The sequence below is a fragment of the Cryptomeria japonica genome, chromosome 7, assembly GCF_030272615.1.
Source record: "Cryptomeria japonica chromosome 7, Sugi_1.0, whole genome shotgun sequence".
Lineage (NCBI taxonomy): Eukaryota > Viridiplantae > Streptophyta > Pinopsida > Cupressales > Cupressaceae > Cryptomeria > Cryptomeria japonica.
Genome location: NC_081411.1, coordinates 688,109,309 through 688,181,397, shown reverse-complemented (window position 1 = coordinate 688,181,397; position 72,089 = coordinate 688,109,309). Strand labels below are relative to the sequence as shown.

Here is a 72,089-nt window from a genome sequence, read left to right as displayed (position 1 = left end):
GTCAAGCCTCGTACATTTGAGGTAGGTGACTTGGTTCTCAGAGAAAACCCCAAAAATCAGCAAGATAGAGAGAAGAAGGGCAAGTTCGAACCAAATTGGCTTGGTCCTTACATCATTACAACAACATATGGATTTGGGGCATATCAGCTCTCAACTATAGAAGGTGAACCTTTGGAGGATCCTATCAACAGCATGCACCTTCGCAGGTTCTACACATAGGTCTTTGGAATATCCTAATTCAAAAATACGAAAAAAATCAAAAAATTTCAAAAATACAAAAAAATCAAAAAATTCAAAAATACAAAAAAATTATAAAACAAAAAAAATCATTACTTGGTGAAAACCTGGCAAACAGGTGCCTTGTGACACAAAAAAAAATTGAAAAACTGAAAAAAAAGTAAAGAGAAATAATTTCGTCCAACGGTGAAAACCACTTCGGTGGCGCCCTAGGCAAGTACCATGGTGAAAACTAGGTCACCAGTACCATGCGTAGAGACATTGCTCCTCCCTCCTTCAAGATTCACTTTCATCCTTCACTTTGCACACACTCACAACCTATTCGTTCATAATAAACTTACCCATTCCCATCATGGCTTGTTATTGATCTACCTAAGATTGGTTAGCCATTCATAATAAACCTCCCTTTCCATCCATAATAAATCAATTTTTATCTATGGCTACGACAAATCCTATGTCTAGTGATGGGTGTGGAACTAAGAACATCACATGTTTTGAGGAGTACAGTTTCTTCTAGCTTCCTTCAGTCTATTCGCGCGCAATCCGCAATAAAGCAACATTTGCATTACAGATCCGCAATAAAGTTTCATCTTCTTCATAATAAAGTATCAGTTTCATGGATTCAGTCAGTTTCAGATGAGACACAACAGTAACAATGGGCTTCAACAAAATCAAATCTTTCAACAGACTCAGACAACATATGGTTCTGTGCTATCTATCCTTTTTGTGAAAGTAAACATTGTGACCACAATCAAATAAGACTTATACAAGTGACAAGAGACACTAAACTTGAGGACTACAATGGATGTTGGTGTCGAGTCTTGGTTTTCTTTTGATTTTATCTTGTTGGTGACATGTCTTTTAGCTTTTCCGGGATGTCTCTGACTAGAGATTCTATCTCCATGATGTCTTTGACTAGAAAGGCGAGGATGGGGTATCATCACCTATTTGTATTTGCTGTCTGTGGATTGTCTTTAAGTAATGCTATGACTTGTCCAAGGATATGAGGACACTGTGAGTCTAGTGTGAACTGGGGCATTCCTTGTTTGTGACTATCTTATCTCCATGCAAACAGGTACAATGACTTTCTGGGTCGAACATATGCTTCGATTGTCATAACCTACTTGCCATAATAAAGCTCAATGATGATAACGCACAAGAAGCTCTTTCATGTTCATATCTTCTGTCTTCCATCCCCCTTTCTTGATTGACTTCCATCGTCCTTCTCGAGTCCACGTAGCCTACTATCACATGACTGAGTATAATGACACACCAAAAACATTTGCATTTCATGTAGTTTGCACCTGCATTACCACATATAAGCATTTCATACATACATATAGATATCACAATTGCATCACATCCTGCACACAACACCTATTAGCACAATTTACATTTGCATTATCATATTCATCTGCATTACATACATTCACATTTGCATCATGCATACACATGTCAAACATAAAAGAAAAAAATATTGCATTGCATCATATACATATTTGCATCCATATCATAAGCATCACATAAGAACATCCCATCACATAGGTACACATGCATATAGTTTCCGCAAAGATGAATCATCTCATATATATATATATATATATAAAGTGTCATGATACAATGATGTCAAAATCATATGGCTACAATCACCCGAAGGTGTCTACATCATCATACAAAAATGGTACAATACTGATACATAGGGAGCCCTCTAAGGCTATGATGAACTCCCTCCCTCAGAGCCGCTTGGCCTCGATGGAATCTAAGCCCCTGAAGGACCCACCCCAGGATCATCCCTCCTGTCCCCTCTCTCTGGTGGTGGTGGAGGACCCATAACCCCACCACTAGGTGCCTGTCTCCTCCGCTCCCTCCCGTAGCTGTCGCTGTCCGCGATGGTCTATGGAAGATCCTCGCCCGCTGATCCACTGGCACTGCACCATAATAGAGATCCCGCCAGTAGGCAATCTCCTCTCCAGCCCGCAGAACATAGGCATATCAGGCCCCTATGTCCTCCACTGCCTATCTCCCCACCCTCAGCGCTGTCTCAGCCTCTGTATAACGCTGAATAGCCTGATCCCGCTCCCACTCAGTATCTCAGAGCCTCCTCCTGAGCTGATCCCTCTCCCTCTCCAACTCCTAGATCTCATCTGCCTGGCCCTGGCAGATCTCCCTCATCTCTATCAGCTCATCCTCCTCTGCGTCAGCCCCCTCTGCCTCTACTTGTGGCTCCCCCTGTATGGGTGCCTACCCCTGTGCCTGTACCTGTACTGGTACCTATCCCTGTATCTGTCCCTATCCCTATACCTGTACCTGTCTGGGACCTTGTGCTGCTGGCACTTGTAGCAGCAATCCACCGCGACCCCTCACCACCCGAGCCTGTCTCTCCTCTCCACCCTCCCTCCGAGGTGCAACCCTCCTCTCTCCAACTGCTCCCCTCCTCCTCCATCGGCCTCTGCCCCCATCACCTCCACCATCATCATCATCCCCACCCCCATCTCCATCCAATGGTTCTCCTGGATCCGTCAAGCGTGGGAAGGGATGCTCTGCCCAGTATGCTATATACTTGGCATCCATGCCGGCATCCTCAATCTCTGGACACATGTCCCAGGGTAGGGGCATCATCTCTACCAGCTGTGTAACTGCCTGATCATATGACAATAAGGGCCCAAACTGTGCTTGATCTCTGACAGTCCGTGCATACATGCCTGAGCCCCGTGGCATCCTCTGGATCCTGCCAAATTGCCTGCAAACCCTGTCCACTAGCTGCCTCTCCAGCACATAGGGCATCCACCCAATCAGATACCTGCTCCGAAAGGTGTAAGGAAGCTCAACTGCATCGTCCTCCCACTGCTCGCATCCCAAATATGGCCTCCATATGACCACATCAATGTCATCTATCACCCGCCGCCAGTGCTCTAACCTGCCAATCCGTGGCTGTGATGTGATCATATCATACAGGTGCACAAAACTACGTCCATGTCCCCTGCCTCTGAAGTGTATCGGCCTCGTCACTGGCAGATGCTCATAAGCCCACACCTACAGCAGTGTCACCCCGCAGCCCAATCCCACTGATCCATGGTATACAAACTGATGCAGCTCATAGTAGAGGTGTGCCAGCACACACGATCCCCAGGCATATCTAGTGTGTTGTGTTACTAGTGTCTCTAATGCACCTCCCTAGCCCACAGCCAACCCCCATGTCGCTCTATCAGGACACAGGAACCCACTGATCGCTCCTCCTATCACTGCTGGCAGCGCCAATCCTGTCGCAATCATAGTATCCCAAGCCACATGCCCAGCCCTCATCTCCAATCCAGGGTCCTGTAACACTCGTCTCAGGGCCTCCCTGTCTCCATCTCGATCGTACAGAATCAGATCCCCGTCGATCGATATCCTGAGTATCCTGTATACATCCTCCAGGGTGACTATCATCTCACCCATCGACAAATGAAACGTACATGTCTCGGAGTGCCATCTATCTGCCAGTGCAGTCAGTAATCACATGTTCGCCCAAAACTCAGGCACATACAGAACATGTCTCAATCCCATAGCCTCAATCGCTGCTCAGTCCCCAAGTGTCAACTCAGGTCGTAATCTCTATGTCAACGGAAATCTCTCCCGTGACTCTAGCATCGGCAAATACTCTTGCAGTCAAGCAAATCAATCGTGTCAGTCATAGTGGCATTCACTGTTTATCACAAAATGCTACTTTTTTATCTAAATGCATATGGCATTCTATCCTAGTGACACTCACTGTTCATCACAAAGTGTTGCTATCTATCCCAGTGACACTCACTGTTCATCACAAAGTGTTGCTTCTATCCTAGTGGTACTTCCTGTTCATCACAAAATACTACGTGTGTGGCACTCCCTGTTCATCACAAAGTGCTCCTCACATTTGCACTCCCTGTTCATCACAAAGTGCTGCTCATATTTTAGTACTCCCTGTTTATCACAAAGTACTATATCTTGGTACTCATTGTTCATCACAAAGTGCCTTGATCTATCCTAGTCTTCCCTAGAGGACCTGCTTGAGTGTATCCTCTCAGCAGCTTATCCAATCGATAGCGTATGTTCAACACAGCATTGCCGATTTGACCTAGAAGACAAAAATTTGCATTTTTGGACATAAACGCACTTTCCTGACACAAACGTGCTTAAAGACTATACAGACACGCCTGAAAAACATAGACGTGCCTGAAAGACACAGACATGCCTATGCTCTGCATAGACGCGCCTGGGCGACACAGACGTGCCTTCTTGGCACAGACGCCCCTACACTGCACAGACGCGGCCGCATTCTATGCAAACACATTTCTAAACATAGACGCGCCTGGCACAAACCTAGACGCACCTGACAGACATAGATGCACCTGGCACCAACGCAAACGCGCCTAAGCATTTTTTGACATTTTTGTGCCCTATTTCGAAGCGCATTTATTGTCCTATCTACCATGCATTAATGACAACAATAAATGCATCAAAGTACGAGGAGGTTTTGTGGTACTTACCGGCTCTCCTACCTATGCTAGCCGCTGGAATCGGCGAACGCGGTCGAATCTGTGAACGAAAGCCATTGCTGTTGACTGCTACTACTCTCTTTTCGCTCTGCACTCTGTTCTCGTGGATGTGTGGATGACAGTGAGGATGTATTTTCCCCCGTGGTCTATCTTATAGCCTACCCTTGCCTTAGCCCTTGTTTCTTGAATTAGTCTTCTTTATCCCGTGACTTTGTCACTTTATCCGGTCGGTCCATTCTATCCCATCTTTCTTATCGAGAGATTGTCTGCACTCTTTTCAGACATTTTCATCCAATCTCTCGAGGGGGCATATAATTCCCATCTTGAGGCAACTTTGTATCAGTTCATCTTATCTTCTTTGAAACAACGCGACAAGCCGCATTGTCTCAAAGAGGGGCAAACTGTAGACACCCAAAATTGTCATGTCTAATTAAATAAATATTTTATTTATTTAATTATCTAAGCCTAATTCTTCTATTAATTAAATAAATCTTTATTTATTTAATTAATTCATTTATCCTCTTCTAGCCTTATTTCTCATTTAAATAAATACATTTATTTATTTAATTATCCTTTTCCTAAATTAAATAAATATCTTATTTATTTAATTATCCCACTTCTTCTATTAATTAAATAAATCTTTATTTTTTTAATTAATTCATTAACCTTTTCCACCTATGACACATGTCATTCATCTCTTAATTCCTACACTACCTACCTCTTTCATTATTTTATTATTTCCTCTACCTACCCTCTAATCCTAGCCGACCTCCTTTTACACCTCTCAATATTATCCCTCCATTTCTTATAGTGTCTTCTATATAAGGAGATGCTTCTTTCATTATCAAACCCTAATGACCTAATTTGGCTAATGAACTATTTGATCACTTGGCTACACTATGATCCTACTTGCAACCACATTCCGTTCTTTGTTGAGCTCTTGTGCACATAAAATCTGAGAGCAAATATATCAAGCAAGATCAATGGAGATAGGAAGAATGGAGATCAAAACCCTATTGGACATGTAATGGTATAATCTTTGTGATTTCATTTGATTTGCATTGTCTTAGGTAATCTTCATATGTTATGGTGGATCTTTGTTGTTGTTAGGCTAGGGTTTGGTGGTTGAATTCATTTAGCCTTTCAATATTGTTATTATTGTTATCCATTTTCACCATAAACAGTATCTTCCCACATGGCATTCTTTTCATCATACTGGTCCCATTGCACTTTGCACTAATCAACCTCTCTGTTGCGCAATTGGCACTGGCACCTCTCCAAGATTCTAAATGCCTCTATCATTATTCCTCCCATTTCTTGGACCTGTAAAGAATCCCAATTCAAAATGTGTTTCTCATCAAGTACATACTTTTTAAGAAGAGATACATGGAAGACATCATGGATTCGGCTCAATTGGGGAGGTAAGGCCAACCGGTATGCAACTGGATTAATCCTTCACAATATTCCAAAAGGTCCAACATAACGAGGTGCAAGCTTAGTCTTCTTCCCAAATCTTATGGAACTCTTGTGTGGCCTAACCCTTAGGAAGACTTTCTCTCCCACCTCAAACTCCCTTGGTGTCCTGCTTTTGTCTACATAACTTTTCTGCCTATCTGAGGCTTCCTTCAATCTTTGCCTATTTTCCTTAGTTTTCCTTTCCATTTCTTTCAACATATCTGGCCCAATAATCACTCTATCTTCAAGACTATCCCAACTCAAAGGTGTTCGACATGGTCTACCATATAAAGCTTCAAAAGGTACCATTCCCAAAGATGTTTGATATGTATTATTGTAAGCAAACTCTACCGAAGGTAGGTACTCTTCCCATTTCCTCTGTTGGTCCATGCAATACATGCGAAGCAAGTCTTCCATAATCTGATTTGTCCTTTCTATCTGACCGTCGGTTTCAGGATGGTATGCGGTGCTAAAATTTAGTTGAGTTCCTAGAGCTGATTGAAGAGTGGTCCAAAACCTTGAAGTGAATCTAGCATCTCTATCTGATACGATTTTCTCTGGTATTCCATGCAACCTAAATATTTCCTTAACAAAGTGCCTAGCCAAGGTAGGTGCATCATCCGTCAGATTCCCTAGTATAAAGTGTGCCACCTTAGTGAGTTTGTCAATTACCACCATTATTGCATCATGCCTAGAAGGTGACATGGGTAACCCTTGTACAAAATCCATACTAATAACTTGTCACTTGTGTTGAGGTACATCGTGCAATTGTAACAATCTAGCTGGATGTCTATGTTCTGCCTTTACTCTTTGACACTCCAAACGTTTAGCCACATACTTGACAATGTCATTCTTCATCCCTTGCCAAAAGTATAACTTCTTTAGATCTGCATAAAGTTTGTTAACTCCTGGGTGCCCTGAATAAGGGGCATTGTGAGCCTTCGACAAGACTACTTCCCTTAAGTTCCTTGAATTAGGAATATAGATCCCGTTATTGTATCTGAGCAACCCTTCTTCATCTAATGTATACCCTCCAACCTTAGGATCAGTTGGGTTGTGTTCTAAAGTCAATTTGACTTGCGCATACCATGGGTCGTGACCTTGCTCATCCATTACTTGCCTTTTGAAAGAAGTTTTGAATGTTGTTATAGCCATCAAGTGTCTCCTCCTACTTAAGGCATCTGCCACCCTATTTTCCTTCCCCTTAATATATTCAATTTCAAAATCATATTCACTTAGAAACTCTAACCACCTTCTTTGTCTAGCATTTAAGTGAGGTTGGGTAAAGATGTATTTTAGTCCTTGGTTATCTGACTTTAGCTCAAAGGGCTTCCCTAGTAAGAAGTGTCTCCATTTTTGTAGGGCATGCACAATTGCTGCCAACTCTAAGTCATGGGGTGCATAATTGACTTCATGAGTCTTTAGCTTTCTGGATTCGTAAGCTACTACCCCTTCATCTTGGACAAGTAGTCCTCCTAACCCTTCAATAGAAGCATTAGTTATGACTGTGAAGTGTCCATTCGAATCTGGTACCTTTAGAATGGGTGTTGAAGTTAGTTTTCCCTTCAAGATTTGGAATGCCTTATCACTTTGCTCGGTCCACATAGACCTTTTTCCCTTCCTTTGTAATGAGGTGATGGGGTTTCATATCTTAGAGAATCCTTCCACAAACCTCTTATAGTAACCTGCTAGTCCCATAAAGCTTCTTACCTCTGAAACGTTTTTAGGGATTGGCCATTCTACTATTGCCTTTATTTTTTCTGGATCAACTGCTATTCCTTCCTTTGATATTATATGCCCAAGGTAGTGGATCTTTTCCTCAAAGAAGGCACATTTGGACAATTTCCCATATAGCTTATGTTCTCTCAACCTTTGCAAAACACTTTGTAGGTGTACTAAATGTTCCTCTTCATTTCTAGAGTAAATCAATATGTCATCCAGAAATACTGAAACAAATTTATCCAAGTAGTCATGGAGTACACTATTCATTAGGTTCATAAATGCAGCTGGGGCGTTGGTTACACCAAAAGGAACTACTGTGAATTCATAATGCCCATATCTAGTCCTAAAAGTTGTTTTTAGAATGTCTTCCTCCTTAATCCTGAGTTGATGGTACCCTGATCAGAGGTCTATCTTTGAGAAAACTGTTGCTCCTTTCATTTGGTCAAAAAGATCCTCTATGCGAGGTAAAGGATACCTATTCTTTATTATGACCTTGTTCAACATCCTATAGTCGATGCATAGCCTTAGGGTTCCATCCTTCTTCTTAACAAACAAAACTGGCGCTCCTCATGGTGATATGCTTGGCCTTATTAAACCCTTAGCTAAGAGTTCTTCTAATTGCATTTTGAGTTCTTGTAATTCAGTTGTGTTCATATGGTAAGGTACCCTTGATACTGGTTCAGCTCCTAGGAGTACTTCAATAGAAAAATCAAACTTCCTCTTAGGGGGTAAATCGGGTAATTCTTCCAGAAAAACATCCTTAAATTCCTTTAAGAAAGGGGTATTTTCAAATGTTGGTGTATTTTCCTCCTTTCCTTCATCAATTTCAACCATATAGATTTGGCCTCCTCTTCTCCTTTCCTTCTTTAATTGCATTGCTGAGATGGTTTCTATATTAATGGGTTTAAACTCTCCTTGGATTTTGACCCTTTTCCCCCCATCATCCAAACATTCAACAACTTTGTTATAGCAATCTACATTAGCTTGATGGTCTGTTAAACAACTCATTCCAATAATTACATCATATAATCCTAAGGGTGCCACATAGAGATCTACCCTTGTTTTGAACTCAGGAAATTATACCCTTGCCCTCGACAAACACTTGGTTACTTCCCTAGTTGCCTTATCCCCATATTGAACTATCCATGATGACTCCATTTGATTAACTTTTAATGCATATTTGTTTACTAATTCAGGTGAGATGAAACATTCAGATGACCCAGTGTCAATTAGAATTGATATTGGTTGTTCAAATAGTGTACCTATAGTTTCGACGGGAACATTCTGGTATCTTCCTCTTCGGTTCCTAACCGCTACATGAATCCTTTGTTGGGGCCCTTGTTGGGGTTGATTGTCTCTAATTTGTCCTTGCATCCTAGGGCATTCTCTAGCAAAATGGTTTCCCCCACACATGAAGCATCCACCTGGAGGACCCCTCCTACCTTGATTTCTAGGGGGATCATTCCTTGTTTCATTGGCCTTGGGTGGATAAGTTATCCTATTCTGCTGGTCATTCTTGTTATAGTTGCCTATGTTATTATTGCCCCTGTTATTATTATTATTTCCATTTCTTTGATATTGATTAGGAGGTGGCCTTCTTTAGGAAGAATTATTCCTTTGACCCTTGTTGAAATTAGTGTTTCCATTGAATTCTTGCTTCCTTTTAAATGAGTGGTTCCCATTATAGTTCTACCCTGCTAGTGTTTGAATCTTCCTCTCTTGCCTTAGGGACTTTTCAAGTGCTTCATTCATGTTTCTGGGTCCATGCATGTCAACCTCTGCCCCTATGTTGGTATTTAACCCCAAAATGAACTTCCTTGCTTGGCCTTCTTCATCTTTCTGGTACATAGGCACATATTTAAGCAACTTGGAGAACTTATCCCAATATTGTTGCACGGATAGGGACCCTTGACGTAGATTATGGAATTCTATCACTTTCTCATCAAAGAACAATTGAGGGAGCCACCTATCTCGGAAGTGGTGAACAAATTGATCCCATGTGACCGTATCCCTGCTATACCCATTCTGTTCCTTGGTGTTGGTCCACCAACTGGCTACCTCCCGTGTGAGTTAATAAGAACCCCATAAGGCCTTGGTTGTTTCGCTAAAATCTCTTAGCTCAAAATATTTTTCCATTTCATTTAGCCAATTCTCGGCCCCTTCACCAATCTGCCTCCCATCGAACTTAGGAGGGGTGATTTTCTTTAAGTCCTTGGAGAGTTCCAATATGTTATTTTCCTTTCTATTACCCACCATATTCCCTTGATTGCTACCAGGGTTTCCATTTTCGGTACCACTTCTATTTTGAAGAGGAAGATCGATTATAGCTTGAACCCCATCTTCGTTATTTCTTGGATTGTGTCGATTCTCTTCATGGTCTTCCTCATGGTTTTCTTCATGGTTTTCTTCATGGTTTTCATCATGGTTTTCTTCCCTTTGACTCCTAGTACGTCTTCCATTACCCCTTCCTCTTCCTCTTCCTCTTCCTCTTGCCATTCTAGGTTTTTACTTGAAAATTAAATTATGTAGTTAGTTTTTGATTTAGGATTTTTTTTTTTTAAAATTAATCTCTACCATTGTAAAACATTCCCTTAGTTGAATAAATCAAAGTGAGCACAAGGCCTAGATTTGAACCTTTTCTCTAATACCACATGTAATAACCCACCATAATTGATTCAACAAAATTGAGTATTCTTTTTTTTTTTTTTTGTTTAATGTAATCATTATGTTTTATTGAATTGCATACTCTGGGCATCCATCCATTAGGATTAGGCATTCATCCATCCGGGATGAGCATCTAACCATACGGGTTAGGCAATTGTCCATACGGGACATAAGGTGCCATCTATCCAATACGGGATAGGCATCTACCCATACGGGGTAGGCATCTATCCAAATGGGATAGGCATCTACCCAAACAGGATAGGAGATGATCTGGCCAGAGACTTAGACTCATCAGGACCATTCGGGTCCTGAGCCACTCACTAAGTACTACACTCTTCTAATAGAAGTGCACCAAGGTCGCCATCCTTAAGAGTAATTAAATAATACAAGCTTGAATTCCGCCTCAGAATTTGGCTTAAAGCCTCGAGAAGTCAAGCGAATCCATACGGGATTCCTTCCGAGTATGCATTGAATTTCTTTTTCCAATTTAATTATATTATCTTACAAATAGGATTCTTACTCAACCAAGCTCAGACCCCACCCACGAATGCCTGAGTACGAGGGACAACTTCATCCCAAGATTGCCTACATACCCGCTTTGGCACGAGATCAAGGCGTAAAGTATGTAGTTCTCTTTTCTATTCTATGGTTTGACGTAAACTGATTTGTGGGTACGCAACCCTTTCTAGGGTCAATGTCCCAGACAGTTTCTTTGTGGTTGCTACCCACGATGGTAGCGCTTAAACAAAGGCTCGAGATGGCCTATTGTTTGTGGCCTAACAACTACATCCTAACACCTATCATGAGCGCCACCCTTAACCAAATTGCTAATCACCAATATCTCTTCAAGATTAAAAAAAAAACAGTTTCATAAAAGCATTTACTCAACCAGCCCTAAAAGGGGTTTACTATGGTTTATCTCAATGGATGCAAAATCATTTAGAATTTATCTTATTAGATTATCGATCCAAGGGGGATTACCTGCCCCTTGGATTTTAACTTCCAAGTGTCCCTTATTACTCCCCGACGATTTATAGGGACGATGCCACAGATGTCGTTGATGCAGCTTTATTAGGCATTAAATGCAGTAGTTCAACACAACGGCATTACCCGTAAGCGTGACCCAGAGGCACCGTATATACTGAACACTGCTAGTTTTGGTTTTCCAACTTCCTTTACTTAGTTTTCTAACTATGAAAACATCATGCTTGGAAACAATTACTATTTGAACGCACAAAATTTAAACATTGCAAAGCTCAATTAATTGAAATAATTACTTGATGAATTACATGGAATAAAATCATATTTAACATTATTTATTATTCAGAATCTTGGAATATAACTTTGCATGATAATATCAATTAGGAAACTTGCATAATAATGATCAAACGTGAAACACCAATAAATGAAATCAATGTGAAGCAATCTGCATGAGGTGAAGGTAGTGTAGGTTACATGCGAGAATATCGCTTATAAGCCACTAATCCCACAATACAATTCAACTTCAAATCATTTAATATGAATTAATTGCTAGTGGAAAAAAAATATCTAATTATAAAACTTGATAAAATTTAATTACAATTTATAAATTGCTAAAAAAATTTATAAACTAAAATTATAAAAAAAAGAATTTAATTAACATATATAAAAATAAAATTTTTTAATAAACTAAAATTATATAAAAAAAGAATTTAATTAACATATATAAAAATAAATTTTTTTAATAAACTAAAATTATATAAAAAAAGAATTTAATTAACATATATATTTTTTTAATTTTTTTTAACATTTAATATTGCCATCAGTTGGCATTTAAAAAAAAGGTAAGTGGGAGGGGGACCCCACAGGTCCCCTCCATTACCCTACAGCCAGTACCGCAGTAGTGACTGCAGGCTAGTGGAGGGTACCGTAATGGTACCACTCCCCCTGCACAGTGTTATTTCCGCCTGCGGCCCACTACTCCGTGCAGAGTGTTGGGTACCGCGTACATGGCATAATTTAAATTTTCTAACTACTATGTCATTTTACATTTGCAAATAAGAAATTCATAATTACCACTATATATATATAATCTCCAGTTTTAATTTGAACAGAAATTTATAATTACTGTATAATTTTATACATATATACATATGATTTTCAATTTTAAAAATTAAACAAGAGAGTAGAGTTTAACCCGCGTACAAAAATGAAAGCAATAAGGAATTGCATATTGGAGCGATTAACACAGAGAGTAAAACTAAGCCAAAATACAAAAAAATGAAGCAATATGGATCTGCATATTGGAATACAGAGAGTATTTCAGAGAGGGACTCATTCCTTGGTTTTCAACTATTATTTTTCCAGAGAGGAGTAGATAATCAAACTAGAACAAATGAGAATATTGCAGGAAAATTATTCACAGCGAATCCTATCCTTTCTTTCAACAATTTTTTGCAAAAATATATAACCAGATAATGGAAAATATGTATAGAATCAAATGAGAAATATAGATAAATATCCACAGCGAGATCTATGAGATTCGGATTTTTATTTGAAAACCAGAAAGATGAATCTAGAGAAAGGAAATAAGGATGGTTCTAATCTAGTTCTTCAGCAAGAATCGATCTAAATCTTAACAAGAAATTTAAATAAATTGATCTAATTCCTATCAAGAATTTAAAACATATTGATCTAATTTCTTAAACAAATGGATCTAATACTTATCAAGAATTTGAAGACTAATGGATCTAATTCTTATCAAGAGTTTGAAACATATTGATCTAATTTCTTAAACAAATGGATCTAATACTTATCAAGAATTTGAAACTAATGGATCTAATTTCTTAAACAAATTGATCTAAACTAATTTGATGCATGATAAAGTAAAACTAAATTGAAAGAACCTGGATGCTTGAAAATGGTTTAGAATCCCCTATGAATCTCCCTTGATCCTTCAAACTTGAAAGAAGTCCTCCAAAGCAATCTTAGTTATTTTTCAAAATGAAAAATGACTACAAAAGAAAAATTTACTTGAGAGAAGAATTTCTTTATGGAATAACCAACTCCCTTTTTTGAAAACTTGTATATCTTTTATAAGAAAAATCCCTCTATTCCACTAGCTAAGTTTTTAATTAAAAAAAAGAGATTCTTTCCGAATTTTGGCCTTCATGCAAATTGATTAGACTTAGTGGGACGAGTTACATGCAAGGTGGTGGAGAAACCTCTAGAAGCTTCTTATTCTTCCTACAACATGTGCCATAATTGGGTGAGGAAAATTAAATAAATAATTAAGAAAAAAGTATATTTTCCATTTGTGTGTGTGAGTTTTATTATTTTATCCTTTTATGATATTCATTCAATCATTTAAATAGTTTATTCAAAAAAATATATACTAGAGTTTGCATTTTAAATCCAAAGGTGATAAAGGAGGGTTGTGATAGCTTATGTTGGTATTATATCTAAGTGGCATAAGTAGCATCCAATCATCTATTCTAGGGTTTGCATCCTTCATCTTTGATAGAAGAAGACAATTTAATCTTTCTTGATAATTGATAGAAGACAAAAAAATTCTTACTCAGTGCTTTATCCATATCGTCTAAAAATTTGATCTAAACTATTGTTTGGAATTCTTCCCATAGCAACTTTTCATGTCTTATGGTTTCATATGGTGGTTTTTCATTTACCGGAGGTAATTGTGTCAAATCTCCAACCAATATCATAGATATATGCCTGAATGAAAGATGCATATTCTAAATTTAGTATTGTAATAGTAATAAATAAAGTGTGTTGGATTTTAGATTTCTTATTTTTTTAAAAACACGTAGAAAACATACCTCTAAAAATTTTATAAATATTTTTGGGAAAGGCTTGTCGAAGGCAAGAGATTATTTTGAGTAATCTCTCTCCCAAGAAGCTCATTTCATCTATCAATATAGATTGTATGTGAGAAATTCCTCTTAGAAACTTGTAAGTCTTGTCTTCTATAGCTCAATGGAATCTTTTATTGTTATTTTCAACATAGAATGAATTGTTAATGCTCCAAAGTTGAATGTCACAACTTCGGTCAATGCAAGAAGAAGTAAATGAGAGCAGTGTCGAGAGGCTGCATTTTCCAATGCTTGACTAATGACACAAATTAAATATGAATTATTATTGTGCCTTGGATTACCATATGCAGGAGGGATGTAATTTCATATGTATGAAAGTGGGACATTATAATGTTAATCGCTCTATTATGTTTGTCACTAAGGTTTTCATCATCCACACATTATGGTATGTCATCATGAATAAGACAACCAATGTTTCTCATTGTGTTAATTAAATTTGTAATCTCATTTGTGTATTCTTGACCCTAAAATTCATCACACCAATCTATTTGTCAATCTGTATCTCTTCTGCAAAAAATAATGTTAGAACCACATGATTGAGGAGAGTACATCTACATGAATTTTCCAAGTGCCTACTTCGATATAGAAACAACAGATTTGACAAACATCCAAGGTCCTATTATTATATGATGAATATGATTATGAGACATCGAGCACATAGCTAAGTGGACATATGGAGAACATGTCATAGTCTCATTTAGTAGATAGATTGATGTGATTTGGAACCACTTTATGGGGAGCAAAATCATATTACATAAAGTGTCAAGTGAAACTAGCACACATGCTTCATCAAATTGGTACTCCTATGATATTTTTCACATTAAGCATTGTAGACTTGTATTGACCTAATTTGCATGTGTTGATGCCTAGAACACCATCAATCAATGCACAAGAAGCACAACTATAGAGGAAACAAAATGTCATCGACAACCCACATAATGTTGCTCAATACATGCACTTACACACTCAACTTTCAAAAAGGATATCATCCACAAGGGTATGAATGTCAAAGACTATTGGTGCAAATATGAGTGGCATCATAGGGGTTCTACATGTATGTGCATGGTTATCTATGGTTAAATGGTGTGCCAAATATGTAGAGAATAATTGATTGGAATAATGCAAATCAACTAATGAAAGTTGAATAATATCTCCATGACTTGGTTTAAGTGTTCAACCCTTGATAAGATGTGCACCTCTGCAACATACTAGTATGATCACAATTACTCAAGAAATTAAAGCTTCTCACAAATATAGATCATTTTTAAAATTGACATAGGAAACTCACTAACATGAAATTACTTTGCAAGCATATCAAAATTTCTCCCTACACCCATGTCTGAAAAACATAAGACAATTGGCAAAAACTAATTTTTGGATCACTACAAGGAGATCCTAAACACAATACAAAGATGCACAATGTGTAGAGAGGGCACATGTCTACAAAAAAAAGAGAAAATAGTTTGTAGGTAAATACTTCATAACCAATTTTATTTGATTCGAATGTAAAAATTGTCCCTTAATATATAATTGTTTAATTTAGGTCAAGAAAATATCTTAACCACATGTAAGTATAATGCATTGTGGTTGTTAAACTTGTAAGGATATACAAATATTTAGAGAATGACAAGATTAAATTTGAGGCATAAAAAAATGATGATAAAGTTAACTCAAACAATACGTGATGTCAAAACATGTTGTAATTAAATATATTGCAAAGTCTACAACAAAGGCAAAAAAAAGCTTTAAAGTGTACCATCAAATGTTGTTGTATCTTGCAAATCTACAAAATCTAGATGATTTATTGAGAAAGGCTTATAAAAGGTTTCTCACTAAAAGAATAATAGAAAGGGATATTGGAGCCCAAGAAACAAGCCACATGCTATTGGAACTTCCACTAGTAGAGAGTAGTAGAAGGTTTGTCAACTTAAATGTTTTGAAGGAAGTATCCAAATATATAGACTTAAATTTAGATGATCAAAATGAGCAACAAACTATATCTTTCATCGATTCATATAGGAACAGGTCCCAATCTATGGAAGTTGTCTACCATTTTGATGTTGCAAAATCATGGATATATAACCACAAAAGAAAATGTCAATACATATGGAGTCCAATGAAAATAACAATTTCTGTAAGTATTTTCTAGATTTTAAATATTTCAGGCATGTGACTCGGAGAAATGAGTTAATTTTTTCTCTCTAGAACTATTATTTTACGAACCTTTCCATGAAATTCAAGTGGATAAATTGGTCACAATGAATAATCAATAGTTGCAAGATGAGATAGATTCAAATACAATCAATGCCATGTACAAAAAAGAGAGGATGTTGAAAATATTAAAAATGATACTAATTTTGAATCTAAAGGCAACAACAATGTTTAAGGTACTACTATAGATTATGAATGAGAAATTCTAACTAGGCTTCATCAACTAATTATGAAACTTTCAAAGATAGATTTGTTGGGAAGAAGAGATATAGATCAACATACAAATTGGTGCCATAAATTTTAGGGTGAAGAATATATTAATGCAACTATCATTAACACAATGAAAAGAACTAGGTGTCTTGTTCAAGATGACATACCAAAATGCATGGAGTATGGAAACATTAGTGACAAACAAAACATAGTAGTTAATATTATAGTCTTCCACTATCACACATATGAAACTGCATCCCCCTTGTATATGCAACTTGAATAGGTAAGTCATATTTAATTGGTGTCATTAGTTATGCATTGGAAAATAGAACCTCTCCATAATGCCCTTTACTTCTACTCGTGTCAACTGAAGTTGTGACATTCAACATTGGAGCATCAACAATTCATTCTAAGCTAAGAATGCCAATAAAAGGTTTCACTAAACTACAAGGACAAGACTTGCAAGTTTCCATGAGGAAATTTCTCACATACAATATATATTGATAGATGAAATGAGTTTCCTGGGAGATAGATTAATCGAAAATAGAGACTCTTATATTTGACAAAAAAAAATTGAGGTATGTTTACTACATTAATTCCTTAAAGTAAGAAATCTACTATCCAACACACTTTCTTCATCACTATTACAATACTAAATTTAGATTACATATCTTTCATTCAAACATATCTATGATATTGGTTAGATATTTGACACAGTTGTCTCTAGTAAATGATAGAACACCATATGAAAGTAGAAGATGTGTAAAGTTTCTATGGGAGGAATTCCAACAAATAGTTAGTTTGGATCATATTTTTAGACAAGATGGACAAAGCATTGAGCAAGAAAGATTTTGTCTTCTTCTATCAAACATAAATGATGCAATCCTTACAATAGATGATGGATGCTACTTATTGCAAGATTCAATACCAACATGAGTGCTACAAAAAATGAGGAGTTTGAAAATAGTTTTCATTTATTCTCGAAAAATGATAATGTGCATGACCATAACAAAAAAAAAACTATAATCATTATCAAATCCTATTGCACGAAGCATTGTTGTAAAAATACCTTCACTTAGTTCCATATAAAGAGATAGAAATGATGAGATTGACATGAAATTATTACTTGAAACAATAATGCAAGGGTAATGCTCACTTCAAACTTATGGATATAAGCAGGTCTTGTCAATGGAGCACTAGGATATATTCAAAGTATTACATATATACCTGGAATTGCAGCACCTCAACCACCATCATATTCACTTGTAGATTTTGACAGTTACTTTGCAATTCCATTCAACAATCATTTCCCCCAAAGAGTTCTAATTCTAGCAATTGACAAACTACCACAAAACAAATACATTTAAGGTTGGCTTGGGCTTTAACAATGCACAAATCACAAGGCTTTACACTTCAAAAATCTATAGTTGATATAGGCCCCACTGAAAGAAGCAATCTCACAATTGTGGGAATATCATGTGTCAAATCTTTGCAAAGACTAAGAATTATGTTGCCCTTCACATATGATAGATACAAAAAAACTAAAGGGAAAACAAGTTGCTAGAAGAAATATTGAAAAGAATATGCTAAAATCCTTAAAAATGATTTGATCTAACAAACATTGTTAACATACTCATGCAATTTGTAGTTTTATGAATAATAAACAATGCATCAATTCTTTTATCACTTCAATTCTTTGAAAAGAACAAGTTCATTTAGTTCTTTGTTAATTTTCTATTGCAATGTATTAAAAAAGTCAATGTTGCATTTTTACCATTAAACATACTCATTCATAGCAAGAAAAATTCCTACAACATATATAATTAAAATATAAAAAAAAAATTATCATTTATTTAATTGAAATAATTAATACAAATTGGCTTTACAGTTTTTATATAATTGATATATTGAATAAAATAGAATATAACTCACATTCTATCATAAATATTATTAATAAACCCTATTTTATTTAAACTGCATACAAGCCTAATGCTCAATGTAATGTTAACACTAACTCTAATCACCTAACAATAAGTTTACATTTCTTTTATACTTATTATTATAATAATAATTATATAACAAATATAGATTTAGGCTATAGTATAAATTAATAACAAGCTACAGTTGGTAGATTTTTTAAATTTCTTATAAATTTTAAATATTCTATAACATAATATTATAATATAATACGTATAATTCAATCAATTGGCGTTGTGTGATAATGACAAAAATATGATGATAAAAAATTAATACCTTTAAGCTTTTTTGGTAATAGTTAGAAAACAATGGAATTCTATAATGTGTATTAATACTAAATAACATCTCAAAAATTAATTTTTATTTCTTTTGAAAATGATATTTATTTTTATTGATGTATTGCATTTTATGTATTAATTTATTCAATTTTATGTATAGAATATGGATTTGGAAAGTTCAAAATGTAATTCCACTATGGGACACATTGAAACCTAAAATTCATTAAATGACCCTATAACTCGTACTGAGTCAATCGGTGCAGATGGGTTCATTGAAACCCTAGATGGACAAACTAATCAAATCAATGAATGAACATATAACACAAATAATAAATGAAATACAAGATTTCAACCTAACAATAGCAGTAATTGAAGATTATGAATTCACACAATTCGAAGAACTATTCTACAGGGTACATAAGGCCTCATTGAGAGTTGGAGCATTCTTTGAATATATGCATCATATGTTCTATGATGAACAATATGAGTAGAGAAATCCAATATTATAAATGATGTTTTTATAAAATACTTAAAAAGATAATAGAAAATTAGATATTCACTTTTATGTAAATATAGAGACAAATTTAGTCATTACCTAATTTATAAACTTTGAAATACTCAATTATTTATTTATGTATACGATGTTATGAATGATGGATATGATTGCAGTTATGTTATGCATATGATGGTTTTTTCTTTATATAATGGATGGTGTGATGCATTTTGTTCATCACCCTATGCATATGATTAATTGTTGGTATAAACATGTTCATACACTTTGTGCATGGTTATTAGTTTAGATTTGTTTACATGGAGTTGATTAGTTGATCGAAAGACATTGTTGTTGATTTATGGTGAAACCTCTTATGTTCATACCACTTGGAATTTGTTGATTGCAAATAGCAGTGCATGGTTAGTCTGAACTCATATTGAAAGCTTAACTTCAATTGCTTTATGCTCATTGTTCATGGTGTTGATGTGCATAAGTGATTTGAAAATCATTTGTGTACCCTTTGGAGATTACACCATTTTTGTTTAGTTGTTTACTCGTGGTGAAGCAAAGCTTGGTTTGGTTTCACTAAGTCAACAATCATATTTTGCATTGTTAGGTCTTAAATTAGATTTTTTATCCCCTTATCCATTTTGATCTTTGTTTGGTAATAGTTAAGTTAGTTCAAGTTCCAACAAAGCATAAGTCTCTTTGTGATACCGGCATATCACATCATTTCATGAGACTATCCAATTGCACGTCAAGATCTCACTAAAGAAACTTTGGGGTTGCCTTTTTTTATCACATTGTTTAGCATTTGAAGTTTCCTTGGTCAAAAGAGAATACAATACTTAATATTTTATTTTATGTTTGAGGTATCTTAAAAAACACGTCAACACTAATAAATCCAAACTTTACATATTTTTAACAGTGAAATTAACATGTTTATGCCATTTTCTATTTAGTTTTTGCATTTGTCTCGTTAAAAATATCTCATTACAATAATATATTGAGAAATGTTAGATTTCACTTACAACTCAATTCTTAATCATTATTCTATTTCATTGCACTTATTTCTAAGCATTTAGTGTTTACTCCAAGATCACAATCTTATTCCTATAGGTCACTTTTGTGTGGCGTAAGATTGATCTTGATTCTCAACGAGCAAAATGGTATGGTGATGGAACAGTCATGAAGTAGCTATCGAGGGGAATAGCTTGAGAATAGATGGGAAGAGAACCGCCATTAATGCCATTAAGACGAGACAACTCTGAAGCAGTCATCTAGGAGAGATAGGAGTGAACCAGCGGCTAATCTGGTGCCTGTTAATGGTGCACCTCAGAGGTCTTTATCTAGGGGAGATAGGAGTGGGAGAGATCCCTAACTCCTACTATTATGATGGGACAATTCAGAGGCAATCATCAAGGGGAGAGGGGTGTGGGGAAAGTGGTATTTCGATGGAACAATTCTAGAGTAGGGGTGTGGGGAATGTGCTAATAAATGTTGTTTACGCTTCTCCCTGATGGTTCAGTTGTCTACTCGACTTCTCATTGCCATTGTTATGTGCCACTATGCGCCCACATCATAATTTGTTAATAATAATATCACTGGCAATTCCTAGGTCCACTAGAATTCCTCCCCAGCCTACATTGAAACAACGATTCATTTTATTAGTATTTAGAGTTGGATGGTGGAAAGTGATTTATCGATTGGGTTGGTCGAAACCAGGGTTTCTTTTCGCTCTTCCCACTGGGATCCTGCCTTCCCAATATTATCCACCCACACTGAGAAGATTTGTTGGAGCCCCTCGAGTGTCTCAATGCACTTTATCGATCGGAGGTGGAACGAATAAACGAACAAAATAATTAAACTTTAGCCAACCCCTACTATTTTAAGGGCTAACAAGCTATTTAATAAGGACTTGGATGATCTCCAGATCTCAAAGCTTTGAATTCAAATTCACACTTTCTTGCCCTTTTCAATATTGCAAGCTAGCTAAGTGTAGAGTTGTGTGACATTTTGCTATGTCATGGTATTTAAAATCATTCATTGTGCATAAAAAATAATAAGGATAATCATCATAAGAGAATAAGAGCATTTACTTTCAAATTCAAAACCATCAAATGGATCAAATTTGGATCATCATATAGGCCACTCACATGTCTACTAATGTTGTCATCAATTTTTCTTATCGTCGTTAATTTGGTCCACCAATTAGATTAACTTAAGAGAACTAGCTCACTCCTCACATTGGCAAGTTACTCAAGAATGTCTTTAGACACCACTTTGGCATAGATCTTGCTAGTTTGTTCTCACATGGCACAGATCAATTTGCACGTTAAATTAGATTTGTGATAATCAAGAATAAATTTGCAAGGTTTGAGTTCAATTTGCATCATTTTATATGATAGAATAGACTCCAAGACAGACATTAAATTGAAGTAGATAGTTTCATAACAATGACAAATTGATGCACAACATCATTAACAACTATTCATTGTTGATCCTAAAACTAAACCTTTCTATCCTCTTTCTAGTTATCACGTTTATTTCAATTCTATTTATCAAATCCTGACTCTGTGTACTTATTAATTGTATTTATTTAATTAACCTAAATAAAAAATAAATAAACATTTTTTTATACAATAATATTAAACTCCTAAAATTATAGAACAAAATGCTATTGAAACGATGAAAGCACAACCACCATTACCTACAATATGCATGCACATCAGTGACCATGGCAAGTATAACCTGCAATGAACATTTAATATGGTGACCATGGCAACCATAAACACACCCAAGAAAACCTTTGCACAACCCTGTATGTTCCTTATGGTTGAAGCTAAATCCCAAGGAATCCTTGCCCATCAACTATGCAAAGTCCCCAGTTAAGATTGCTTCCTTAGCACCTCATATTGAACAACAGAGCACCTCATACTGTTATTAGAGCAACTCTGTCTAGTAACGGTATGTCGGTATCACTTCACATTGTAGTCTTCATCATCTCATTATCCATTCTCAAGTAAATCCACACGCTATGCTTTTTTCTAAACTTGCATATCACTTGCTTTTTCTTCTCTTCTTTTATAAGTACAAATTGTGTTCATTAGAATGAAATCTTTTTGCGCAACTTTGTTGATTGCCCAAACTTTTTATGTGGCTTTCTGGAACTTCCTTTGTAAGAGGTGCACTCTTCAAAAACAATTTCACTAGGAAACACATAAAAACACTTCTGCTCGGATCAAAAAGGTTTGTCTAGATAAAGCACACCACTGTTTGGTTGGTGCTGAGTGCAGCTGGGATTGGGTTCAATCCCCAAATGACTTTGACATGTCTTTAGCAAAACTTTGACAATATCTTTGCTGCATAATTATTCCTTTGAATTCTCTTTTAAACTCTGCAACGTATCCAATTTCTTCTGTAGAAGAATTGTTTAGAAAACAAAATTATCTCATATCACCTTATTTTCTCTTTCCCTAAATTCTGATTTCTTTAAAGTATTCAACTTGTTCTACAACAGAAGTTGTGCATTCGTCATGTCAGCAATATTCCTTTTTCCTATAACCATCATTTGAACAACAAATGAAATGGATAAAACCATCTGGCAGCATGTTCCACCTCTTAACAACCCACATCTTACACTATGTTGAAATTGCATCTGGAGTGAATCTTACAGCTATAAACTTCCAACAACAACAAATAAAAATGAAATGCATATGCTGAAAATTTAACTAGGGAATCATATAACATTCATAGTACGTACACAGAACATGACTCAATACAATAATAACAGAATAAACACCGGTAGAGAGTAATACCCGATTGGGAGCATAAAGAAGCTTCCATTTACACAGAGGTAAAGACATCCATAGGCAGCCTAATTAGTAGCTGAAAAGACCAGCCTTCTACCTCTCAGAAGTACAACTAAAATAAAATGTAGCTAAAGATGAAAAATCAGTAAGCATCTCTGTTTGGAGATACACTGCTCTAAATTTTAACAATGTTCTGATTTTGTCTATGAAGCTAGAAATTGTGTGCTCTTTCCTAATATGCACATCACTTCTAAATTACATTCTTTGTGGATTCAACAAAAAATTCTGTAACAGACAAGATACTTTAAGTGAAATTGTTTAGCTACAAAAACTCTTCTTGGTACACCATCAGCAGCTTTGAGATACATCTTCCAGCTCTTATGCCATTAAAGCCTAAGAGAATTTGCGTCGACAGTTTTGTTTTTTTTGAGCCCAATTAGTTCAACTGAACCAACTGAATCCTTGGTAGTTTGATGCATTGCAGTTCAGCTTTCTTAGTTTAATTTACATATTCATCGCAGATATTTTCTCAGGCAGCTGATATCTGTTGCCCAAAAAGTTCTAAGAGAACACAATTTGGCAGGTTGCCTTTGGATAACTTTATTATCCAAAAAGCTTTGGAATGCCCAGATTTGTCAAATATGAGTCATACAATTTTCCTAACCGTATCATACCATTGAATATGATAAAGAGAACACCCAAGCAGATCAACAGACAATAGAAAACTTAGCCTTTAAACTAACTGAATGGATGCTAACAGAATTATATGATAGCTTTCCAGAAAAATATGGTAAGACATACCCCATTAACATGTTGGAAAATTTGCATATTGATTGTGGATGCTAGAGAATTGCTCGCTTATTATGCTCAACATTAAAATCTAACGGAAGAACAAACCAACTACAGACCACTTCTTGAGCGTATGACCCAAGCAATATATCATAAGAATTTGATTAATTTGAAAACCAGATGCTGTAGACCAAACAAAATATTTAAAATGGTTTAGAAAGCAGAAAGTGCAATTTTTAAAACAATTGAGTATAGACCAAGTACTACTGTTGGAAGGCCATCTTACAATCGAAGTAATGGGAAAATGAAAATCTGTATCATGATGCTTGGAAGATCTTAGATTCATAGATAAACATTGCAAGGTAAGAAATTCCACATGCCTCATGGAAATGCTAAAATGATTTGTTTGTAACCAAATATCCTCGAATGATACATCCATATCTGAAAGGCATCATTGTGAGATAACTAAGGTTTGGTGCAATGAACAGAACCTGGTGCAACACTGAAATTCGGGTACACAGGTGCAATGATGCAGAGATAGGAATGCTACAGACCCCAAGAAAACAGGTACTTACTAAAATTAAAATTGAAAAATTGCAAATTTAAGTTGGATCTTAGAACATAAAATAACTATCAAACTTAATAAACTAGATATTTCTCTTTGTTGGCTCTGAAATGTGAGGGTGTCAATACACAAAATTGGCATTACATTGGCATCTGGCTTGGCCACAACATAAAATATAACCTTTATATTTTATAAATGAATGTAATAATAAAAAAATATCATCCATATTGTTCAAGAAACATTTGTTCCAAAATACTGAGTTTTAACGAAACATGTATTTTGAATTCTTGCTCAACCTTTTTAGTTTTTAAATTGATCTTCTCACGGGTGTGATTGAAATTACGACAAATGTCTTGGATGCAGCTCAATACCGATCAAATACATGCACCTCAACTACACTGGTAATAACTTTTGAAAGTATTGCCTTAATTGCATTAGGACTGTATTTGGTTATCGCATTATATGGATGTAGGTATTATAGGACCACATTTTTATTCAAAATTAAAAAGATCTCATTTTCCCAATCTGAGCACTCTGAGACAGTCTTCTGACCTTAACAATAAATAACAATGCGATGCCTTACTACTCTACAATCAGGATTATCAGCCTTGCATAGATGAATAATTTAATCGTGTTGAAACATTAGTACTGCATGAAAAGACCAATGCATAATTACAAAACTACATAAGTTTGCATAAACCTCTGCTGCCTCAGTCACTACTGAGGTAGGACAATGCATATGCTGCATAATTTGCAGCTACAAATGACATAATCCTATATTTCTTCAAAGCTTTGGAAAGTCAATACCAAATGTTTGCGGTTGCACGCTTTAATTATAATACATTATGCTTCTCTGAGCTTGTTCATTATGTTTCGACAATCAGTTTATTGCTGTTCACTAGACCCTACTAAAGAATCCTACATATACAGGAGCAGTGTCACAGGCACAAATAATTTTGTAAATACTACAGTCTCATAATGTAGGAGAATTTGGAACTGTGCTACTTTTCTGTAATAACTGATCAATGTCACTGTATACAGCAATTGAACAAGAAATTCCTGCCAGTATAATCATTACCAATGCAATAAATTTATCTTTCCTTGTTGAGATGCCATGAGTGTCTCTGCAATATAAGATTGTCAAGACTTAGCAACAAACAAGAAAAATTCCCAAATTCTACACAAACAAGCAGTAAAATGCATCACAGTAAATCACTAAAGCATTTTGATTTAGAGACTACCTGAGTGCAATTGCACCTGGGAAGATAAAGCCCAAGCAAACAGCTGCAGTAGCTCCTGTGAATTGAAATGCAAGCCAGATACTGGGAATGAACACAGCACCCACAAAGGCAATCCCAACTAACCCAGCAGTGATTAAAACAAATCTCCAAGTATCTGAAGCAAGAGGCTGTGCTGATGGAAAGATAAGCCCATCAAGATTAAGGCGCAAAGCAAAGTGTATCACTGGAAATACAAACATCAGATGGACAGCATAGCTAATACGGACAATGTCATTCAGAATATCACTATAAGGAACCCCCAAATTTGTGTCAAAGTTAGCTAGAACATCATCCATAGTTTGATCTCCAAATAGGGTATAACCAAACAAACTTGTAGTTATGTATATTGCTGCACATAAGGTAAGTGATGCTTGAACAACTGATTGCATTTGTGAAGAGGTTTTCAATTCACGGTGTATAGGATGAACTGCACAAGCCATAGATACCAGAAATCACATAAAAATTAAATGCTTGCAAAGGCATCCAAACTACATGGTATGAATTATAAGCTTTTCTTTAATACATTATCTAGTAGGATAACATTAAATGGTTGACACAAAAATTTGCTGTACCATTATAGTGACAGAGGTAAGCAGTAATCAACACTGGGACAACTGTGAAAATCTTCCACAGTGAAGTCTGATCAACAATAACTGGAAATAATCTTGGCATGTGAAGGTTGCCACTGAACAATTTAAAAATTGCAATGCAAGCAGTGATCACAACAAACAGAACAGCTAATGCCACTGATATTGCAGAAGTAACTTTCAAGGAATCTGCAAGTCCAAGGAAACAAGAACTAAAACAATGACCAAGATTAATAGATTCAAAATTTGCCTCGCATGTTATGTACAACTTTCCAGGATTAAAACACATCTCAAAGCATATTATCATAATATTAAAGAAAAATTCTCTTCTTAGCAAATTTTTTATTACCACTTATTAGATATGCATTAAAAGATTCTCACTAATAGTTACACAAAAATTGCCTCGCATATTATGTACAACTTTCCAGGATTAAAACACATCTCAAAGCATATTATCATAATATTAAAGAAAAATTCTCTTCTTAGCAAATTTTTTATTACCACTTATTAGATATGCATTAAAAGATTCTCACTAATAGTTACACAAAAACAGGAATGCCTACTGGATTATCTTAAAGAGATAACTCAGATTTAACTAAAGTTAACCAGCTGCTGGGATACATCTCTATAAAAATAGTCGCTTTCATCCATTATACAAGGCAATCATAAATACCATTTTCTCCCAATGTAAAGAATTAAATTGAGAAAAAATACACAAACCATAGAGTTAGATAAACTTCTTAATACTTAAATTGTAGATATGCACTTACCTACACGTCTAAAAGATACTAGGGGAACCAAGATAAAAATTGTAGTGAAAAGCAATGTAGCCTTCCGCCCAGTCCACCAACAGACACCAAACCATTCTTCTAAGATACCGGAATGATGCACACCATTTGCTGATGTGCCAGAGACAACATCACCTGTCCAAAAAAAGGCAAATGCCACTTTAAGAAGAAACTAACAAATTAAGGGATAAACTGAATACTGCTAGAGAAGCCAATCCATATCTTTCCCTGTGCATACCAATGATGATCATGTATACAATTAGAACACCAAGATTGTTAATGATGACACAGATCTGCAGTAAAATCCTTCCAAGTGGACCAAATGCATCCGCCATGACACCTCCATATGAAGTGGCCTTGCAGGCTCTACTAAACCTCAATAGAATCTCAATGGACACATTTGTTAAAAGTCCAACAAGCACAATTAGAGAAATCCCCGGAACAAGTCCTAAAATCTTCATTGTAGCAGGCAATCCCATGATTCCTGCTCCAACAATAGTTGTTGACAGATTAAATACTGCTCCTGAAAATGATGCATTTTTACAATCAGAATCTTTTAGATTATGCTGGCTCTCAGGCAGTAGAGGGGCTCTGCTGTCATTCCTTTCAGATGCTGATACAGTGTCTGAAGTCATCCTTGAAACTCTCTTGCAACACTTGATAACAAATGTTTCTTCAGATCCTTAGGACACTCACCAACGTGTCTAGTGATCCTTTACAGCACACAATCACCTTTGACTTTGAGCCTCCTGATCCCTACAACATAATATAAATAGAATAATGTGTTTTCAAATCAAGTATCAACCCTTTTCCATCAAAATTACAGCCACTCACTGTCAATGATTAAAATGCAATTCAGCTACAGGAATCCATGGAACTGCTTTGTGATTGAACAACATTCAATCTTTCCTTGATCTGCCTCTGGAATCTTTACCTGATCCACATAAACATGGTAGAAATTTGCCTAAATGATCAATAGGATACCTTAAAAAACACTTATATTTATATGAATCAATAACCCAACTCTACTGCATCATTTCTCAATCAAACATACAATACCATAGTACCCATTCTCTACCATTCAAAGAAGAAGCTTTTGCATTCAATCTCAACATAATCACACAAAAACAGGTGTTAATACGAATAAGTTCATGACATAAATCACAGTGGCTTTCATAACAAAGCCTCACGTTTGATTCCAGAAAGATGTGATGTTTTCCCAGATTTCTGGCCGTGGTGTATATCAACAAACTAGGCTATTAAAGAAGTACCCCCAAGTTGCAGCATCTTTTCCAGAGACAAGATCCCTTCATGTTTTAAAAAGGAACTACTACCAATAAAAATACAAAATCACAAAAAACTCAACCGCTAAAGCAGTTTAGTGAAAATCATGATGCAAGGCTATGTTTCAAGAAGAACCTTTCCCAGATACTGAAGGGGAGTTAAGTGATGTGCAGGCTAGAATTGGCATTGCTTTTCAAGTGTAAATCCAGGGGCATCAACAAAGATGTTGATGTAATAATCCAATCTAAAATTTAAATACATAAAAAGTAAACCCAGAAAAAATTCCAACAGCAAATGAACTTTTTTTTATTTTGATCTATTGAAATACATTTATTTAGAAAACAACACAATAAACTTACAGTATTTGTTGATGTGTTTTCTATGACACTAAAAACACAGAATAAAATACTAAGTATTCTATCCTCTCTTGAACAAGGAAACCTTGAATGCTAAACTCCGTGATCGAACAAGGCAACCCTGTAATGTCCCCAATTTTTAAGTGATACTTAATTAAATTGATTTTTATTAAATTGTCAACAAAATAAATAAAATATTAAAATGATGACTTAATATTAATTAATTTAATTTAATAATAATTAAATAATAGTATTATTATAATATCACTTTATTAAATATATTTCTCCAGCAAGTCAGCCTATCTTCTAGATTCTTCCTCGAGGTCTTTATAAGGGGGTTCCTAATGATATATTAGGTATGCTATGAGTTTGATAAACGTGAAGATTTCTGGAGATGAAAACATTGAGTTTAACAGAAGGGCTATACGAAAACCTAGTTCTTCCGGAGGGGTGGATTCGTGACGGAGTCTACATTTGTGCCAAATTTGTGAAGTATCCATGGAGGCAATAATAAGAGTATTTGCAGTCTTTGTGTAACAGAAAGGGTAAAATGGTCATATTTGTTGTAAGAAGTATGGGCGATGGATTTAATACATTATCGGTCAATATTAATATAGAGTTTGGCGGTGACATTGAATGGATACATTTTCCATTGCTGGGCCTGATTCCAATATTTCTAATGTTAGACAGTTATAGTGAATTTGTGATTTTAATTCAAGTGGCAGACTATCGTAAAGTATTGGCAATTGATATAATAGAGTCATCGCGTGAATAATCTAGTATTTAGGAAGTTGATTCAAATAAAGGTAATAGATCTCTTGTAGCAATGAATACTTGCAAATATTAACAAATCGATAGTTTCCATACTGCCGCGGAAATAATCTAAAGGTGTTTAATGTCTTAGCGGACTTAGCTGAGCCTCATTTGACGCGGGACTATAGTCCCATTAGTTTTCCTTAAGCCAACCCCATACCATATCGTGGGAAATAAGGCTGGAAACCTGTTGATGTGTTTTTTACACACCTCTAACACAGAATAAAATACCAAAGTATTTTACCCTCTCTTGAACAAAATCACCTCAGATGCTAAATATATGATCAACCAAGACAACTCCAAGGTTCCAAATGTCAATTCTTGACTCGTGGGTAACTCAATGGTCGATGTAACTTGTTTTTTACACAAAGGGACTTACGCAATTGTTCTAAAGACTCTTATGAATAGAGGTAGGTTTGCCACATTTTGAAATAACTTATGATTTTGCAAGATGAGCACTTGATCTATTTCTAACAAAGGTTTTAAAATAAAATGCAAAAGAAAAGAGTTTAGAGAGTTCTATTCTAATGAATCTAATCCTATCTTAATCCTAGAATGCAAGTGATAGTGAATGACTCGATGAAATTCAACTAGGCTTAATTTTGTCATACAATGAACAACTCCACACAAACTTAGTGCAATCTTCTAAGGTAATCAACATATATTCAGATTCATACTCACAACACTAACACCATCCATTCGAAAGTTAAGCTTAGATTAAATTCCAGTTGACCACACAAGGCAAATTCACAATCAGCAAATAGCTAGTGGTATGGATAGACGAATTTCATAAAGATTCATTCAACTAAAACACTTAAAAAATATTCTAAACCAAATTGGAGGTTAGAGAACCACACAATGCTTCAAGATTGCATAAAAATCACCAAGTTCAATGATTAAATTCAATTTTGGCAGCATCTAAGTGACAATTCTCAACAATCTCTCTCTTACAAATGAGAGGAAAAGGGGTTTATATAGAGTCTCAAAATGAAATGAAGGGCCAAGATTCATTTAGAATCAAGGGCCAAGATCATGCCAACACAGTTCTAATTAGGGTAAACGATGTACACTGGAATTTTATCCATATCACAAAACTCAAGGAATGAGGTCCAATGAGATGACGCCTAGTCATCAAGCAGGCTGTCTTCTATAAGATTCCTTCCTCCATTCTTCTCTCTAGCTGCATATTCAACAAATCTGGACATAACTGAATTAAGCTCCTCCATTGTGACACTTGGCAAACCATCAAGCTGCAATTCAATCACATCCAAGGCCTCTAAGCAAGCATCGAAAATGTTTCCCAATCTGATGTATGCTTTTGCAAGTTGCTGATGTGAATCATGAGGGAAACCAAATTGTTCAATTGATTCTTCCTAATGGATCCCAACTCTTTGAAGTAAACAAACTTCATCTTTTCCTTCAATCCCTCCACATTCAAAGTGCCGGAAGTGTGGACATCTAGTCCCAGTAATTCTTCAATTAATGTGAAGATCTTAGATTGTATCTCTTGGATTGATCTTTCCATCTCGATGCATTCATCTTTTGCGTGATCAAATACTAACTTCTTCATAGCCAAAGAACAATACCATCCATGGAAATCATATAGGAATCCACTTCAACACCTTGAGGTGAGGAATAGTCTTGTCTTGCACTGGCCGGAACTCTTCCCATACTCCTTCCAAGTATTGTATCTTGCTTGAGTAGCGTTGTCCTCATAGGCTTGGACTGAGAGGGGGGGGGTTATACTGAAAAACTGATACAAAGTTCCCAAACTCAAATTCAATCACACAAAGTAAACATATCACAGTTAAGATCAATATTCATTAGAATACATGACATCAACAGGTTTGACTGTTATGACAACTTAATAGTAAACATCAACAATGCTTAAACATATCTTAACATATTCATCTCTCAATGCTTCTAGTTATCATGCTTTATCAGAAGTTACTCAAATCAACAAATAAGATCATAACCACAAAAACATTCACCACTTGACACAAATGTTTATACGTGGAAAACCCAAATAGGTAAAAACCACAGTGAGATGAGACTCACAAGGATAGCTATCTGAACTCTTCTAAAGTTCGCCCTGTTAGGAGCCAAGCCTATTAAAGCTTTACAATAAGTCCTGTTAAGAACTAATTCCATTTAGGAATCACCCGGTTAAGAGATTTACAAATATGCCTTGATGAAAAACACAATACCTTGTTAGGAGTAACCTCGCTGGAGGATTTAAGAATCCAAGCTAATGGACCACCATGTTAGAGGATTTAATAAGTAACCAAGCTTGTTAGAGCTTACCCGATTAAGGGATTTCACTTCTGCTGTAATTGTTAGAAAACAACAGGTTTTCTTGATCTGTTTGAATAGCACTACATTTGCTTGATAAGATCCTTTTAAGCTTCAATCTGCCTTACTCAAAATGCAGATCCATTCACCGGTTAGGCAACTACACACTCAACAGGTTTTTGCCAATCTTGCCAACAACTTATACAAACAACTTCATCGACCTTAAATACAAATCAATTAGGTCGGTAACACAACAAAAACCTAATTCTCATCATCGAGATTACTAACAAGTCGGTACAATCTTGACCGTTAGAAATCATAACAATCTCTTCACATTCTTCAAGATTTTCCAACCGCTCCATGATCACCGCTTCATCGGACTTTGTCACTTATCACGCGTTGTGCATTAGATGCAATCCACTTTGCTCCTTCCCTAGACAACAAACAAACGCGCCAAAACAATCTGAACATATCCTCATATAATGATCACACGTGTCTCCATCAGTACCACTCATCAGATAATAAACCAACAAACTTGATCTGTTAGGGTTTAACAACTGATAGGGTTTACCGGTTACATTGCATAGAAAGGTTTAACCCTTTACACCGGTTTACCGGTTCAACTCACAAAATTAACACACCGGTTTACAACATCTTCCATAGAGCTCTTCTTACCGGTTACTAGCCAATATCAAAAACAACAATCTCAGTAATAACATGAATACCATTATCGGTTCAATTGACATCGATGACAACATATCATTAATGCAATCTATATGCAAAATGCCAACATGGACAAACTGGACTAGGAAGTCATCTGCTTGCTTTGAAATATCTTCTATCCATCTTCCAACCTCCTGGTATGTATGTATTCGCCAATGCCTCATGATCATTAGGTGATCCATGAGCAAGAGTGTTAGAACATAATGTTATTAGGGATCACATCCTTATAACATTTATATATAATGTTCTAATATAAGGTTATAAAATCTTATATATTATATGCTTTATAAGCATATCCCATTTGAAATGATTATAATCTAATACTATTAAATTATTAATTATTTATGAGTGGGGGCTATTGAAAAGGTGTGACTAGTGAAGCCACCCTTCCTCCTATATTTAAGGAGTTTCTCTCTCATTTGAGAGTGGTGAGAATTTGGAGCTTTATGGTGAGTTGTATCACTATGCACATGAGGTATTATTGGCCATGTGGAAGTATTGGATGAGTGTCCCCAGGTTCAAGTCTATTTTATGATAGACTATATTTGTAAGTGTTTTAATAAAATGATGCTTTATGGGGATTTTTACCCGAAAGGGTTTTCCCCATGTATATCTTGTGTAATGTGTACATTTATGCATATGTATGATTATCATTTCATTTATTTTATGATCTTGTTTATAATGATTAATATCCTAAGATCCTAATTTCTAACAAATAGCAATAGGCGAAACGAATGTAGGACCCTCATGCCTTAGGGGATTCAACCCTTCAATGTATTGCTCGAGTCTCCTATTCTCCATCTCTAGCATTTCCTTCTTCACTTCAACTATGTTCAATCATGCCTCAATTGCCTTGGCGGAATCATTTATCTCTTGAAACTCTTGCTACTTCGTGGATGGTCCAAGGTCAATTGTGGTAGCCTAATAATCCATAGGAGTGATCACATCTCTATGCTTATCAACGATTGGGATAGCCACCTGCACAATGCGTGCTCCTGAGTCATCTCTAGTAATGTTGGAGGAGAACTTCTTTGCCTTCTTCTTTTCTTTAGTCCTACCAATCCAGTCTAAGAAGTCATCTATATCCTCAAAAGGTTGCACCTCTATAACTTTCTTTTTCTCCAAACTGCTCATCAACCAATCAGGAATTGTAGAAAATTCCATCCCATCTTTGAGTTGATCATCATCAAGTCCTCTCAAGGCTGAAATTACCTCATCCTCTACTCTCTTCTTACTTAAATCCACCACATCATCACCAAAATGGACCTCAAGCTAAATGGTAGGAGATCTTGGTTGTTGTTCTTCATCTTCATGTGGTGCTGATTGGGCTGATGCATGTTCATCTTGATCATTCTCTAGTAGGATCTCCTTATCGGAACCTAGCTTGGATTCATTGTCTTCTCCTGGCATATCATTCTCCTTAATGAATGAAGAGCTCATGGTAGATTGAGGAGTGCTAGACTTGTGCTTCTTGTGTCTAGATTATTGGCTAACAATCTCCTTACCTTTCGCTTGCGTTCCTCCAAGCATACCCTTTCTTCTCTTAGGGGCTTGACTCTCCTCATAATTATTTTCTCTTACATTGATTATCGTTCTTTCATCATCATTTAGAAAGGATTCCTCACTCTTCATTCTCTCATAGGTCAAGGTGGTATTTTGCCTCCTTAGCTTGTTTATACGTTTGTCCACCCATTCCCTAGAGCAATCGTTCACTTCTCTCATTAAAATATTCAAATCTACCATCTCAAGTTGCAACCAATTAGGTGATGGAATTGGCTTGTCCTTCTCCTTCACATATTGAGAATGAATGTGATTCCCATCATCTTTCACTTGATCACAAATTGATGAGTTACACTTCCTCATGAAATCCACTGGCATTCAAGACCACATCTTTCTCCTAACTCTGAGCTCATCTATAAGATTCACCCAATAATCCTCTATGTCAAACCTATGTGTAAACTTTTCTCCTTTAGTTGTTAAGATTCTCGAAAATGGATCAAAACAGTTCCTTGCCTTGTATATCCCAAGATGGAAGAATTCTAGCTTTCATTAACTATCTCTGTTGCTGCTACGGTGGGGCATATCTCCATCATCTTCCCAAGCATGATAGGAAAAGTAATACCTTGCCTATGCTTCCCTTTCTAAATGCAATCAAACTCTGATACTTGCATCACTACCTCAAGCAACACCATCTTGTCGGTCAGATACCTAGGAAACTTGTATGGTTAGGAAGTGAATCCTTGAATCCTTAGGTATGTGAAGGTAGGGAACTAAATATACCATGATCTGTACTTCTCTACTAATAACATTGCCTCTTTGGACAACCTCTTAAGTACTCCACCTTGTAACAATTGTGTGAGGTACATGGTGAATGTATCATTCACCCTTATATATTGTTCTTTCTCATGTAGGTGGAGTTGTGGATAACAGTCATACACCTTATATCGTCCCAGCCTATTCCCAACTTCACCCTTGCACATTAGTCCTTTGTATACAATGTGCCTTGCCTGCATGTAGACTAGGTAAGAAGTCATGTAGAAAGACTTCGTCCTCTCCAAATTCCTCAACTGGATGTCTAGGTTGTCGCTTATAATCTTAGTCCAATTGATCATCATTGTTCCATCTGATATCTCTTCAATGAAATAGAACATCCATGTTTCGAATAAAACTACTTGAGGTGCTCCCATAATCCTGTTGAGTAAAAATATCATGACACTATACTCCTCTTTGAAATCTTAAAATAGGAGTCGCTTAGGTAACTTGGAATGGTGACGCCTTGTCTCAAGGACCCACTCATTATTGATGAGCATCATACATGCTTCGGATCCCTTCTCAAACATAGCCTGGACATCCTCCTAAGTCCTTACTTGCATGTCTCCATGGCTAGGTATTCCAAACGCCTCCCTTATTGACTCTTCGACTAGGTATGCAAGCACCAATCCCTTAGGTGTTTGGATTGTTCTTGACTGCAGATCGTAGTGCTTTGCAAGCTCAACCATGAGCTCATTGCATTGTATTGATGGTGGGAAGCCAGCTGCATGGTAGATTCCACTTGTCATGATGTTGACCACCAAGGGAGAGGGTAGTTGGTCCTTCGTTCCATACATCCTCCGCTTCATCCTCTTCCTATCTAGATACTCCATGTTGGTATCTCCAATTTTCTTCCACTTGGAAGATATTTGCAACTCAGGATAGTATCCTTCAAGCACATTCTTCAACTGAGTCTTCCTTGCAGCTATCCCCGCCTTTGACATGGTACTTGTCCGAAGCTAGAAGTTAATAACTTTAATAATTAATTTTCCATAATTGATCTAAGTTCTGATTTTGAGTGATTTTCAGATTTGTTAGATTTTCTAAAATCATAAATTCAACATTATGCAACATAAATTCTTGAACACATGAGGATCTTAATCTAAATCTGGAAAATTTGCCCTCAATAAACCTGATTTTCAGACTTAAGATATGTCTGATTTTGATGCTTAAGTCTGAATACACCCTTCAAAATTCAGAAAATGAGTGATATTGCAATCAAATGCGTTGTTCCAGGTCTGATTTCTGAGTGTAGGGGTCTGGAAATGTCTCTGAAAATCATGTTTCAATGGATGGAAATCATCTTATTCATGGTGCAATCCATATGTCTGAAGCGATCTGCCCTTGCTTGACTGGAAATGACACATTTTTGGCATAAACAATGGCTGGGAATAACGTTTTGTGTTTGAGGTGGCGACTGGCAATGTTATCTCAGGTCTGATAATGGCGTCTTCAGCCAATAATGGTGCCCTCTCTGATGTTACAAACACCTCCAACGGTGGCACACTCAATGCCTTGGGCACAAAATCGCACTTCTCTCTAGCTAGGCAATCCTCAATCCTCCTCCTTCCAGCTAGCTTGGAGTTCAATCAGTCAATGATATAATAATGATCACTGGCCTTGGTTCTTATTCAACATTTTGCCTCTAACTTTCACCACACAGTGAATGTGGGATAAAAAAACATGTTAACCAGCCAGGTGGAAAATCACTATCCATTGGGACATGTAAATTTAACCTTATTTCCCTTCATTTTGTCCACCAAATGCAATGGTGGAAAATAGTACCTCATCTAGACTGATTTGTCATTAAAATCATGTTCACTTTGCCTTTAAAAATTCATTTGATCTTGCAAGGGGAAAATCGATGTCCATCCGGACACTTGATTTCCATCATTAATTTGCTTTCCTTTGCATATTTTCCCCAAGTAGAAATTCGCCTTACATCGGGGCTGATTGTACTTGAAACAATCTTCACAAAACTTAGTCAAATACACCCCTAGTGGAAAATCGATGTCCATCACCTTAACTTGGTCATTTTACCATCAAGTGGAAAAACGTGGGTCATCAAGACTCAATTTCTCAAATATCCCAGATTCGGATATTGCTTCAAATCTGATATGGGTTTTTGTTTTTGCTCATGTTTTGTTTCATCATTATGTAATATTGCAACATGCAAACATGCAGATTGAACATGCAAGATGAACAATATAGATTTTCAAGGAAATCAATCAATGAAATATAGAGAATCTAAATAAGCCAATAGTATTCTTTGATATAGAAATGTATTGTTGTTTACAAACACATGCTATTGTTACAAATAAGAAAATGCCTAATGCCATTAACACATACCCGAAATGCCTCCATACATAAAACAGCAAACCCTCTAAAAACCTACAAGATAGATCATAGAATCTCCATGAAAACTGATCAATGATGTGCAACTGTGAATCCTGAGATGTATTTACCAAGTGGGCTGACCTGGGTTTCCGTCCAAATAGCCAAAACCTCTAGGGTTTATGTCCTAGGGTTTACTAAACCTACAAGCTAAAGCTCTCAAGCTCTCAAAGAAAAGTTTATTTGAAAATAAAAACTCAAGAATGAATCCTCATTTCACTTTTTTCTCCTTTTATAATGCTTTTCCTTTTTGAAAGTAATACTTTATTTTATTTCTTTCTTTTTTTTACTTTTCCCTCCATCTAGTGACTTTACTTTATAATTTGTCATTGACATTATCATGAAGCCACTTTATAAAATAAAGTATGACCAACTGTTTAATTAAATTAATATAAATAATCCCAAGGACTTAGGACTTTTTAACATTTAATTAATTAATTTATTCCCTTGATCAATCTAATTAGCCCACAGGACAAAAATAGGCTAATAATCTCCTCTAGGTGATTACTCAGAGAAAGGGGGCATTACAATCCCCCCTTCCCGAAGATTGCTTGCCCACAAGCAATTGCAACCCTGCATAATGTAAAGTATCATTCAATGGCAAGTATTCTCCAACATGAATATGAAGAATGATCTCATCAAGATGTGGAACATAACTATCCATGGGAATGCTCCACTTGGATCCCACAAGCAAAAAGGCCATCCACCTTTCTCAATATCTGTAATATCTTGTTGCTCTAAACTGACTACAGGTGGAATGTCCAACTGCCACAACATTGCCTCTCTAACCTATATCCCAAAATAGTGATCAACCCAAAGAAGCAAACTAGAAGTCCTGCTAGATTTGGCCCCCTCCAAAGTAGGAAGCATCTCATACCAACTATTCATCCTACTTTTATGCGTTAAACGCAACATCAAGTCATCAACAAGTGGGTTGAATGCAAAGGAGTATGCATACCACACCGTGTAATTACAATGGAATGCATCAACAGGCTCCAACAAAGGTACTGAACCAACTGTAGAACTCCATATCTGACTATATGTATCTAGAGACTCACAACGTGAAGTATGAAACGTAGGGTTTGTGTCATTAAGTGCGGGTGGTATACTAGACCCAACTAAAGCATACTCATCATGCTCTCCTCGTGTTAACTTCATCAATAACCTCAATGATAGTGGGGCTACTGGTATCACTCGATATTGTATCATCACTTCCAGATTCACTAGTCACAATAGAGTATGGTTCACCCTATTTAGCTCTTAAAGAGGAATGATCTCTATCTGGAAGTAACTGTAAGAAAACTACTTCAACCCCTCCTAGTGCATGCTTGATTGTCTGTAAGCTTGACATTGAAACTCCATCCTTAGACCTGTGTTGTATGAGATACTCAATGAATCTGTCAATCTTATCAAACTGGCCTAAGGCTTGAGCAACCGCCTCCTCTCCTGGGCACATACTCTCAAAAACTACACCAAGAGGTGCAATCCACTGATACTGATTTGCATTTCCTACTAAAGTCTTAGCCTCAAGGCTGCAAGTTGTATCATCATGTGATTTACAAATACATACCACAGGTCAGAGTGTTGGGGGCCAAGTAATGGGTGTGCTAGTAAAGATAGATCTGAAAGTATGATAAATGTGGAGTTAAGTGTGATGAATTGTGGAGAGAGTTTGCAAAGATTTTCAAAGGCACTACACAAATTCTCAAGCAAAGTGGATACACATAGTTTCTTGCCCCTAGTCATAACCAATGACAAGTTTGTCATTATTTATTGCTTCCCAAACAATAAAAAAGTCTTCATAATCAGCTTTTTGCTAGACAAGGTTCTTCGTGACGGGCTGAAGCCGTACCCACAACAAATTGGCACCCGTACCAAACCCTGATAAATATGGCAAACCCAGTAACTTAGATTATACTGAGAGGAGGTGTTTACCCTCTCGGGTGAATAACTTAAAGCACACAGATAAAACACGTAATGCAGGATAATAATGCCATAGATATCAGATGCAATATAAGAGATGTTATTCCAGTCATAATCGTTCTCCCATTACAAGTTACATTCGGAAGTATATAAAGATACCGAGGGGGTGCGAGCCCCAACCGTCGCACCGCAACGACCACCCCTCGGTTGCCAACTAACCAAAACAATTACAAATAATTAACTAGTCTTATGTTTGTGTATAATAATGCCGCTAACATCATCCCCCCCAAAAGAAAAGAAGTCGTCTCCGGATGACTAAATACAAAATAGAGATGACATTAAACAGAACTGCTGACGTCAGTCGAGCCCGAAACTTATACACCTGCTGCATCCTCGCTTAAAAACCCTTTTCTGCTACCATCCTATGCTCAAGTGCAGATTTCACCATTATTGCTTCTTTTGACATCCAAGTCCTCCTGTGCCTAAACCAAACTTGTCTACAAAACACGCTTTTCAGTCTCAGCCTCCACCAACTGCTACTCAAATGATACTGTCTCCCTAGCCAATTTGTCCTTGATAGCCACCAACGTTGCCCTCTCGGCATCCAACTCTTGGGTACGCTGAGCTACGTCTCACGCTAGGACTGCCTCCAACCTGGTGGTCAGCTCCTCCCGAGCCCTCTCTGCATCCACCAAGGCAACCTCACGTCCAGCCGAGACATACTCCAAGTTCCTCAAAGCGTACCATTCCTGCCTGGAGGTGGCCACAACCCACTGGCACAAAGGCTAGCAAACACCGCAAATCCTCCATCACCCTCCCCAAAGGCTAATAACTGAACTGAATAACTCCCTAGTGTCATAAAACTGCGTGGACCTGCAATGCCTTCCTTCAAACTCTGTTTGTTCCCAACCTCCAAATCCGTCTCCCTCTACGGCTTATGGCTTCCCCGCCAATGCTTAGCTGCAAGCTTCTTTCTCACAGTACGGAAAACCTCAACACTTACCGTGACATCTCTAATGCCCTCCGTCCAACTCCAACAAGTGTACTGTAGCTCAAAAATAAATTGGCGTCTGGGGGCAGTGCCCCCAGCGAGGTCGAGGGGCAGCGCCCTCGTGGGGTCTGGGGCAGCGCCCCAGCGGGGTCGAGGGGCAGCGCCCCCGTGGGGTCTGGGGCAGCACCCCAGCGGGGTCGAGTCCTCGATGGCACCCCGGCCATACAACCTCCTTACCATACGGAAACACCTCCAGCGTACGGACAACTTCCCGTGCGGTCAATATCCCTCCACCGTATGGCTGTGTTTGTTTGTGCGGTGTACCTAGTGTGCGGGTGTGTGCAATCTCCTTCCTCTGCGTTGTTTTCCTTCTTTATTTATTTTCCTCTGTTCGCCTCTTCGATTGTGCGGGTTAAAATAGCCACCGCACGGTGACCCCGCGATGCCACCGCGCGGTGGACACACAGTGCCACCGTACGGTGGGCACACGATACCACCGCACGGTGCACCCGCGGTGCCACCGCACGATGACCCCACAATGCCACCGCACGGTGGACCCGTGGTGCCACCGCACAGTGACCACGCGGTGCCACCACACGGTGGACCCATGGTGCCACCGCATAGTGACCACGCGGTGCCACCGCACGGTGACCGCACGATGCCACCGCGTAGTGGACCCACGGTGCCACCATACGGTGACCACGTGGTGCCACCACACGGTGGACTCGTGGTGCCACCGCACGGTGGATGCATGGCCTCACCATACAGTGCACTTTGCCTTTTTTTTTTTTAATCTAATTGTCGAGAGTCTTCGGCTCGGGTCCCATGCCTCTGGGATCGCCCTTCATCCTTCTCGGTTTTCCTTGCCCGAGAGTCTCCTGTTGTGGTCCTATGCCTCTTGAGTCGCCTGCCCGGCCTCTCGAGTCCCCTTCCATCCTCTCGGGTCCCCCTCCAGGCTTTCGGGTGTCCGTCCGACCTCTCGGGTCCCATGCGCGCTTCGCGTGGTAGGGTTTCAATTTGGACCCATTGGTGGCAAGTCTATTTTCAGTGACCATCCCAAGACATGGAACTACAAATTCTACAGGGACCACGGTCTCCTTCCCATACATAAGAAGAAGAAGAATAATAAAGATTTTGAAGGCTGCGGCCTTCCACACAGGGTTCCAATCGTTGCCAATAATCTTGGGATTATCTACGTCATCAAGGTTTGGGGCGTCTCCCTTCCAATACTCTCTGTATTCCGGCAGGTACACCTCCTCTGTTGCTTGCTCTGGTTCCTCTACTTCGAGCCTGTAGCTCTGGAACATTTCGTAATCCTCCATTTGCCAATGGAAGAGCCCGTTTAATGACCTTGTCTCATCCTCGGAGCACTCTCCTAGTTTGAGAATCCCTTCATCGTTGGGCTCCCTGCAGCCCCATCCTTCGTCCCTCGGGTCGTCTTTTCCTTCATCCTTCGATTCCAAAGATGATGCTAGTTCCTCGTCAACAACCTGGGTCCTCAGATCAATGGTGTACTTCCGCCCCCCTTTCTCCATAGAAAGGGTGTTCTTTTTCCAGCCGTGGTTCACCTTTGCTGTAACCAGCCACCCTCTGCCTAAGATGGCGTCATACCCCTTCTTCTTGAGTGGGATTACCACAAAATCTAGTATGAAAGGTTGCGTGCCGATGGTGACCGACTGGGCCATCAGGGTGCCGAGTGGCTTGATGTCGTGTTGGTCTGTACCTACCAAGTTGAACGTGCGTGGCCATAGTTTTGGCTTCCCCAGCTTCTTCCACGTATCCTCTGGCAGTACATTCACCCCCGAACCTCCGTCCACGATGGTGTCTTTGAGGATAGCCCCGAGAATTCCCATCTCTACTACAGCAGGATGCTGACCACTATTTAAGGCCAACAACATTGGGTCAGCCGAGGGGCTAACCGGAACTTCCGCCCGTGTGGCACGCAAAGGTGCCTGCGCAGTGGTTTGTATGGAACTAAAAATGGCAGTTCTTAACTGTGGCATTGTTTCTAGAAGGTCCTTTACCCTTATAGGTACTTCCATCTGCAGTACTTGCCCAATTATGTTATTTTCCGCTTCCGTACGGGATGATGTACTCGCCACCTCGTCTCGTCGTTCGACCGTCATCTCACATTCAATATTGGCCTTTGCCTTCCGTAATCTCTCCTTCTCCGTACGGGGGTCGGGATAAGTGGCTTTTTTCGTCTGGGCGCGGGTGATCGCCAGTACTTCTTTCTCACTAGTCTTCTTAGGCTTCTCAATGTTGAGGAGATTAACCCCTACCTGTGGGCAATTTGCATCCTCATGGTTGCTTGGCCCACACCATCGGCAGAGGTGTTGAGGGGTGGCTTCCTTCGTGCAATCACGGGCGAAGTGCCCCCACTGATTACAGGCCCTACATTGGATCATTGGCCGACCCTTGGCGTCATACTGGATACGGCTTCCGTTATTTTTATTGTTGCTATTCCTTTCGCCGTCGTGTTTGTTGTCCCAGTAACCTCCAGATGATGTCGTTGTGTTGGTTTGCGAAGTTCCGACGGCCGGCTGTTCTTGCGTGAAGAGAACTTGTTGGCTCCTGGTTTTCATATTGTAGGGACATTCCTTTGTCAAAAGTCTCGCAATCTGACAAATGTCACAGAAAGCCTTCTTGGGGCAGGACCCCTTGGTGTGTCCGTCACTCCTACAGTCGGTACACCACACGTCGCTTTCTTCAGTCTTACTTGTACTCCCCTTCGTGGCTTTGAATTCTTTCAGCATTCGTTCCATGTCCTTTTGGAGAGCGTGCACCTTTTTACTCGATTCGCCACTACTGCCGCTTTCCCCATTAGAGTCTTCATCATCGTCAGATGAATATTTATTACTTTTCTTCTTCTTTGACGTTTTGTATTCACTCTCTAGGTCCATCGCCCTATTATAGGCATCGTCATATGACGTCAGGGGTACAATTTTCATCTTTTTTCGTAGGGAGGATTTCAATCCTTCAACGAACCATCGTTTCTTCAATCCATCTGCTGGTTGGCTTTCCATTTTACCCAGCAATTCCTTCAGCCTCCTGCTATATGCCCATACTGTCTCCTTGGTACCTTGTTTGGTACTGTATATCTCCGTTACAATTTCATTATCATCACGGAGCAACTGAAACTCCTTCGTGAATTCCTTCTGTAGATTGGCCCATGTGGCCACTTTTTGCTTGTCCACATCGAAGGACCAATCTATGGCAACTCCACATAATGTGGTTGGGAATTGTTGTACCCAGTCATCCTGGTCTATCACTCCGTTGGCAGACCAAATGGTTTCACATGTACGGCAGTGCCGTAAGGGGTCTTCCTTGCCGTCCCCTGTGAACTTTGGCAATTTTTGTTTACTCGCCATCCTGGGTCGTCTTCCTGGGGGCGGCTGTGTCTGTGTCTGTGACCCTGCGCTACTTCCTCCGGTGGCGCCGATGGTGTGTCCTACGTGGGCGATTGGAGGTACGGTGTTTTGCCTGTTGTGTGTAGCACCTACACCCGTACGATTGCCCTCCCCTTCACTCTCACCCGCGCCCACTCCTGGTTCCCGTTGGTGATCTTCACTCCATGGTGTAAGGGATAAGTTTCTAAACTGATCCCGAGTCTCCTCGACTAGATTTCGCCGTAACCTTGTTTCTTCCAGAAACTCTTCGTGGCTCCGCATCCTACGATGATTTGGCGAAGCGTAGAAATTTCTATCGACTTCTGCACCCTCCGTGACACCTCCTTGGTTCCCCTCAGGCCCCCCTTCGGCAAGTTGTCCTTCGGCAAGTTGCCTCAGCCTCCGTCTACGTTCTACATGTTGCTCTAGAATCAAGGCCCTCTGCGCGGCCTCCCACTCGTCTGTTTCTACTTTCTTATTTCTATCTTTATTCAAAAGGTTGGGCATTAATTGCCATACATTTCCATACTTCGCAATACATAAACAAAATTACGTCTTTATTAATTCATTTGTCGAATACAATCTTGTGTCGGTTGCTGTCTTCATACTGTTGCAGGATTTGTTGGTGTCACTCTTCCTGGGCAGTTTCCTCCAAGCGAGCTTGTTGTGCCAGCGATGCTTGTGCAAGTAACCGGGGAAGATGGTTCATCAGTCGATTTATTGCCGAGCTCACCTCCAACGCTGTCCACACGGCACTGGGTGGGATTTCTGCCTCCGCCCCCTCTCGTCGAACGTAGGTCTGGATGGCTACCTAGAGCAAAATTGAAAATTCTCTTGTTGTTGTATCTTCTCCTGTGTAAAGTTCTGTTCGCACGTCGTCGGCCTCTGGGTTTATTTCACCAACGGGTAGGCCCATCGTGTCCGTGCGCCATTCGCGTCTTCCGTTCCCGAGTACGTCTAGGCAACGACGCCAAATGTTTACCCTCTCGGGTGAATAACTTAAAGCACACAGATAAAACATGTAATGCAGGATAATAATACCATAGATATCAGATGCAATATAAGAGATGTTATTCCAGTCATAATCGTTCTCCCGTTACAAGTTACATTCAGAAGTATATAAAGATACCGAGGGGGTGCGAGTGCCAACCATCGCACCGCAACGACCACCCCTCGGTTGCCAACTAACCAAAACAATTACACATAATTAACTAGTCTTATGTTTGTGTACAATAATGCCACTAACAGGAGGGAGGGACGGAGGGAGGGGTGGGTGAATCAATATAACAACTTTTACTTTTTAAAACTTAGTAAATCACAATAACAATACTTCAAAACTTAATCAGCTATAAATGCAAGATCTAGCAAGTAGGAACACGAGAAGAACACACGATTTAAGTGGAAACCTTGTGGGAGAAAACCACAACAAAATATTGCTTTTGAATTGGAAACTTCTTACAATCTTTGGAGGCACCAACCCCTTTCAATGATTCATAAGCACCAACCCACTAGAGATACCAATCCCCACAACTGAGCACCAACTCAGTAAGAGACAGAAATCTCCTTGAATGGGAGGCACCAACCTCTAAAAGAGTGATGCGATTAGTATTTGATTTTCTTCTTGAATCAGATGTAACTCTCCTCCACAAATGTGCTCAAAAAAGCTTCTTCAAATCTGCTTATAATCTTCAATAATATCTGTCCATAGGTCTGCAATAAATCACCTTAAAATCAGCTCATGATCATCATTATTTTCTGCTCATAGGTCTGCAATAATTCACCTTAGAATCTAGTCATAATCTTCAATATTTTCTGCTCATAAGGTCTGCTCTAAATCTGCTCTAGATGGGAGTAATATTCAATGAATGCCTGATAACATAAACTCCAAATGGTCTTCCATTTATACAAGCAAATGCACCCCTTCACACAAAGTATGCAACCCTCCATGCTGGTCGTGTTAAATTTGTGACCTAGTTCAGTAATCAGCTTTGTAGCATTTAATTATTTGCTAACATTAAGTAAACCATAATCAAGTAAATGCAAGAATGAAAACAAGAGAGCAAGAGACCAACACAAATACCCTGGGAAAACCTCCAAGGAGGAAAAACCGAGCACTAAAGACCCACAGGTCAGATTATGTATTTAATCTTAATTGCATCAATACAATACTTAGCTTGACTCTTCAGATCTGCTCCCCTTTTAACATATCAGATCTACCCCTTCTAATTACACCAAGTCTGCATCAAGGAATACCAAATGCCTTCTATCTTCTTGAACTAATTCGCACAGTCCTCTTCTATATTTCGCACAGTCCTCTTCTATATTTCGCACAGTCCTCTTCTATATTTCGCACCTTTAGTTGAAGAGCTATTTTGCTGATTGCATAAGGAATTGAATTATTGATTTGAGTTTGCATTTGATCTTTATTTATATGAGCTCTTAACCCATATAACCCAAGTTGGCCTTAATGCATTTTGGCGCCAATTTGATTTATTGTGGCGTGGTACATATTTAGTGTGGCGTGGAGATATGGGGCTGGTCCTGTCTTGGGGGCATGTTACCCTTTTAGGATAGGACCCAGTCCTATATGGGTTCAGATGTTGCCTTAAGGCAATCCGAACCCTCTTACCTAGTTATAAACAACAGGTCGGCCAAGTAGCATATAAAAGTTTTTAATTATTTCTTATTTCCTTGTCCAAGGCGAGTGCCCAGCTTAATGAGGTCAGCCCTAGCAAAGGAATTTTTATTTAATTTATTTGCAACCCAAGTTAGGGTGCACCTCTCAAGTGAGTCATTCCACATTAAAATGATATTTAATTGCATTTTTTAATTCCCATTATTGGGTCGGCTTCAAGAGGGGGGTCAGCCACATCAATAAAAAATCTTTTGCAATTTTGTACTCCACATTAAATATGTAGTTTTTTATCCTCCTTGCTCGATGAGATCTCAATAATAGTGCCATAAATTTGGCACAAGCTAACCTCCATAAAATATGCCACGAAATGCTCTTTGACATCAATGACAATAATCCAACAAGAAGATTGAGCATACCTTTAAATTTAGTGACTTTGGGGGTCTTATAAAGACATTGGGGTAAAGAGGAAGAACACAAACAAATTGGGACCAGGGGAGACGCGGAAAATAGGAAATGGGCAACTTGGTCCATAACCTAGATTATTACAAAATGAGGACATGACAAATCTGCTCTGCTCAAAATTGCTTGCTCTCAAGCAATGAAAATCTAGATGTCTCAAAACTCCTATCTTTTTCCAATAAACACCCATTATAGGTAGGTTCTTCCCATGAACTACCTGATTTGTGATGGCTCCATGTCCCAAAATTTCCATCCTTGCAAAGATGATGGCATCTATTACCCATATGAGCGACACTCTTCTACCTTCTTCTAGGTAAAACCACTCAGGCCCTGCTGATTTATGTTCTGAAAGACACTCCCTCTAAATTCTTGCTATCCAATTATTCACCATTTTTGTTTGTACTGCAGCTAGTAGCTAATAACTTGAGTTGGGGCTGAGTTTGGCACCTATCAAATGGGATAATCATTGCCAGATGCAATTGATAAATCTGCTATCTCTATCATTGGCAATATTTCTAGGCAACACGCATATCCTAATCACTTGCAAAATTAATTTTTCCTTGTGCTATGTGTTGAATTCATGGTACACATACTCATTTATCTTATCCACAACAACATAGATGTAATCCTTACCGTGCACCCTAGCAAAAATTCTAAAGGAATCTATGAACACACTTTCCCAATCTTGATGGGAGATAAGTGAAGGATGCAATAAGCTTGGACAAAGGACATGTTCTCATTCAATTTGGTAGTAGGTAGTACACTCGCGAGTATGTTGGATAATACCTGTTGTGACCTTTTTCACACATCGCCCCATTGCAAATGGGGACCCTCTCTTTTCCTGCTTTCTAGGGTTTTGTTAGTGTCCTATGACCTTTTGCTGCAGTTTTACCAAGCCTTGTCCAGTTTAGAGCATTTCAGGCCCTGACGATTGAAAGTTAGTTTTTGCAAGCTATGTGATTCCGGAATGCGAACACCACCAGAGTGCTTAGAGAGGCCAAAGGACGAAGATCGCAATTGATTTGGATGAATTTGGACAACTTTCTATTTTTAGAAAGTTTGCCTTTTTGCTTTTTTTTAGGAAGTTTCATTTTTGGCATTTTTAGCCCAATCCTCAGTATGGCTATTTTTAGAAAGTTTTCCCTATTTTTTAGGGATGTCTACTTTTTGCTTTTTCGGAATGGGAACCTAGGGTTTGCACTTGTACCACTGACCAGCTTCGACCGAGACTCAAAAATTCCAAGTTTTGACCTAAAAAGCTAAATCCCTAGATTTTAGGCTTTTTGCTTTTTCGGGATGCAAACCTGGGGTTTACACTTGCACCACTGACCAGCTTCGACCGGGACTCAAAAATTCCAAGTTTTGACCTAAAAAGCTAAATCCCTAGATTTTAGGCTTTTTGCTTTTTCGGGATGCAAACCTAGGGTTTACACTTGCACCACTGACCAGCTTCGACCAGGACTCGAAAATTCCAAGTTTTGACTCAAAAAAACCGAATCCCTACATTTTAGGGGGCGTGATGCCTCAGATGATCCACCTAGGCATGGATTTCAAATTTTAAGTTAATCTAGTTAAATTTGATTAAACTGTGAAATTTTGAAATTTTTCTAAAAATTGGTTGTCTGGAATGTCATCCTAATCCTAAAATTTGACTAAGTCTGGAAAATTGGAGAATCCTCCAAAAACTAGATTTTGCATTATTAGTCCTAGAGGCTCGAAACCACTCTCAAGCTTCCTGACAATATATATGAAATATAACACTTATACTTAAATGTTATATTTCATATATAGTCCGCCCTCTTGAAGAGCAAAGGTCTAAAAGTCTGCCCATGTTGGAGATGTCTAAAAGTCCGCCATGTTGGGAGGTAAGGACATCAAAACTCCACCCAAGCATGTCAATTGGTGGTCATGCCTCTTAAACTCCGCCCTATGCCTTGTGGAGTGAGAAAAGAAGATGTGGGAGCACTCTCCAAAGTTTGCCCAGCCTAAAGAGGCCAAGGTGGTCAACATTCTAAAGTCCGCCATAGGCTAGGAGGGTTATGTAGAAGCTATGCTTAAAGTCCGCCCAAGGTGGAGAGCCTTCTAAAGTCCGCCCAAGGCTATAGAGGTCATGTGGGAGCACTCACCAAAGTCCGCCAAGGCTAGAGAGGTCATGGGGGAGCTAACACCAAAGTCTGCCCAAGGTGGAGAGCCCTCCAAAGTCCGCCCAAGGGGAGGTTGCTTGAAGTCCGCTTAGGGGATGGGTTTGAAGTCCACCAAGGTGGGAGCCTAGCCTAAAGTCCGCCAAGGTTGGGAGGCTAAGGAGGAGGAGTGATAGAAGTCCGCCCAAGTTGGGGACACCACCAAAGTCCACCCAAGATGGAGGTCATGTAGAAGCCCCCTCCCAAGTCCGCCAAAGTAAGAGAGCAAGGTAGGAGGTGCCAAGTTTAAAGTCCGCCAAGGGTAAAGAGAGCTATGAGGAGGGACCTTCAAAGTCCGCCCCATGCCTTAGCCAAAATTTTGCCTTGATGGAGAGCCATGAGGAGAGACCTTCAAAGTCCGCCCCATGCCTTAGCCAAAAATTTTGCCTTGAAGAGAGCCATGAGGAAAGGTCTCCAAAGTCCGCCATACCTTGAAGAAGATGGAGATAAATTTCAAAAGTCCACCTAAGCATTGAAAAGTCAAACAAAATCAACAAGATGCCAGTGATGTCACAAAATCCACTGAGATTTCAAATTTAAATCCAAAATGAAGAAAATATCTAAGGATTATTAAAAATCCTCGAAATAAATCCAAAATAGAAAGTTTTCAAAAGGAGAATATTGGAAGATTGATAAGGATTTCGAACTTAAATCCAAAATGGAAAGTTTTTTTAAAGAGAATATTGGAAGATTAATAAATATTTTGAACTTATAGCCAAATTGGAAACTTTTGGAAGATATTTTCTTCGAATTTGGAAACATGACAACACTTTCCAAAAGAATGAAGTTAAAATTGGAAACATGATTTGGAAGATTTTAAGGGTTTCTGATTGAGGATTTAACTTTATTTACAAATACTTCGTTGTAAACTTCATTTCTACACCAAGAAGTTCGAAAATATTAAGGAGAGCATAGTAAAATACTTTCAGTTTGGAGTTCATCTGGAGAAAGTTTTGGATATTGCTGGAAGTTGGATAAACTTTTTTGACAAAAGTTTCACAGATTTTTGGAGAAAGACAACCGGTATAAAGACGAATTATTGAATCTCCCCTGAATTTTTGAGTATTTTTGAAGGTGAAATTAAATTCATGATGCAGATTTATGTATTTTCTGAGTTTTTCCAGAGTTTAAGAAATGATTTTTAGTGAATTTGTTCGAATTTCTAAGGGAGGAAAATCATTTTTTTTGGCTAAGTATAAGAAATTTTCGGAGTTATAACACTTGGTGTTGGATTGTGATCACAGTTATCTTGAAGGTTGGAGAATTTACATGTGAAAATCCCATTCTCATGGCTAAGTATGAAAATGAAGTGAAATTTTCCAAACACTTAGCCGTTCGCAGCCTCGATTTTCTTTAATCCAAGATAGATTTCTAACTTATTTTCCTTTGGTTTTATAGGTCGCAGGAGGAAATAGAAGCGGGATCATCATAGAGATCGCAGTTGGAGTTTCAAGCCAAACGAAAGATTGAGGACAAGTTCACAGGCAAGGTTCATCCGAGCATGATGATAGCCAAAATTTGTGGGAAATGTTTCACAAAGAAAATTCCAATTTCCTCAATTATGATGAAGGCATGTCAGGGTATCGAGAAGAAGGACATGATCACAGCAAATGCCTGAACAGCTTGATCCCATCATTTCATATTTGCAAGGGGTTACCCAGAGCTTTTTAACCCTCCTCCCACGCAACATAAATTGGCAGCTGAAGGCAAGATTGTCATAGAAAACACAAATGGAGTTTCGAGCCAAATTCAGAATTGAAGACGGGACCATGAGCAAAGTTCGTCCGAGTATAGAGGGCCAAAATTTGGCTAACTATGAGAAAAACTTCACGAGGGGATTTCTTCTCCAAATTCAAGGCACTTGAAAGAATCTCAAGGCATCAAGAAAGAAAAGTTCTCAGACTTGGTGAAAATATGGAAAAGTAAGATAAACTTCCAACTTCTTGAAGAATTTCATCTCCTGAAGGAATAAAAAAGGACAAGCTCCCAAGCAGAATCAAATGGCGACAAGAAGGAATCAAATTTCCATACTTAGACTATTTCTTGACACAAATTGGAGAATTCAAGAAAGACATCCAACACGTTGAGGTGGCACCTCGTCATTTTCCAACCAATCAAATCGCTCCAAGTCAGCATGTCCAGGTTCGATGAACCTGACTTATCCAGAAGCTTCTAGAAGGGCACACTTCACAATGCAACAACCTTCTATTTTCATTGATGGTTCATATTTAGAAAGAAGGACAAGTGTCCCAAATGTAATTAGTCGAGGGTAGTTAGTTTTGGGAAACCCTAATTAGGGTTTGTAGCTTTCAATCTTGGCCCTTGATCACTGTTCGATCTCGACCATTCATTGATTTTTGAAAAACTATATAAAGTTGCCTCCTCTCATTTGGAGGGTGTGAGGTTTTTGATGTATTGTTGCTTAAGGTCATTTCCAGATGATATATTGCATGTGCGCTGCTTTGTAATCTCTATTATTTGAATGATTTGCATGGTTTCAATTGCCTCAACACTTAGTTAAAATTAATCTAGATTTGCTTTCATTGTTGTTAATTTGAATGAAGGATTCGATAAGTGTCAATTGATGGTGTATCTCCGCTCACACTTTTGGTAAATGGATGATTTCCATCTTGCCGTGTAAAGTTAGTCTAAGCCCATCCCCTGTGCATCCCAACAACTCGATCATAAGCACAACCCATTGAAGATTGCACCGGCCTCGTGTAGTTGTCCCTAGTGTGGCGAAGCAAGGTTTGGTTTCTCAAGAGCACCCAGTTGATACCGTCTCCAGAGTTCGTAGGATTAGATTAGCCTTCTTAACCCTATCCTTTTCCCCCTTCCTTTTGAAAGTCTAAATCCCAAAAAAAGAAGAGCCTAAAATTGCTAAATCCATCTAAGTCCAGCAGTTCAAGATACTTGTCAAACGTAAGTCCCCCTTGAAATTTCAGCATACACTACCCAAGAAGCTATTCCACTAAAGTCGCTTGTTCGCACATATAGACCTTGGAATCAGTAGTGATTTTTCAGGAGAGGATAGAATACCTTCGCGTATCCTATTCTAATGTTTGGTAGATGATAAAACAGACACCAACAATACCCTCCTTGAAGTACTTCCAAATAGATATCTTTCCCCTTGTCTTGCAAGTTTTATCAAATCTAGAGTGCCCTACTATGACTGTATCATGCGACTCCTTCAAAACTTTTGATTCATCTCAAAATCAAATACAAGAGATACTTTGAAGTTATATCTAGTGAGATCATTTGCTCTCATTTGATTATCATCCTTCTCCCTTTTGGCTAGGGTATTAACTTCAAATGTACTCTTGGCATTTTCTACTCTAATAAAATCCTACCAATCACCACACATGATATAGATAAAATAGGGAGTGGGCATTCTACGAAAGACATCAAAAACTACATTCCCTTTTCCCTAAATATTAGAGTCAACATTTGGGTTTTTCTTTACCCAAATCGATTTTGGCAATTTGCAATCCCCAATTCTTAGTCCTCATGATGTCGTAGGCTTATGCTATGCTACCCTAATATTATAACATATTGATAAACCGGAATTAGATGATATACCGAGCCAAAATAATAATGCAAATCCAATTTGTTAACCTTCCACAAACACTTATTATTTGAATAACATTGTAGGCATTGGAATTCACTAAAATCTTAGATAACTCAATTTAAAAACTATTATTTGTGCATCAGCAATATCATCACATTTGAACAGCAAATGACAAATAACTCCAATCTTATTAAAATGAACAACAAATAACCAAAGTTACAAGGTATTCCCTTAAGGCCTTCCGCACCTATACCGGGTATGTCTGAGTACAGGTTCATCCAAGAGTACGCCTGGGTATGCACAGGGTATGTACTCGAGTATCCTAGGCATACCCAAGGTACCCAAAGGTGCTGAGCACCAAAAAGTAACAAAAAAGATATCTTTTAACATTTGTTTTGTATCCAAAACCCATAAAACACCACTAAAAGCATCATTTCACCCAATACAAAGATCATTTTGCTCTCTTCACTCTCTCTTTTCTCATTTTGGCATTTTGAAGGGCAGCTGATATATATTATATGGCATATGACGTAATATTGAAATTCCGAACTATCAATTGGCATTTAATATTTATCTTTATCACTACCATTTTGGCATTTGGCATTGATCAATGATAAAGTATCATACTGTCAAATTTATTTTGTTTTACACTGTACCCAAATAAACCATAGCTAAGGAAATAAAAATTGCCATACCAGCATACCCGTACCCATACCGGCAACTTAGCAAATAACAAATGTAAATCCTCATCTGTATCTTATTTATTAATGGTTATATTACATTCAAATAGCTTTGCAATATCAATGATTGCAACAACAAATTCATGCCAACAACAATGGCAAATTGGATTATCATAATGCATATGGAGTCCATGTCTAATGAAGCTCAATTACAACCTATATATGAGATCATCCTCCGAAATCACTAGGATTTTTATTATAGGATCCCCACAATTGAACACAGTTACTCAAAACAGATTCTTAAAGGAATTGATTAAGTGTGGATGATGCCCCCTGAATAGATGCGTTCACCCTTTTATATCTGTCACGACTATAATTGGTCGGCCACAATGTAAATCTACAACTCTGAATTTGATCAATAATTATGGGCAAGAAAAAGTCCCACTTTTGAAAGTTATACCGCAAAAACTGACCATTAAAGATGTTATGTGTTATGTTGAGAAGGATGGAAATATCACAAGTCAGGACGTTAGGGGTCAAGCAATGGTCGTGCTGGTAAAGATATGTTCAAAAGTCTGGCAAATACAAAGAAAAGCAGGCCAAGGATGGAAAGTGTGACAGGGTGAAGAATTTTGAAAGTTCGACGGGGACCAAGGAAAGGTTGGACTTAGACGGGAAACCATGCTTGGATGGGGAACTCTGAAACTCTGACAACTGAGAAACACTTGAAAGATTGAGCATGTCTTGAAACTCAAAGACTTAGTGGATCTTATACAGACAGTGGGGGAGAAAAAGGAAAGCACTCACACACACAAAATGGGGCTAAGGGAGATGTGGTAAAAAGGAAATAGGCAATTTGGTCCATAACCTGGATTGTTACAAAAATAGGATATGACATAATCCTTGTTGCTGCTTGGTACTATTGAGGACCTCATAATGGCCTTGCTCTTTCCTTGAACTGCTGAATACCCTAAAATAAACTTGATGCCGCCCTGTCTTACTGAATATAATAGAGGGTTTTTGTTCTCACGAGAGCCAATGTGGAAAAGCCTGAGGATTTCAACTCAAGCAACAAGCTGCTGTAGCAGCGTCCAATTTTTGTATATAGAATGAAGTTTTTGTGTTTGTAATAATCAACGATGCCTTTCCTCTTCTCAGTGCTACCTATATAATCTTCAACTCAAATGATCCACACATTATGGTAATTAATCCCAGATTCGATGCTCGCTAACTCACAAACACTCCCCAAGAATTAAGGTAGATAACTAACTGCCTGAATCCTTATTTAATTGATGATGATTCCTTATTTAAATGAAGATAACTAATAGAATAACTGCAGCATCCCTTATTTAACTAACAAGTAAAACTAGCTGACTAACTAAAAGACCAACAAAATCTAACAGCTGACAGGATCCAGTCAACCCCAATCCATGTCAACTACCAACAACTCTGTGTATGCAAATTATAGCTGATTTAATGCCTCTAAGTAGAAAGGCACATATCTTGGCTGTGATGGTTTTTTTAAGAGCGCACCTCTATTTAACTAGCTATTTTTCCTTAAAAGTAATATAATTCAAATTTGCATTGCCCATTGAAGCAACAAAGGCAGCAAGCCAATTCAGGCAGAAGTGAATTCTATCAATTGAAAATGGAGTTTCCCACTCATGCTGAAAACCTTAAGGTGCACATGACTGGTGGATTAGAGAAGATTCCTTCATCTGTAGAGGGTAAGGATAGTGCTGAGAACAGTGAACACGCCAAGGATCTGCAAATGAAACCTGAGGCTGAAACAGACCCACTGATACCAAGACCACAAGTACATGTGGCCCCTGCCATTCCTAGCAATTGGGCCGTTTGGACAAGATCATGACATGGCTGGGAAAACTGTGCATGTAAAACTTGGATCTCAAGGCAATTGGAAACATGTAGGTAATACGCAAAAGGATTTTGCAGTCTTTGGCAAGGCAAATGCACAGGACACTTAGTACCCCCTATTTTGGAAAGCATCCAATATTAACTCTTGGTTGCAAGTTTCTACATGAGGAGGAAAAATTTATAAAGAGAGAACCAATTGTAGATTTCATGCTTTCTGGCCAAATCTTCAAGCTTGGATCAGGAAGAGTTCGGCAGAAAATCTGAAGGTAATATGGACATCCTCTCAAGTGCTCAAGGCTTTTCTGTATTGCTATGTGAGAAATTAGAGGATCGAGCATATATTTTAGAAAATGTGATGTGGTTTTGAGATAAGTGTGTTTTGCTTGTAAGGCCATAGTTTCCAGCTTTTAATCCAATGACACACATTATCATTAATGCTTGTTTGGATCAGGCTCCCGTATCTCCCCCTACAGTTTTGGGTGGATGCTTGTTATAAGGAATAGGAAACATGATAAGGAAATTTTAACCCATTGATCCAAATACAAATGATTTAATATATTCTATACTAATAAGATTTAAAGTAGAATAAGATATCTCAAAGGGGCTTCCGGATCACATATGGTTAAAGGTGGAAGATTGGATAAGGATGCAGGTTATTGATTCTGAAAAGATTCTGTTCTGTTGCAGAAGATCTGAAGATGCTTTCAGGTGTGTCACATTGCTGCGGAGCACAATAGAGGAAGACCTAAATCATTAAAGCAGGCAACATGGTCGCAAGGGCCTGGCTACTTTCATCTTCGGTTACTAAGGCTATCGGGAGCTCTTTTGAGAATATGGAGGATACAGTAGTGACAGATGGGTTTCCCTCACCCACTAAACACTAGAGATAGTTTGCACTAATTCCTCTCAGCAGCAAATCTCAGATGAGATGAAGAAAGAGAAGCAAAAAAAATTGGTCAATTTGACCAATACAAAAGAGGTGCAGGAGAAAACATCTTCAAGTAATAGTTTGCAACAAGTGCTAAGGCCGAAGCTGCCCAAACAGCCTCCGGGACGATTCTCTGCTTTTGGATTAGCTAAAGATTTATCAAATGAAGAGGAAGGGAGTGTTGATGAAAACTAACAGTAGTCTTCGTTAGCAGTAATCTGTCAATCCTACTCGTAGTCATGCTATACTTCAGAGGAAGCCGAGGCTGTTAAGGATTGGACAGAAGACAAGAATAAAAGGAAACATGTTAAAAGACAAGCTATTTGTCATAGAATCTCAGATCACATAATAAGAAAATTAAAATGTATGCCTTTTTCCCCAACCTGTTTAACCAGGGGTGGCTGATTCAGAAGCTCTTAATTAGTAGATTTTGTAGATGTTGTTGGGTTGGAACCCAATGTATAGATCCTCAATCCTATTATTGAAAAGCAAATATAATTCGAATTTCTCTCATAAATGGAAAAAAAATTAAGAGTAAAAATTTCAGATATCTCTTGTGCAAACATTTTCATGGCCTTCCAGTCAAGTATACAGTCTTATTACCGCAACACCATCACATATTTCCTTCAAATGCTCGGAATACATACCTTTCACAGTCTCCAAACGGCACCCAAATCTATTTTTTCATAAATCCTGTCAACTTCTCTTAATAGCTTCCAACACACATCCTGCAAAACCGATGCAAACATTCTATAAAAGAGCTTATAACAAATTTCATACACACTGGATTCTCATTCCAAATTATATAAAGAGAAAACAGGCAAAAAAACACATACCCTTCAACTGAATTGAGACTAAAACCAAAGTTGGTATAGCAGGCCCTCACTTCTATTTTGGGGCAAATTTCTTACAGTTTTGCCTGTATAGATTCGGCAAATCAGAGTAGTTTATTTGTATTCGCTGGTTTCAGGTTGCTTAAGCATTTCTATCCAACACGGAAAAGCCGCAAAAACCCAAAAAGAACTATGTGGGCCCTGTGATTGGCAAACCACAGGACAGGAGTGAATTCAGGTGTCGCTAGATTTTCGTAATGATTGAGTAATAATTACTGGATTGAACAAAGCATCTGACCTGTGCGTTTAACAATGGTTACCATTTTGGAATCAAGGTATAATTTATAATTTCTATAGCAAAGTTCTGGAGGAGATGCACTGCAGAATTTGTGACACCAGAATTTGGTGTCAGGAAGATTCAATTTGGCGCTTAGTAGGAAACCAACCATTCGAGAATTATTTTCCGTTGCGTATGAGACAACGGCTCTATAATATAGTATTGCATCAAATGTTCTTGTTACGAACAATTTAATAGTTTTTCCGATTATTTTTATATACAAGCACTCATTATGATTTCTATTTACTGCTGTCAAGGCAGTTTTATGTTTTGATTAGTTTAACCAAACACACAATTAAAAAAAAAAAAAAAAAAATTTAAATAATTTAAAAATTTATTTTTCTATTTTCTTATTCATTATAGTTTTTTAAAAAAAATCAATTTTTTTTAAAAAAAATCACAACTTTATCCATTTGATTTAAATGTGACATCATATAAGAAGCCAAAATAAATTACATCCAACTTTAAAACTTTCATATGAATGGGATTTTTGGCATATTGAAGTATAGATGATTTAATTGGGTATTTTTACTTCTAGAATTTTTTTTAAATAATTGGTTGAGGAAAAAGATTAGTAAGCGTTCATGTATTAACAATCTTCCTTAATAGTGGGAAAGCTATTATATTAATACAAGTGAAGAGAAAACTTTTTAAAATTAAAAATTAAAAAATTAATGTGCATGGTTCGTAGATCCCCACTCAAGCACTCAAATTAGAATGTTCATAGAAGGGAATCATGGGATTATTGCCAAATGCAAAGTAAACTATAATATTGTGGTGCTAAAATTAGTTAGTATTTAATTTTTTATTTATTTTGAAGAGTTTTTCTTTTAGATCAAATGATCATCAAAATTATATAAATAAATATGATGTTATACATTATAAGAGCTACCTTAAATCACTCCTAACCAATATCTATTTAATAATTTTTAAAAACATTGATCATCACATCATGAATTTTTCTCTCTCTCCCATCCCCATTCTCTCTCTCCATATCTCCTTCCATCTCCATCTCCATATCTCTATTTCTCACTATCATTCTCTCTCTCCATATTCCCCTCCATCTCCATCTACATATCTTTATTTCCCACTCTCATGTTGTCCCTCCATATTCCCCTCCATCTATATCTACATATCATATTCCCCTCCAACTCCATCTACATATCTCTACTTTCCTCTCTAACTTTCTCTAACTTTTGGCAATAACCAGACACATCGTGTCCCTTGTTTTTTAAGTAGCAATCACATGTGGTGTGTAAGGGTACATCCAAGAGGTGTGGAAGGTCACTTTGGGATCAACTAGGGACTCGGGAAAATGTTTGTCCTTTTTTTATTAATATATTTATGCAGAAAATGAGGTCAATTGGTAGGTCATTTAGCAAATAATATTGTTTGGGAAACAAAAGTCTCAATAAAGAAGTGATATCTTCAAATCAATTATCCATCCACTTACAGCAATTCAAAGACAACTAAAAAAAAATCTTTAAATTAGTAAGATACTCAAGCTACATTACCAATAGGCTCGTGTTATGTTTGAAATAGGGAGAGAGGGAGAGAGAATGAGAGATGGAGATAGAAAGAAGAAGTGATATAGGTGGGAAGATCTAGAGATAGAGATAGAGGGGTAAGTACATAGAGAATATATGAGAAAGAGGTAATGTCATAGTGATAGAGGGAGGAAGAGTGAGAGAATGAAGGTGATAGTGACAACTAATAGAAATATGTATAGAGAAAGGGAGATAGATATGGAGAGGGGGAAAGATAGAGATAGAGATAGAGATGGGGAAGGTGAAATAGGGAATGTGTGCACAAAGTTGAGTCCCACTTAGGGGGAAGTCCACGCATTGGGAAACCTGTCGCTAGGAACGGGGCCCCAAAGCAAAATAAATAATGGGGCCCCATTACGTACGGGTCCTAGACCATAATGGGACCCCATTATGTAAACGTAACAGGGTCTCATTTACATAATGGGGCCCCATTATGTAAACGTAATAGGATCCCATTTTCTAAAAGTATTTTTTCCCCATTTTTATTCTCCTCAATTTCATTTTTCCCTCATAGTTCTAGGCACAAAAGGAAAACCAAAACGGGGGCCCATGTTTTCTACCGACTTTCTAGCTCCCACCACCATCCTTTGTACGCCAGTTTTTGCCTTCTTGACATTTTAAATTTTTCTTGTGTTTTGTATCTTGTTTTTTCTATTATTTAAGTTTTTTTATAAATTAGGGTTTAGGGTTTGTATTTTGTAATCTTGACCTAAATTAGGGTTTGCAGTTTTTTTTAATATATGTGACATTGTAACCTTTGACACCAATGACTATCATGAGTAAATAAATGAAGTCATGACATGAAAAACAAGATACTCATGGTCTTAAAGAATGATGCAATAGGTATATACCTCTAAAAGGAAACATGACCATCCAAATAGAAGACAGATTAGAGGACTTGAAAAATATAGGCATTAATTTACAAACTCCAAATGGATAAAGATATGTGAAGAACAACCTTAAATCTATTTTAAAGAGCATGAAAACATTCACAAATATGTGAAAGGTATAACATAAAACAAAATATTGTATAAATAGTAGTTCATATGTGATGAAGATGTACCTAGTGATGATGAGTGACAGTAAGGAAAATATGTGTGCATGGTACAAAGAGGATGATATTAACATATATGAAAGCAAAATCTCATGAATGTACATTGAAATTAGAAAATGAAAATAAAGGGTTAGCATGGTGTGTAGTGTCCCTCCTAGACTCACATTTTGATTTATGCGTCTATAGACCTATTTAGACATATGGATGATGTTTTGATGATTACTTATGACTATTCTATTTAGATGATATTGATGGTGCTAGGTACTTTATATGGACATATGCTATTTGGTGATTCATATGATTGATGATACATTCTAGATTATTTGATGGATGGATTATATGCACTTAATATTTCTATGTGGATTATATGATATATGATGTTATGACGATCCTAACCCCGATTTCATGATTATGGTTTCATGAGGTGTATTGATGATTGTTATTGCGTGATTATCTTCGTGAAAGGGACGATGCCTTATCACTCATTGCAAGCATGATAAGGTGTTGTGACTCTCTTTTCACTTGCATGTTTATCATTATGGATATATGTTGTATATGTATCGTATTGTGGTTGCACGATTTCAGGTACCAAACATCGACTCCACCTGGTCCCACAGGTCTGAGTGTGTTATGTCCCAACGGCAAGTTGTTGGAGATGGCATGAGTTTACCTCACTAACTCTAGGCCTAGTTGTTCACCTTGTTGGTCATGTTGTGGCGTAAGTGGTGGTTTGTCTTGCATCAGCATTTCCCTTTCATCGGGTTGCTTGAGTATGTGAGTGTATGATTAATATTTAATTAATTAATGGGATATGTAATTTATTAATGTTTAATTTAATTTATTCTATAGTATGATTCTTGTTTATTTATTTGGTTATTTTATTAATTGATAATTATTTATTATTAAGGTTATTTAATTAATTTATTTGATTTATTGTTTAATGATTTATTTATTGTTTTATTATATATTCATCGATTTAATAATTATTTAATATTCATGTCACGAATATGCTTTTATATTTATTTATTAATTAATTGCTATTTGTACAAGTCTTTTATTTATTCATTGTTAGTGGGATTTGATTTATTATTATTATCATATTTGTATTAGTATTGTTACATTAGTATTGTTTGTATAAACAGAAATAATATAAAGTTTACCTACCCTTGCGTTTGATTGGTTAATATCAAATGGGTAAGTAAATAATGGTTGCCTCGAATTTTGTAATGTTAGGTATGGTATATTATTTTTCCGAATTTTCTAATTGGTTGGAAGCATTATGTGAATGTTGTCGGATTACCATCCGAGTTGCGATTTGTAATTTGTATCTGATTTTGATTGGGAGCTTGGATTTAAATATTGGATTGCTTAGTGTTGGATTGTTGCTCTTCTTCGAATCTACCATTATTGGATTGCGATTTCCAGGTTGGCTTCTTGATCTCTCAAATTTGCTTTCCGGAAAGATATTGTCTGCATTGTGTTTGCTCAGAAATTGTCTTCCAGTTTTGATTAAAGATTGCTTGGGTGATTTAGAATTGATTTTAAGAATTAATTTTTAATTTTGAAACTATTTAGAGGAAGGGATTTGGCATGGGATTTGATTTTCTTGGAATTTTGGATGTGACTGCTGGGAATGGCTTTCCTGTATCTTTCCTTGTTTTGATCTTATTCTCAGATCCTTGTGTTATTATTATAATCATTAAGATTTGATCTATGTTTGTTTTTTTCATAGTTGCATTCTACATCTTCCAGGCCCAGTGATTGTATTTTGTCATTGTGGAGGAATCTCTAGTTATCGGGTGTTTAGTTTTGGTTCACCTGTGACTTGCAATCTCTGATTGTGTTCCTTGTGATGGTTTTGGATCTTATTTGGGGCTTGGATGGCCTTATTTATATATCCTTGTACCTTTCATTTCATTATTGTATCCCTTATAGTCTCTGTGAGAGTTGGGTATGTTTCTATGCACTTTTGTGTGTAGTCTTGAACATGAATCTTGGTCAAACTCTTTTAGAATATTTATGATACTTATTTAGAATGTTTTCTTAGTGTTTTTTAACTTTTCCACACCTTCTGGGATCGTAACTTAGTCAATTGGTGAACCTAGGAACCAAACTAGGCATTTTCATCAAGTTCTTGGTCCATTTTATGATTGTTTTGGTCTTCGTTTCATATGCACAATTTTGAGTTTCATATGCACAATTTTGAGTTTCATATGCGCAATTTTGTGTTTCATATGCATGATTCTATGAGTCATATGTGAAAATATATGAGTCATATGCACAACTCTATGAGTCATATGCGCAATTTTATGAGTCATGTGCATGATTTTGTGAATCACATGCTAATTTGCAGTTTTTAGGGTTTTCGAGATCTGGGTTTTGTTAGTTTGATTTTGGAGTCCTTCTAGAGGCTTTGCATGATTGATTTGAGGTTCTCAGTGAAGTGTATTGTTCATTTGGATGCTATTATGATTTTTTATGCTCTGGTAAGTGGGTTTGACCCCTATCGTTGAGGTGATTCGATATGTGTTGTATTGCTCCAGCAAGAGGGTGCTTGATGTTGAGGTTTTATATCACGACTCCAGTGGGATGTGTTTGCCTCATTATAGAGGATTATGATGGTTTTGAATTTATCTTTGGCTCGTGATCATGTTTTGGTTCTTTGATTGATATGTGTTGGTAAAGGCTCTTGCTTTGTTTGTGGCTTATGTATCCTGTTATGATCAGTATGTTCTCAGTCATGATATGAGTACTTTTATGTCTCTTGTGAGCCCTCATTATGTGTTTAAGATGATATTCGATGTTTGTTACCCTAAGGTATTGGCATATGGTAGAGGGAGTGGGCTTTCATGTGATGACCGGGGTCAAGTGAGATAGGTTGTTTGATACCTAGACTGCCATGGCACATTGAAATTTTTCTTGATCTTAATAAGTGATAAAATTGCTAATTAAATTGATTGTGTTGGGTTTCACCTAATAAGATAATAATTGGATTGAGGCCATTGAGATGGGAAGTTAATCTCCCTTGTTCTCATGTAGGTTGAGATGGCTCCACATGTTTATTGGGGATTGTTTTACCCTTCTATATGAGAGTTGATTGTATGTATATCATGAGTAAGGATTTCTCTTCTATATGAGGATAGCATACATGATTAATATGGGTGTATGTTTACCTTCTTTGTAAGGATAGCACTAAGAGACGTGTCTATCATGGTTGGCCATATTCCCTTCTATGCGAGGATAGCATGTGATGACACTCCACTTCTACATATGACCATGTTCCTTGTGACTTGATTTGTGTTACGCCTCTGGGAGAGTTTATTGATTTGCTTCTAGCCATGTCAAGTTATTTGGTTCTTAATATGTTGTGTACCCTTGTAATGTCATGTTGAGTCCCTTGGTTGTTAGGTGTCATCCTAGGTCTTGAGTGTGAGTTGGAACCTCATGTCATCTCCTAGCACGGGGGATGGTTCCTTTGGTGAACCACATGGTCGGGTGGTTTGATGTCTTCTTCGATTGGGATGTTCTTCATTGGATGATTGTGTACGTAGATATGGATTATATTGTTCTTCATTATGCAGATGATCTATGGAACTGATTTCTATGTATTTGGGATAACATTAGACACCTAAAAATGTCTCATCAATCTTACACTAAGTATTCGTCTATTTAATTAAGTAATTCTCTAGTTATTTAATTAAACTAACCTATTCTAATCAATTTAAATCATTATTAATTTTCCAATTTCAACTTCTGCATCATTCTAATTAATTAACCCTATCTCAATTATTTCATTTTAATTATTTAAATTAATTAATTAAATTCCACTAGTTCCCCAAATTATAATTTCAATTAATTCCATTTAGTTTCATTTCCTTTCTCCCAAATTCTAATTCCAATTAATTTCATTTCCTCCAAATTCACATTTCACCAAATCTGAAATTCAATCAATTTCATGTGCATTTCAACATTCAAAAGTCCAAATTCAAATCCAAATTGAAAATGAGAATCAAATACAATTTCAAAATCCTACAACACATGCTAAAATCAGAATTGATTGATCAAATTAGTTATCTAATCAGTTAACTCATTTAACTCATCAATCATCCTTTTTAACTCTCAATCACCTTTTCTGACTAATCCATCTAATTAGTCATCTCCCTAATCAATCCAGTCAACTAGCTAGTCAATTCAGTCTATTGATCAATCAATTGAGTTCACTAGCCAATATATTTAGTTCACTCTCTAATCTATTGAGTTAACAAATAAATCGACTCTGTTAACTGATCAATCTAAATCATTTAAGTTCTATTTCTCATCCCCTGTTGTGTTGAAAATCTATAAATTCAACCTCATTTTCTCAATTTAAGCTAGAGAATAATAGTCTTCAAAGCTATTGTCCATCTAATGCAGGAAATCAGTACAATACCTGAGAACCACCTACATCAACAATAATGGAGAAGAGCAATCGACGCCTTGCTATGTCAATTGAGGGAGTTTTAGATAGATCTTTCTTTCATTTCAATTGATTTTTCATCATTTCCATTGTAATTTGGGAGTAATATTAATTAGATTAGAGTTGTGATTCACTCTTTGATATCTGATTATGCAATTTGCACTTATTTTACCCCTAGATACATTTGGTGAACCCGACGTGAAGCACGTTAACCTTCACTTTTTATTTTGAATCATTTTACAGATCTGTACGTGCACAGGAATCCTGATTTCACACTTGCATACGCAGAAATTTGCAACTACTTATAATACTTCACAATTGCTATCACATCATTTCGCAATTGCTAAGAGAGTGTACCACAATTGCTAAAACATCTCGCAATTGCCTTAAGGGGTTGCAAAATTAAAAAGTCTTGTGTAGTTTCTTTATTGTGTAATCTTGCGTACCTAACCCAGAAAAATCATTAAATTCTGGAGATTTCATTTTCTGTGTATAAAATGTATCTATTCCAATGGCAAGAAAGGTAACATTCAGAATTTCAGGTGCAAGAAGGACAAAACAACATAGGAGAGAACAAAGAACATACCAAAGACTCCTAAAGGAAGAAAGGGAGCTTCGTGAGATTGAGGAAAAAGAGGAGATTGCCCAATACCATAGAAATATCCATTGCTTCTTAGCCAAGTACAAATTCTATGACGACATTGATGTGATGGCTCGGGTGGTGTGGGATAACATAATTGCCGAATAACTTCTCTATCTTCTGTCTTTTTTTGTTGTTTCTTAAATATTCAATTTTTAAATTTTTTTTTAACTGATGAGCAATTGATCTTATATCAATTCGCAATTGATCAGTCATTAGATTGCAATTGCTACAACAATAATTTGCATTTGATGTATATAAATTCGCATTTGCTGAGTAGTTAGGTTGCAATTGCTAGATTAGATTTTTTCCATTCTATTTTAATTTAATTCTGCTTTTTATCATAATTGCTCTCTGTCTATGAAAAGACAGAACTTTGTAACTAAGAAAAATTAGGCTGGATAGCCCACCATGTGTCTACTAATGTTATTTTCTCTGCAGGGTTAGAATAGAAAACTTCCTTTTGGTGCTCTTAAAAAGAACAAACTCAATTTCCTTTAAACTTTTCTCACACATTTCTATGAAGGATAAAACTGAACCCCATGCTTTTTTGGAGCAACATCTCCACTTAGAATAGAAAATCATTGCAATGGAAGGATAAAAAGAACTTTTTTTTTGTGTCTTCAAAGGGATATGTATTATGCTCTCCCCTTCAATGGGTGATCAGAAAACCAAACTCTCTTCTTTTATGCTTTTAGTAAATTTTTGTACTTACATCCTTTAGAAGTCCCACCCTCCCGAGTTGCCCTTAGGGTGCCATTAAGGTCGGTGAGAGGGGAACGACCTAAGTGGCAACGATTAAAGCCAAGTAGTCCAAGCAACTATAAATAAATGTATATGTGATGAAAATCATATGCGATGAGTGTTACATGTTTTCACAACAACATTATGTCTCTCCCAATGCCTATAAGGTATGTTAAAATTTGTAAAGCGTAACCTCTACAAATTGGGAGGCCTCCCTCAATGGAGTGTAAAACGTTGTTGATTGTGACCACTCAAATGGAACCCTTTCTAAACACCTTAGGAATTAGAAGCCAAACCGAGTTAGTAACCAGACACTTGGATTACGACAGTGCAAGGGTGAGGAAGAATCTGCCCCCAAGACACTCACCATATATCTCCCGGGATAACGGGCCAATTGAGGAGTAATCTTCTTTGGTCTAATTTCCAAAAAAAGAAAAAAAAATGGGCACACCCTAGGGTCTGACAGGGTTGTTTGAGTTGACGGAGTATCAAGATGTGGGTTGTGATAATACTTGTGACCTTTTGACCTTAAGAGAGTATGCTTGATATGCTATCGAATTGCCCAAATACAACGAAAACAAAATAGGATTTTGAAAAAGACTCCAGCATTCATGAGAATTTGAAAATTTTCTTTAAACAAGTATTCTTTATGTGTTACTATTATTTTTGATGTGTTTGTTGTGTCCTTTGCTACATTTCACCAAACTCAAACATTTTAGAAAGTACCAAAAGCAAAGTGGGATCTCAACCATGTATAATAAAAAATATCAACAAGATCAAGTCCCTCAACAAAGTCAAGTGTCAACATCAACGTCAACATCAAACCAAAAAATTTGCAAAACTCAAAGATGAAAAACATGGTATTCTCAAGTGATCTTAAGTCCTAGACATCTAGTTCATGCATAAGTCCTTTAGTGTCATCATACTGCACAATTTTTTTTGCACAAGTCCTCACATCACAAAAAGAGTAGTCTTCAACCAAGTTGCATCCACTCATATAGAATTTAGTTTTGCATTAGAGTCTTCCGGTACAAGGGTTTAGGGTTTTAACCAGAACAGACAGAGCTTAAACCGAAACTATATTCTAGCATAGAAGATGCTATCTTAGCAGTTCATAATTCTCCAAATTGTTGTCTGGAATTTTATGTAATTAGTGAGGCTCCTATTGTGATTGAGCAGTGTTCTCTAGGTTGTAAGCCTTCTTGGAAGTGCAGGCCCATCGTATATTGTAATATCTCTTCATATGGCCAGTGAATTGATATTGTGGGTCACAAATCCCACCATGGTTTTTCCTCTTTGAGGTTTTCCATGTATAAATCTGTGTGTTATGATTTTTATTTATGTGTTTGGCTTATTGGTTGCATTACTTCTTTCAATTTTGTTTCTACCAGTATACCGGTTGGTGTATGAATGTTTTCTTAAAGCTAAAATCTACTATTCTGGTATAACACTTATTCACCCCCCCCTCTCAGTGTTATTGGTTTCCAACAATTGGTATCAGAGCCTTGTACCTCAAAGGAAGTTTAACAGCTTGAGGAAGATCCTAAAACCAGAATCATTGAATATGGCTTTGGAGAAGCAAATTGAGATGACACTTGAAGATTATGATGTTGAAAGGTTGAAGAACTTAAAGCTACAAGATGAGTTGAATTCTGCTAAGGAATTCATTCTTGTCCTACAAGAGAGACTATCATCTATTCAAGCTAGGAGGAAGGAACTTTTGCAAAATCAGGATGATGAAAATGCACTTATAGAACAATGTCAAAAATTGAGTTAGGAGAACATGGTTATGAAGAATGAGATGAAAACTATAACTATGAGGATGTCTAAGGAGATTGAGGACAGAAAGAAAAAGGAAGAAATTCTTGTTGTATCCCTGAAGAACAAATTTGAAGAATGTGGTAGGTTGATTCATGAAAATGAGATGTTGAGGACTGATTTGGTACAATCCTAGAACAATAAGAAAGAGATTGAGAGACAAATGATGATACTAAGAGAAGATTTAACTACTGCTAGTGAATACAAAGAAAAATTCAAGATCAACTCAGCACAACTTGATGAGTTACTGAAGAGACAGAGGTAGATTGGAGATTCCAGTGGACTTGGATTTGAGCAAGGATAGAGTTTCGGTACTAATAATTATGATGATCAAAACCGTAAGGCATCTGTAAGACAATTCAATGCTTATAAATTAAATGGTAGATGTTTTATTTGCAATAGATTTTGTCACATGGCTAGGCAATGTAGAAACAGAGCAAATCAAAACCCTAATTTTGCTCCTGGTAAATGTTCTAAATGCAATAAAATTGGTCATAAGATAGAAGATTGCAGAATGAATGTAAAATGCTATGCTTGTGGAAAATTTGGACATATGGCTAATCAGTGTAGGTCAAGCAATTTCACTTGTTTTAGCAAAGCAATTCAAAAGAATAATGTTACATGTTATGCATGTAATGAAATTGGACATATTGCTAAGTTCTACAGAAGAAGAAATCCGTCGATTAGTAATGGAGGATCAAATGAAAAAGGAAAAGAGAAGGTTAGTGAAATCAGACATGATCACACTCAGAGATGGGTCAAGAATACTGAAGAGCAATTATCAGATGGGAATGTTCTGGTTACCTATCCGGCAGAAGAGGTTGCTCCTGCACCGGCAGTGAGCTCATCCGATAACTAAGGTAGATGCCTTAGGGGTAGGAAAAATTCATGAAGACGATGCATATGCCCCAGGAAGAGATTCTAGAAGATGTTACCAATATTGGAGAGGATTATCTGGTATTGATATGTTCAGAGCGAGATTGGATATCTTTCACCAACAGTCATTTATGTCAATGGAAGGTTAGGGTTTTTCTTGATGGATAAAAAGTTGAATACACTTCATTGTTAATCACCCTGCATTCAGAGAGATTTCAGAGAGATTCAGAGCAAATTAGTGCAATCAGAAGTTATTCAGAGGCAATCAAATTTCTTCTTGAGCGATCACACTGGCGCTTGGAAGGATTTGTTGAAGGTTTTCATCGAGAGCAATCTAAAAGTATTTTTCTTGAAACATGGAAGTGGGATCATCTTCTGTTCCTATTTTTGTTGCAAATCCAACTGTAGTGGAGGTTGAGGACCACCCCAAGACAATTTTCAAATGGTATCCACATGTGGCTACCAAGGAAGATTCAGTTGGAGCATTTTCTTGTGTTCCAGAGGGAGTGGTGTATGTAGAGGATGTGAGGGCATACATTCATTGGCATATAGAGGACTTAGGCACTTCAGAGATCAAAGGAATGTATATGAATGAACTCATGGGAGAATCTGGTAAGATTAAACCATATCAACACATTGAAGATCTAGGGTTCACTGATATTCTGGATATTCCGAAGTTTGAGGATGAAATAATCAGATATGTACTAAGCAAAGTACATGGGAAATTCATATGGTTGGAGAGACCCTATAAAATCACTAAGGAAGCCATTTGTGCAATTACTGGCCTGTCATCGGTAGGGCATCATCCGGATAAGAAAGTATCAAATGACTTCATGAGGAAGATCACCGACACCACATCAAACAAGAGATCGATGAAGGTGAGCACCATCACCGACACCGACATCAAGTTTGGAAGCATGGTTATAGGATAAAAGGTAACTCAGTCAAACCGGCTGAATTCAGTTTCAAGTTCATGTATTTTGGCCGCATATAGGATGATGAGAGAAAATATAAAGTTATATCTTTGTGGTTGGATGCTTGAAGAGTTGTTAATCAACTTAGGAAAGATTAAAGGTGAGAAGAAGGGCACCTTCCGGTATGGGAACTTGTTAGTCTACCTGATGTTATACTTTCTGAATGATACTCCTAGTTTTGGTAGGAAGCAATGGGATTTTGACATTCCGATAGGAAGGTAACTTAAAAAATCAATTGCTACATTGGGAAGCCTAAGAGATGATAAGATATGCGGTTACTTCAAGGATTTTCAAAAATCTATGAGGTCTAGGATAAGAGTACTTGAGCATGTAGTAGAGAAATACTCTACCGACATATGTTTCATTTTTAAGAAAGATGTGACTCTCATGGAGGCTATCAAACCCTAGAAGATTTGGATAGCAGAAATGGGCTATGAGGTAGATGCATTAATCCTTAATGCATATGCAAAAATTCTACTTGATGCAGAAATAGATGAGGCAGAGAAGCCCTATGGAAATCCACAACAAAAGACTCTTGAGGTGGAAATTGAGTTCAACTGAAAGAAAATGGAAAAACAAGAAGGAAAGGAAAGCAAATTTGTACATGAGGTTTCAAAAGACATTAAGGCACTTATTGATGTTGTCCCAGAGAAAGGGAAAAAGAGGAATGATCTGGTAGTTCACATAAAACCTGTAACTATAGATTCTAAGTCAGAGGATGACACACTGTTAAGCCTTCAAAAGGGTTGTAAGGAAGAAACTAGAAGAACCTAAAGTAGAAGTAAAGAAGCAACTGGTTAGAAAGGTCTCTATCAAGTTACTGGCACAGAAGCATGCACCTAAGGCCACATCAACAACTACATCTGGTATTGCTAGGAGGAGGAAGAAGAATGACTTTGATTTGGCACTTGAGACTGCTAATGTAACTATTATACCACCTAAGACTTGTGTAGAATTTGTTGAAGAAATAACTAAAGATGGTATGTTGAAGAATGTTAAGTTTTATTATGATAAATTAGAGGTTGATGAACAGAGAGAGGTAGAGGAAGCAGTCCCGTTATATTCAGATATTTATAAGAAAGCATTAATTGAGATAGAAATCAAATATCGATAGAGTTATATAACATGTTAGATGCTAGAAGGTTATTTGCCATGCAAGAAGATAAACACATTAAGATGCAAGAACTTTTAGCTATCTGTGTTACTATAGCTCCAAATGAGATGGAGAAGACAAATGAGGCTGCAGACAGAAAGGTTTTTAAAAGAAAACATAAAATAACTAACCTGATGTTAGGAAGAATGAATGAAGTAATAAAGGAAACTCAAAAGGCTTGGATCAATTTTTTGGGAGAACACAAAGGATTCTTTACTTCATCGGAGACCAAAACTGAGACTATAGATATACCGGTTGAAGGGAAAGGAAAAGGGATTATGGGTACTCCACCCATAGTTTTGAAGAATATCAAGATAGTGGAAATTGAGCCACCGGTTAAGATAAATGTACAGACACATACTGAGACACAGGTTAATACTGAGAATATTGTACAGGATACTAACATTGAGGATAATTGTCCTCTCGATACTAATTTACAGGTTGAGGATATTGTTCCTAGAGAGGAACCGACAGTTGCATAGACTGCACCAAGTGGCGAAGCCACCGATGCAAGTGAGGAGGTAATCAAAGATAAATCACCAGAGAAAACAAGTGGATCTAGTAAGGTACTAGTTTCAAGCCCATCATTGTTGATAATTGACACTTCTCTAGTAGAAAAGAAAACTATCAAAGAGGTGAGTCCCACAGAACTGATGATAATGGCTACTTAAAAACTAATGAAGGAGGGATCCACAGACAAGGGGATAATAGATCAGTCAATAACTGTTTTGCACAGATTGGTCCCGGAACGTAAGATTGAAAATGAAGCAAGCCCTTCTGACAAGCTTAAGGTAGTCACAAAGCAATTATCAAAAGATTTTCAATCCTTACAGCAGATCTCTAACTAGCAAGCACTTGAAAGATTCAATCTGGCTAAGAGGGCCTCTTTTGATCAGATCATTAAGATAGAAAAGAAGAAGATTGAGGAGAATTTAATTCTAATTGAAAATTCTTTGAAACGGTGTACTAACATATACAGGGTATGTTGCAATACTGAAATTCTTGCAGCAAATGTAGATAAAAAGATAAGGAGTTACATGTGAAAATTGCTAATATTGCTAACTCTTTTGATGGACTAATTTCACTGACAACATCAATTGATGGACAAATTTTGACTTCAACCAAATTTCTGCTCTTGAAAAGGAAAAAATACAAGATCATTCGGAGAGTCAGAAGTCTCAGAGGTTTGGTGAATCCACTAATTTCACTGACAACATCAATTGATGGACAAATTTTGACTTCAACCAAATTTCTGCTCTTGAAAAGGAAAAAATACAAGATCATTCAGAGAGTCAGAAGTCTCAGAGGTTTGGTGAGTCCAAGATTGGATTCACTTTGTGTACATAAGAGGGAATGCATGGATATGCTGGGAAAGTCCACACCAGTAGAAGTTAATGAGAAAG

The 72,089-nt window shown here is 37.4% G+C and overlaps 1 protein-coding gene across 2 annotated transcripts; it reads right to left on the bottom strand.

Annotated features, from left to right (window-relative positions):
* Nucleotides 1-25,382: 25,382 nt before the first annotated feature.
* Nucleotides 25,383-57,595, bottom strand: LOC131078489 (amino acid transporter AVT6A). 2 transcript variants are annotated; one of them, XM_058016198.2, is made up of 8 exons: nucleotides 57,091-57,595; nucleotides 56,902-56,982; nucleotides 28,289-28,388; nucleotides 27,693-28,210; nucleotides 27,437-27,589; nucleotides 26,652-26,855; nucleotides 26,041-26,506; nucleotides 25,383-25,923 (listed from the first exon to the last, which is right to left on the bottom strand). In XM_058016198.2, the coding sequence occupies exons 4-8, from the start codon at nucleotides 28,087-28,089 to the stop codon at nucleotides 25,773-25,775; spliced, it is 1,371 nt and encodes a 456-aa protein (XP_057872181.1). In that variant the 5' UTR covers nucleotides 28,090-28,210; nucleotides 28,289-28,388; nucleotides 56,902-56,982; nucleotides 57,091-57,595; the 3' UTR covers nucleotides 25,383-25,772. The 2 variants fall into 2 exon arrangements, with proteins under 2 accessions (XP_057872181.1, XP_057872182.1); XM_058016199.2 differs by lacking the exon at nucleotides 28,289-28,388.
* Between the last annotated feature and the right edge of the window lie 14,494 nt (nucleotides 57,596-72,089).

Bases quoted from the DNA above. Each gene is read 5' to 3' on its own strand.
- LOC131078489 (XM_058016198.2), bottom strand. From the start codon at position 28,089: ATGACTTCAGACACTGTATCAGCATCTGAAAGGAATGACAGCAGAGCC. The intron at 27,590-27,692 runs GTATGCACAGGG...TTTTTTGGACAG, and splicing joins TGTATACATGATCATCATTG to GTGATGTTGTCTCTGGCACA. The intron at 25,924-26,040 runs GTAGTCTCTAAA...CTTATATTGCAG, and splicing joins CCAGGTGCAATTGCACTCAG to AGACACTCATGGCATCTCAA.